Source organism: Salvelinus fontinalis, chromosome 28, assembly GCF_029448725.1.
Source record: "Salvelinus fontinalis isolate EN_2023a chromosome 28, ASM2944872v1, whole genome shotgun sequence".
Taxonomy (NCBI): Eukaryota; Metazoa; Chordata; class Actinopteri; order Salmoniformes; family Salmonidae; genus Salvelinus; species Salvelinus fontinalis.
The window spans coordinates 50,362,726-50,427,630 of NC_074692.1; the positions used below are offsets into that span (position 1 = coordinate 50,362,726).

At 43.5% G+C, this 64,905-nt stretch overlaps 1 protein-coding gene across 2 annotated transcripts; it reads right to left on the reverse strand.

Annotated features, from left to right (window-relative positions):
* Positions 1–31,731: 31,731 nt before the first annotated feature.
* Positions 31,732–57,904, reverse strand: LOC129825759 (atrial natriuretic peptide receptor 3-like). Of its 2 annotated transcripts, none has more exons than XM_055885908.1 (4): positions 57,191–57,904; positions 54,886–55,006; positions 38,714–38,801; positions 31,732–36,925 (listed from the first exon to the last, which is right to left on the reverse strand). In XM_055885908.1, exons 1-4 carry the CDS (start codon positions 57,263–57,265, stop codon positions 36,814–36,816), a joined length of 396 nt encoding a protein of 131 aa, XP_055741883.1. In that variant the 5' UTR covers positions 57,266–57,904; the 3' UTR covers positions 31,732–36,813. The 2 variants fall into 2 exon arrangements, with proteins under 2 accessions (XP_055741883.1, XP_055741884.1); XM_055885909.1 differs by having other exon boundaries at positions 38,714–38,798; positions 57,191–57,464.
* Between the last annotated feature and the right edge of the window lie 7,001 nt (positions 57,905–64,905).

A 64,905-nucleotide genomic window follows, 5' to 3' on the forward strand; every position in this document is an offset into this window, starting at 1 on the left:
CAGACTGGATAGTCAGCTAGTATCAACAGTCAGACTGGATAGTCAGCTGGATAAGTAGTATCAACAGTCAGGCTGGATAGTCAGCTAGTATCAACAGTCAGACTGGATAGTCAGCTAGTATCAACAGTCAGACTGGATAGTCAGCTGGATAAGTAGTATCAACAGTCAGGCTGGATAGTCAGCTGGATAAGTAGTATCGACAGTCAGACTGGATAGTCGGCTGGATAAGTAGTATCAACAGTCAGACTGGATAATCAGCTGGATAAGTAGTATCAACAGTCAGACTGGATAGTCAGCTGGATAAGTAGAATCAAAAGTCAGACTGGATAGTCAGCTAGTATCAACAGTCTGACTGGATAGTCAGCCGGATAAGTAGTATCAACAGCCAGACTGGATAGTCAGCTAGTATCAACAGTCAGACTGGATAGTCAGCTAGTATCAACAGTCAGACTGGATAGTCAGCTGGATAAGTAGTATCAACAATCAGACTGGATAGTCAGCTAGTATCAACAGTCAGACTGGATAGTCAGCTGGATAAGTAGTATCAACAGTCAGGCTGGATAGTCAGCTAGTATCAACAGTCAGACTGGATAGTCAGCTAGTATCAACAGTCAGACTGGATAGTCAGCTGGATAAGTAGTATCAACAGTCAGGCTGGATAGTCAGCTGGATAAGTAGTATCGACAGTCAGGCTGGATAGTCAGCTGGATAAGTAGTATCGACAGTCAGACTGGATAGTCGGCTGGATAAGTAGTATCAACAGTCAGGCTGGATAATCAGCTGGATAAGTAGTATCAACAGTCAGACTGGATAGTCAGCTGGATAAGTAGTATCAACAGTCAGACTGGATAGTCAGCTAGTATCAACAGTCAGACTGGATAGTCAGCCGGATAAGTAGTATCAACAGTCAGACTGGATAGTCAGCTAGTATCAACAGTCAGACTGGATAGTCAGCTAGTATCAACAGTCAGACTGGATAGTCAGCTGGATAAGTAGTATCAACAATCAGACTGGATAGTCAGCTAATATCAACAGTCAGACTGGATAGTCAGCTGGATAAGTAGTATCAACAGTCAGGCTGGATAGTCAGCTAGTATCAACAGTCAGACTGGATAGTCAGCTAGTATCAACAGTCAGACTGGATAGTCAGCTGGATAAGTAGTATCAACAGTCAGGCTGGATAGTCAGCTGGATAAGTAGTATCGACAGTCAGGCTGGATAGTCGGCTGGATAAGTAGTATCAACAGTCAGACTGGATAATCAGCTAGTATCAACAGTCAGACTGGATAGTCAGCCGGATAAGTAGTATCAACAGTCAGACTGGATAGTCAGCTAGTATCAACAGTCAGACTGGATAGTCAGCTAGTATCAACAGTCAGACTGGATAGTCAGCTGGATAAGTAGTATCAACAGTCAGACTGGATAGTCAGCCGGATAAGTAGCATCGACAGTCAGACTGGATAGTCAGCTGGATAAGTAGTATCAACAGTCAGACTGGATAGTCAGCTAGTATCAACAGTCAGACTGGATAGTCAGCTAGTATCAACAGTCAGACTGGATAGTCAGCTGGATAAGTAGTATCAACAGTCAGACTGGATAGTCAGCTGGATAAGTAGTATCAACAGTCAGACTAGATAGTCAGCTAGTATCAACAGTCAGACTGGATAGTCAGCTAGTATCAACAGTCAGACTGGATAGTCAGCTGGATAAGTAGTATCGACAGTCAGACTGGATAGTCAGCTGGATAAGTAGTATCGACAGTCAGACTGGATAGTCAGCTAGTATCAACAGTCAGACTAGATAGTCAGCTGGATAAGTAGTATCAACAGTCAGACTAGATAGTCAGCTGGATAAGTAGTATCAACAGTCAGACTGGATAGTCAGCTGGATAAGTAGTATCGACAGTCAGACTGGATAGTCAGCTAGTATCAACAGTCAGACTGGATAGTCAGCCGGATAAGTAGAATCAACAGGCAGACTAGATAGTCAGCTGGATAAGTAGTATCAACAGTCAGACTGGATAGTCAGCTGGATAAGTAGTATCAACAGTCAGACTGGATAGTCAGCTGGATAAGTAGTATCAACAGTCAGACTGGATAGTCAGCTGGATAAGTAGTATCGGCAGTCAGACTGGATAGTCAGCTGGATAAGTAGTATCGGCAGTCAGACTGGATAGTCAGCTGGATAAGTAGTATCAACAGTCAGACTGGATAGTCAGCTGGATAAGTAGTATCAACAGTCAGGCTGGATAGTCAACTAGTATCGACAGTCAGACTGGATAGTCGGCTGGATAAGTAGTATCAACAGTCAGACTGGATAATCAGCTGGATAAGTAGTATCAACAGTCAGACTGGATAGTCAGCTGGATAAGTAGTATCAACAGTCAGACTGGATAGTCAGCTAGTATCAACAGTCAGACTGGATAGTCAGCCGGATAAGTAGTATCAACAGTCAGACTGGATAGTCAGCTAGTATCAACAGTCAGACTGGATAGTCAGCTAGTATCAACAGTCAGACTGGATAGTCAGCTGGATAAGTAGTATCAACAGTCAGACTGGATAGTCAGCCGGATAAGTAGCATCGACAGTCAGACTGGATAGTCAGCTGGATAAGTAGTATCAACAGTCAGACTGGATAGTCAGCTAGTATCAACAGTCAGACTGGATAGTCAGCTAGTATCAACAGTCAGACTGGATAGTCAGCTGGATAAGTAGTATCAACAGTCAGACTGGATAGTCAGCTGGATAAGTAGTATCAACAGTCAGACTAGATAGTCAGCTAGTATCAACAGTCAGACTGGATAGTCAGCTAGTATCAACAGTCAGACTGGATAGTCAGCTGGATAAGTAGTATCGACAGTCAGACTGGATAGTCAGCTGGATAAGTAGTATCGACAGTCAGACTGGATAGTCAGCTAGTATCAACAGTCAGACTAGATAGTCAGCTGGATAAGTAGTATCAACAGTCAGACTAGATAGTCGGCTGGATAAGTAGTATCAACAGTCAGACTGGATAGTCAGCTGGATAAGTAGTATCGACAGTCAGACTGGATAGTCAGCTAGCATCAACAGTCAGACTGGATAGTCAGCCGGATAAGTAGAATCAACAGTCAGACCGGATAGTCAGGTGGATAAGTAGTATCAACAGTCAGACTGGATAGTCAGCTGGATAAGTAGTATCAACAGTCAGAATGGATAGTCAGCTGGATAAGTAGCATCAACAGTCAGACTGGATAGTCAGCTGGATAAGTAGTATCGGCATTCAGACTGGATAGTCAGCTGGATAAGTAGTATCGGCAGTCAGACTGGATAGTCAGCTGGATAAGTAGTATCAACAGTCAGACTGGATAGTCAGCTGGATAAGTAGTATCAACAGTCAGACTGGATAATCAGCTGGATAAGTAGTATCGACAGTCAGACTGGATAGTCAGCTGAAAAGTAGTATCAACAGTCAGGCTGGATAGTCAGCTGGATAAGTAGTATGAACAGTCAGACTGGATAGTCAGCTGGATAAGTAGTATCAACAGTCAGACAGAATAGTCAGCTGGATAAGTAGTATCAACAGTCAGACTGGATAGTCAGCTGGATAAGTAGTATCAACAGTCAGACTGGATAGTCAGCTTGATAAGTAGTCTCGGCAGTCAGACTGGATAGTCAGCTGGATAAGTAGTATCGGCAGTCAGACTGGATAGTCAGCTGGATAAGTAGTATCAACAGTCAGACTGGATAGTCAGCTGGATAAGTAGTATCAACAGTCAGGCTGGATAGTCAGCTAGTATCAACAGTCAGACTGGATAGTCAGCTAGTATCAACAGTCAGACTGGATAGTCAGCTGGATAAGTAGTATCAACAGTCAGGCTGGATAGTCAGCTGGATAAGTAGTATCGACAGTCAGGCTGGATAGTCAGCTGGATAAGTAGTATCGACAGTCAGACTGGATAGTCGGCTGGATAAGTAGTATCAACAGTCAGACTGGATAATCAGCTGGATAAGTAGTATCAACAGTCAGACTGGATAGTCAGCTGGATAAGTAGTATCAACAGTCAGACTGGATAGTCAGCTAGTATCAACAGTCAGACTGGATAGTCAGCCGGATTATTAGTATCAACAGTCAGACTGGATAGTCAGCTAGTATCAACAGTCAGACTGGATAGTCAGCTAGTATCAACAGTCAGACTGGATAGTCAGCTGGATAAGTAGTATCAACAGTCAGACTGGATAGTCAGCCGGATAAGTAGCATCGACAGTCAGACTGGATAGTCAGCTGGATAAGTAGTATCAACAGTCAGACTGGATAGTCAGCTAGTATCAACAGTCAGACTGGATAGTCAGCTGGATAAGTAGTATCAACAGTCAGACTGGATAGTCAGCTGGATAAGTAATATCAACAGTCAGACTAGATAGTCAGCTAGTATCAACAGTCAGACTGGATAGTCAGCTGGATAAGTAGTATCAACAGTCAGACTAGATAGTCAGCTGGATAAGTAGTATCAACAGTCAGACTGGATAGTCAGCTGGATAAGTAGTATCGACAGTCAGACTGGATAGTCAGCTAGTATCAACAGTCAGACTGGATAGTCAGCCGGATAAGTAGAATCAACAGTCAGACTAGATAGTCAGCTGGATAAGTAGTATCAACAGTCAGACTGGATAGTCAGCTGGATAAGTAGTATCAACAGTCAGACTGGATAGTCAGCTGGATAAGTAGTATCAACAGTCAGACTGGATAGTCAGCTAGTATCAACAGTCAGACTGGATAGTCAGCTGGATAAGTAGTATCAACAGTCAGGCTGGATAGTCAGCTGGATAAGTAGTATCGACAGTCAGGCTGGATAGTCAGCTGGATAAGTAGTATCGACAGTCAGACTGGATAGTCGGCTGGATAAGTAGTATCAACAGTCAGACTGGATAATCAGCTGGATAAGTAGTATCAACAGTCAGACTGGATAGTCAGCTGGATAAGTAGTATCAACAGTCAGACTGGATAGTCAGCTAGTATCAACAGTCAGACTGGATAGTCAGCTGGATAAGTAGTATCAACAGTCAGACTGGATAGTCAGCTGGATAAGTAGTATCAACAGTCAGACTGGATAGTCAGCTGGATAAGTAGTATCAACAGTCAGACTGGATAGTCAGCTAGTATCAACAGTCAGACTGGATAGTCAGCTGGATAAGTAGTATCAACAGTCAGGCTGGATAGTCAGCTGGATAAGTAGTATCGACAGTCAGGCTGGATAGTCAGCTGGATAAGTAGTATCGACAGTCAGACTGGATAGTCGGCTGGATAAGTAGTATCAACAGTCAGACTGGATAATCAGCTGGATAAGTAGGATCAACAGTCAGACTGGATAGTCAGCTGGATAAGTAGTATCAACAGTCAGACTGGATAGTCAGCTAGTATCAACAGTCAGACTGGATAGTCAGCCGGATAAGTAGTATCAACAGTCAGACTGGATAGTCAGCTAGTATCAACAGTCAGACTGGATAGTCAGCTAGTATCAACAGTCAGACTGGATAGTCAGCTGGATAAGTAGTATCAACAGTCAGACTGGATAGTCAGCCGGATAAGTAGCATCGACAGTCAGACTGGATAGTCAGCTGGATAAGTAGTATCAACAGTCAGACTGGATAGTCAGCTAGTATCAACAGTCAGACTGGATAGTCAGCTAGTATCAACAGTCAGACTGGATAGTCAGCTGGATAAGTAGTATCAACAGTCAGACTGGATAGTCAGCTGGATAAGTAGTATCAACAGTCAGACTAGATAGTCAGCTAGTATCAACAGTCAGACTGGATAGTCAGCTAGTATCAACAGTCAGACTGGATAGTCAGCCGGATAAGTAGTATCAACAGTCAGACTGGATAGTCAGCTAGTATCAACAGTCAGACTGGATAGTCAGCTAGTATCAACAGTCAGACTGGATAGTCAGCTGGATAAGTAGTATCAACAGTCAGACTGGATAGTCAGCCGGATAAGTAGCATCGACAGTCAGACTGGATAGTCAGCTGGATAAGTAGTATCAACAGTCAGACTGGATAGTCAGCTAGTATCAACAGTCAGACTGGATAGTCAGCTAGTATCAACAGTCAGACTGGATAGTCAGCTGGATAAGTAGTATCAACAGTCAGACTGGATAGTCAGCTGGATAAGTAGTATCAACAGTCAGACTAGATAGTCAGCTAGTATCAACAGTCAGACTGGATAGTCAGCTAGTATCAACAGTCAGACTGGATAGTCAGCTGGATAAGTAGTATCGACAGTCAGACTGGATAGTCAGCTGGATAAGTAGTATCGACAGTCAGACTGGATAGTCAGCTAGTATCAACAGTCAGACTAGATAGTCAGCTGGATAAGTAGTATCAACAGTCAGACTAGATAGTCGGCTGGATAAGTAGTATCAACAGTCAGACTGGATAGTCAGCTGGATAAGTAGTATCGACAGTCAGACTGGATAGTCAGCTAGCATCAACAGTCAGACTGGATAGTCAGCCGGATAAGTAGAATCAACAGTCAGACCGGATAGTCAGGTGGATAAGTAGTATCAACAGTCAGACTGGATAGTCAGCTGGATAAGTAGTATCAACAGTCAGAATGGATAGTCAGCTGGATAAGTAGCATCAACAGTCAGACTGGATAGTCAGCTGGATAAGTAGTATCGGCATTCAGACTGGATAGTCAGCTGGATAAGTAGTATCGGCAGTCAGACTGGATAGTCAGCTGGATAAGTAGTATCAACAGTCAGACTGGATAGTCAGCTGGATAAGTAGTATCAACAGTCAGGCTGGATAATCAGCTGGATAAGTAGTATCGACAGTCAGACTGGATAGTCAGCTGAAAAGTAGTATCAACAGTCAGGCTGGATAGTCAGCTGGATAAGTAGTATCAACAGTCAGACTGGATAGTCAGCTGGATAAGTAGTATCAACAGTCAGACAGAATAGTCAGCTGGATAAGTAGTATCAACAGTCAGACTGGATAGTCAGCTGGATAAGTAGTATCAACAGTCAGACTGGATAGTCAGCTTGATAAGTAGTCTCGGCAGTCAGACTGGATAGTCAGCTGGATAAGTAGTATCGGCAGTCAGACTGGATAGTCAGCTGGATAAGTAGTATCAACAGTCAGACTGGATAGTCAGCTGGATAAGTAGTATCAACAGTCAGGCTGGATAGTCAGCTAGTATCAACAGTCAGACTGGATAGTCAGCTAGTATCAACAGTCAGACTGGATAGTCAGCTGGATAAGTAGTATCAACAGTCAGGCTGGATAGTCAGCTGGATAAGTAGTATCGACAGTCAGGCTGGATAGTCAGCTGGATAAGTAGTATCGACAGTCAGACTGGATAGTCGGCTGGATAAGTAGTATCAACAGTCAGACTGGATGATCAGCTGGATAAGTAGTATCAACAGTCAGACTGGATAGTCAGCTGGATAAGTAGTATCAACAGTCAGACTGGATAGTCAGCTAGTATCAACAGTCAGACTGGATAGTCAGCCGGATAAGTAGTATCAACAGTCAGACTGGATAGTCAGCTAGTATCAACAGTCAGACTGGATAGTCAGCTAGTATCAACAGTCAGACTGGATAGTCAGCTGGATAAGTAGTATCAACAGTCAGACTGGATAGTCAGCCGGATAAGTAGCATCGACAGTCAGACTGGATAGTCAGCTGGATAAGTAGTATCAACAGTCAGACTGGATAGTCAGCTAGTATCAACAGTCAGACTGGATAGTCAGCTGGATAAGTAGTATCAACAGTCAGACTGGATAGTCAGCTGGATAAGTAATATCAACAGTCAGACTAGATAGTCAGCTAGTATCAACAGTCAGACTGGATAGTCAGCTAGTATCAACAGTCAGACTGGATAGTCAGCTGGATAAGTAGTATCGACAGTCAGACCAGATAGTCAGCTGGATAAGTAGTATCGACAGTCAGACTGGATAGTCAGCTAGTATCAACAGTCAGACTAGATAGTCAGCTGGATAAGTAGTATCAACAGTCAGACTAGATAGTCAGCTGGATAAGTAGTATCAACAGTCAGACTGGATAGTCAGCTGGATAAGTAGTATCGACAGTCAGACTGGATAGTCAGCTAGTATCAACAGTCAGACTGGATAGTCAGCCGGATAAGTAGAATCAACAGTCAGACTAGATAGTCAGCTGGATAAGTAGTATCAACAGTCAGACTGGATAGTCAGCTGGATAAGTAGTATCAACAGTCAGACTGGATAGTCAGCTGGATAAGTAGTATCAACAGTCAGACTGGATAGTCAGCTAGTATCAACAGTCAGACTGGATAGTCAGCTGGATAAGTAGTATCAACAGTCAGGCTGGATAGTCAGCTGGATAAGTAGTATCGACAGTCAGGCTGGATAGTCAGCTGGATAAGTAGTATCGACAGTCAGACTGGATAGTCGGCTGGATAAGTAGTATCAACAGTCAGACTGGATAATCAGCTGGATAAGTAGTATCAACAGTCAGACTGGATAGTCAGCTGGATAAGTAGTATCAACAGTCAGACTGGATAGTCAGCTAGTATCAACAGTCAGACTGGATAGTCAGCTGGATAAGTAGTATCAACAGTCAGACTGGATAGTCAGCTGGATAAGTAGTATCAACAGTCAGACTGGATAGTCAGCTGGATAAGTAGTATCAACAGTCAGACTGGATAGTCAGCTAGTATCAACAGTCAGACTGGATAGTCAGCTGGATAAGTAGTATCAACAGTCAGGCTGGATAGTCAGCTGGATAAGTAGTATCGACAGTCAGGCTGGATAGTCAGCTGGATAAGTAGTATCGACAGTCAGACTGGATAGTCGGCTGGATAAGTAGTATCAACAGTCAGACTGGATAATCAGCTGGATAAGTAGTATCAACAGTCAGACTGGATAGTCAGCTGGATAAGTAGTATCAACAGTCAGACTGGATAGTCAGCTAGTATCAACAGTCAGACTGGATAGTCAGCTGGATAAGTAGTATCAACAGTCAGACTGGATAGTCAGCTGGATAAGTAGTATCAACAGTCAGACTAGATAGTCAGCTAGTATCAACAGTCAGACTGGATAGTCAGCTAGTATCAACAGTCAGACTGGATAGTCAGCTGGATAAGTAGTATCGACAGTCAGACCAGATAGTCAGCTGGATAAGTAGTATCGACAGTCAGACTGGATAGTCAGCTAGTATCAACAGTCAGACTGGATAGTCAGCCGGATAAGTAGAATCAACAGTCAGACTAGATAGTCAGCTGGATAAGTAGTATCAACAGTCAGACTGGATAGTCAGCTGGATAAGTAGTATCAACAGTCAGACTGGATAGTCAGCTGGATAAGTAGTATCAACAGTCAGACTGGATAGTCAGCTGGATAAGTAGTATCGGCAGTCAGACTGGATAGTCAGCTGGATAAGTAGTATCGGCAGTCAGACTGGATATTTATTTATTTATTTATTTATTTACCGTTATTTTACCAGGTAAGTTGACTGAGAACACGTTCTCATTTGCAGCAACGACCTGGGGAATAGTTACAGGGGAGAGGAGGGGGATGAATGAGCCAATTGCAAACTGGGGATTATTAGGTGACCATGATGGTTTGAGGGTCAGATTGGGAATTTAGCCAGGACACCGGGGTTAACACCCCTACTCTTACGATAAGTGCCATGGGATCTTTAATGACCTCAGAGAGTCAGGACACCCGTTTAACGTCCCATCCGAAAGACGGCACCCTACACAGGGCAGTGTCCCCAATCACTGCCCTGGGGCATTGGGATATTTTTTAGACCAGAGGAAAGAGTGCCTCCTACTGGCCCTCCAACACCACTTCCAGCAGCATCTGGTCTCCCATCCAGGGACTGACCAGGACCAACCCGGCTTAGCTTCAGAAGCAAGCCAGCAGTGGTATGCAGGGTGGTATGCTGCTGGCTATAGTCAGACTGGATAGTCAGCTGGATAAGTAGTATCAACAGTCAGACTGGATAGTCAGCTGGATAAGTAGTATCAACAGTCAGACTGGATAGTCAGCTGGATAAGTAGTATCAACAGTCAGACTGGATAGTCAGCTGGATAAGTAATATCGACAGTCAGACTGGATAGTCAGCTGGATAAGTAGTATCAACAGTCAGACTGGATAGTCAGCTGGATAAGTAGTATCAACAATCAGACTGGATAGTCAGCTAGTATCAACAGTCAGACTGGATAGTCAGCTGGTGAAGTAGTATCAACAGTCAGGCTGGATAGTCAGCTAGTATCAACAGTCAGACTGGATAGTCAGCTAGTATCAACAGTCAGACTGGATAGTCAGCGGGATAAGTAGTATCAACAGTCAGGCTGGATAGTCAGCTGGATAAGTAGTATCGACAGTCAGACTGGATAGTCGGCTGGATAAGTAGTATCAACAGTCAGACTGGATAATCAGCTGGATAAGTAGTATCAACAGTCAGACTGGATAGTCAGCTGGATAAGTAGTATCAACAGTCAGACTGGATAGTCAGCTAGTATCAACAGTCAGACTGGATAGTCAGCCGGATAAGTAGTATCAACAGTCAGACTGGATAGTCAGCTAGTATCAACAGTCAGACTGGATAGTCAGCTAGTATCAACAGTCAGACTGGATAGTCAGCTGGATAAGTAGTATCAACAGTCAGACTGGATAGTCAGCCGGATAAGTAGCATCGACAGTCAGACTGGATAGTCAGCTGGATAAGTAGTATCAACAGTCAGACTGGATAGTCAGCTAGTATCAACAGTCAGACTGGATAGTCAGCTAGTATCAACAGTCAGACTGGATAGTCAGCTGGATAAGTAGTATCAACATTCAGACTGGATAGTCAGCTGGATAAGTAGTATCAACAGTCAGACTAGATAGTCAGCTAGTATCAACAGTCAGACTGGATAGTCAGCTAGTATCAACAGTCAGACTAGATAGTCAACTGGATAAGTAGTATCAACAGTCAGACTAGATAGTCAGCTGGATAAGTAGTATCAACAGTCAGACTGGATAGTCAGCTGGATAAGTAGTATCGACAGTCAGACTGGATAGTCAGCTAGTATCAACAGTCAGACTGGATAGTCAGCCGGATAAGTAGAATCAACAGTCAGACTAGATAGTCAGCTGGATAAGTAGTATCAACAGTCAGACTGGATAGTCAGCTGGATAAGTAGTATCAACAGTCAGACTGGATAGTCAGCTGGATAAGTAGTATCAACAGTCAGACTGGATAGTCAGCTGGATAAGTAGTATCGGCAGTCAGACTGGATAGTCAGCTGGATAAGTAGTATCGGCAGTCAGACTGGATATTTATTTATTTCTTTATTTATTTACCGTTATTTTACCAGGTAAGTTGACTGAGAACACGTTCTCATTTGCAGCAACGACCTGGGGAATAGTTACAGGGGAGAGGAGGGGGATGAATGAGCCAATTGCAAACTGGGGATTATTAGGTGACCATGATGGTTTGAGGGTCAGATTGGGAATTTAGCCAGGACACCGGGGTTAACACCCCTACTCTTACGATAAGTGCCATGGGATCTTTAATGACCTCAGAGAGTCAGGACACCCGTTTAACGTCCCATCCGAAAGACGGCACCCTACACAGGGCAGTGTCCCCAATCACTGCCCTGGGGCATTGGGATATTTTTTAGACCAGAGGAAAGAGTGCCTCCTACTGGCCCTCCAACACCACTTCCAGCAGCATCTGGTCTCCCATCCAGGGACTGACCAGGACCAACCCTGCTTAGCTTCAGAAGCAAGCCAGCAGTGGTATGCAGGGTGGTATGCTGCTGGCTATAGTCAGACTGGATAGTCAGCTGGATAAGTAGTATCAACAGTCAGACTGGATAGTCAGCTGGATAAGTAGTATCAACAGTCAGACTGGATAGTCAGCTGGATAAGTAGTATCAACAGTCAGACTGGATAGTCAGCTGGATAAGTAATATCGACAGTCAGACTGGATAGTCAGCTGGATAAGTAGTATCAACAGTCAGACTGGATAGTCAGCTGGATAAGTAGTATCAACAATCAGACTGGATAGTCAGCTAGTATCAACAGTCAGACTGGATAGTCAGCTGGAGAAGTAGTATCAACAGTCAGGCTGGATAGTCAGCTAGTATCAACAGTCAGACTGGATAGTCAGCTAGTATCAACAGTCAGACTGGATAGTCAGCGGGATAAGTAGTATCAACAGTCAGGCTGGATAGTCAGCTGGATAAGTAGTATCGACAGTCAGACTGGATAGTCGGCTGGATAAGTAGTATCAACAGTCAGACTGGATAATCAGCTGGATAAGTAGTATCAACAGTCAGACTGGATAGTCAGCTGGATAAGTAGTATCAACAGTCAGACTGGATAGTCAGCTAGTATCAACAGTCAGACTGGATAGTCAGCCGGATAAGTAGTATCAACAGTCAGACTGGATAGTCAGCTAGTATCAACAGTCAGACTGGATAGTCAGCTAGTATCAACAGTCAGACTGGATAGTCAGCTGGATAAGTAGTATCAACAGTCAGACTGGATAGTCAGCCGGATAAGTAGCATCGACAGTCAGACTGGATAGTCAGCTGGATAAGTAGTATCAACAGTCAGACTGGATAGTCAGCTAGTATCAACAGTCAGACTGGATAGTCAGCTAGTATCAACAGTCAGACTGGATAGTCAGCTGGATAAGTAGTATCAACAGTCAGACTGGATAGTCGGCTGGATAAGTAGTATCAACAGTCAGACTAGATAGTCAGCTAGTATCAACAGTCAGACTGGATAGTCAGCTAGTATCAACAGTCAGACTGGATAGTCAGCTGGATAAGTAGTATCGACAGTCAGACCAGATAGTCAGCTGGATAAGTAGTATCGACAGTCAGACTGGATAGTCAGCTAGTATCAACAGTCAGACTAGATAGTCAACTGGATAAGTAGTATCAACAGTCAGACTAGATAGTCAGCTGGATAAGTAGTATCAACAGTCAGACTGGATAGTCAGCTGGATAAGTAGTATCAACAGTCAGACTGGATAGTCAGCTGGATAAGTAGTATCAACAATCAGACTGGATAGTCAGCTAGTATCAACAGTCAGACTGGATAGTCAGCTGGTGAAGTAGTATCAACAGTCAGGCTGGATAGTCAGCTAGTATCAACAGTCAGACTGGATAGTCAGCTAGTATCAACAGTCAGACTGGATAGTCAGCGGGATAAGTAGTATCAACAGTCAGGCTGGATAGTCAGCTGGATAAGTAGTATCGACAGTCAGACTGGATAGTCGGCTGGATAAGTAGTATCAACAGTCAGACTGGATAATCAGCTGGATAAGTAGTATCAACAGTCAGACTGGATAGTCAGCTGGATAAGTAGTATCAACAGTCAGACTGGATAGTCAGCTAGTATCAACAGTCAGACTGGATAGTCAGCCGGATAAGTAGTATCAACAGTCAGACTGGATAGTCAGCTAGTATCAACAGTCAGACTGGATAGTCAGCTAGTATCAACAGTCAGACTGGATAGTCAGCTGGATAAGTAGTATCAACAGTCAGACTGGATAGTCAGCCGGATAAGTAGCATCGACAGTCAGACTGGATAGTCAGCTGGATAAGTAGTATCAACAGTCAGACTGGATAGTCAGCTAGTATCAACAGTCAGACTGGATAGTCAGCTAGTATCAACAGTCAGACTGGATAGTCAGCTGGATAAGTAGTATCAACAGTCAGACTGGATAGTCAGCTGGATAAGTAGTATCAACAGTCAGACTAGATAGTCAGCTAGTATCAACAGTCAGACTGGATAGTCAGCTAGTATCAACAGTCAGACTAGATAGTCAACTGGATAAGTAGTATCAACAGTCAGACTAGATAGTCAGCTGGATAAGTAGTATCAACAGTCAGACTGGATAGTCAGCTGGATAAGTAGTATCGACAGTCAGACTGGATAGTCAGCTAGTATCAACAGTCAGACTGGATAGTCAGCCGGATAAGTAGAATCAACAGTCAGACTAGATAGTCAGCTGGATAAGTAGTATCAACAGTCAGACTGGATAGTCAGCTGGATAAGTAGTATCAACAGTCAGACTGGATAGTCAGCTGGATAAGTAGTATCAACAGTCAGACTGGATAGTCAGCTGGATAAGTAGTATCGGCAGTCAGACTGGATAGTCAGCTGGATAAGTAGTATCGGCAGTCAGACTGGATATTTATTTATTTATTTATTTATTTACCGTTATTTTACCAGGTAAGTTGACTGAGAACACGTTCTCATTTGCAGCAACGACCTGGGGAATAGTTACAGGGGAGAGGAGGGGGATGAATGAGCCAATTGCAAACTGGGGATTATTAGGTGACCATGATGGTTTGAGGGTCAGATTGGGAATTTAGCCAGGACACCGGGGTTAACACCCCTACTCTTACGATAAGTGCCATGGGATCTTTAATGACCTCAGAGAGTCAGGACACCCGTTTAACGTCCCATCCGAAAGACGGCACCCTACACAGGGCAGTGTCCCCAATCACTGCCCTGGGGCATTGGGATATTTTTTAGACCAGAGGAAAGAGTGCCTCCTACTGGCCCTCCAACACCACTTCCAGCAGCATCTGGTCTCCCATCCAGGGACTGACCAGGACCAACCCTGCTTAGCTTCAGAAGCAAGCCAGCAGTGGTATGCAGGGTGGTATGCTGCTGGCTATAGTCAGACTGGATAGTCAGCTGGATAAGTAGTATCAACAGTCAGACTGGATAGTCAGCTGGATAAGTAGTATCAACAGTCAGACTGGATAGTCAGCTGGATAAGTAGTATCAACAGTCAGACTGGATAGTCAGCTGGATAAGTAATATCGACAGTCAGACTGGATAGTCAGCTGGATAAGTAGTATCAACAGTCAGACTGGATAGTCAGCTGGATAAGTAGTATCAACAATCAGACTGGATAGTCAGCTAGTATCAACAGTCAGACTGGATAGTCAGCTGGAGAAGTAGTATCAACAGTCAGGCTGGATAGTCAGCTAGTATCAACAGTCAGACTGGATAGTCAGCTAGTATCAACAGTCAGACTGGATAGTCAGCGGGATAAGTAGTATCAACAGTCAGGCTGGATAGTCAGCTGGATAAGTAGTATCGACAGTCAGACTGGATAGTCGGCTGGATAAGTAGTATCAACAGTCAGACTGGATAATCAGCTGGATAAGTAGTATCAACAGTCAGACTGGATAGTCAGCTGGATAAGTAGTATCAACAGTCAGACTGGATAGTCAGCTAGTATCAACAGTCAGACTGGATAGTCAGCCGGATAAGTAGTATCAACAGTCAGACTGGATAGTCAGCTAGTATCAACAGTCAGACTGGATAGTCAGCTAGTATCAACAGTCAGACTGGATAGTCAGCTGGATAAGTAGTATCAACAGTCAGACTGGATAGTCAGCCGGATAAGTAGCATCGACAGTCAGACTGGATAGTCAGCTGGATAAGTAGTATCAACAGTCAGACTGGATAGTCAGCTAGTATCAACAGTCAGACTGGATAGTCAGCTAGTATCAACAGTCAGACTGGATAGTCAGCTGGATAAGTAGTATCAACAGTCAGACTGGATAGTCAGCTGGATAAGTAGTATCAACAGTCAGACTAGATAGTCAGCTAGTATCAACAGTCAGACTGGATAGTCAGCTAGTATCAACAGTCAGACTGGATAGTCAGCTGGATAAGTAGTATCGACAGTCAGACCAGATAGTCAGCTGGATAAGTAGTATCGACAGTCAGACTGGATAGTCAGCTAGTATCAACAGTCAGACTAGATAGTCAACTGGATAAGTAGTATCAACAGTCAGACTAGATAGTCAGCTGGATAAGTAGTATCAACAGTCAGACTGGATAGTCAGCTGGATAAGTAGTATCGACAGTCAGACTGGATAGTCAGCTAGTATCAACAGTCAGACTGGATAGTCAGCCGGATAAGTAGAATCAACAGTCAGACTAGATAGTCAGCTGGATAAGTAGTATCAACAGTCAGACTGGATAGTCAGCTGGATAAGTAGTATCAACAGTCAGACTGGATAGTCAGCTGGATAAGTAGTATCAACAGTCAGACTGGATAGTCAGCTGGATAAGTAGTATCAACAGTCAGACTGGATAGTCAGCTGGATAAGTAATATCGACAGTCAGACTGGATAGTCAGCTGGATAAGTAGTATCAACAGTCAGACTGGATAGTCAGCTGGATAAGTAGTATCAACAATCAGACTGGATAGTCAGCTAGTATCAACAGTCAGACTGGATAGTCAGCTGGAGAAGTAGTATCAACAGTCAGGCTGGATAGTCAGCTAGTATCAACAGTCAGACTGGATAGTCAGCTAGTATCAACAGTCAGACTGGATAGTCAGCGGGATAAGTAGTATCAACAGTCAGGCTGGATAGTCAGCTGGATAAGTAGTATCGACAGTCAGGCTGGATAGTCAGCTGGATAAGTAGTATCGACAGTCAGACTGGATAGTCGGCTGGATAAGTAGTATCAACAGTCAGACTGGATAATCAGCTGGATAAGTAGTATCAACAGTCAGACTGGATAGTCAGCTGGATAAGTAGTATCAACCTTCAGACTGGATAGTCAGCTAGTATCACTCTCTGCCTCCTTCTTTCTGCCTCCTTCTTTCCACTCCTCTCCTCTTTTGACCTCACCCTCTCACCTTCCCCCCCTACTCACAAGGCAGGCAATACGCTTGACCTCATCTTTACTAGATGCTGTTCTTCCACTAACCACATTACAACTCCCCTCAGAGTCTCCGACCACTACCTTGTATCCCTTTCCCTCTCGCTCTCATCCAACACTTCCCACACTGCCCCTACTCGGATGATATCGCGCCGTCCCAACCTTCGCTCTCTCTCCCCCGCTACTCTCTCCTCTTCCATCCTATCATCTCTCCCCTCTGCTCAAACCTTCTCCAACCTATCTCCTGATTCTGCCTCCTCAACCTTCCTCTCCTCCCTTTCTGCATCCTTTGACTCTCTATGTCCCCTATCCTCCAGGCCGGCTCGGTCCTCCCCTCCCGCTCCGTGGCTCGACGACTCATTGCGAGCTCACAGAACAGGGCTCCGGGCAGCCGAGCGGAAATGAGGGAAAACTCGCCTCCCTGCGGACCTGGCATCCTTTCACTCCCTCCTCTCTACATTTTCCTCTTCTGTCTCTGCTGCTAAAGCCACTTTCTACCACTCTAAATTCCAAGCATCTGCCTCTAACCCTAGGAAGCTCTTTGCCACCTTCTCCTCCCTCCTGAATCCTCCTCCCCCCCCCCCCCCCTCCTCCCTCTCTGCAGATGACTTCGTCAACCATTTTGAAAAGAAGGTCGACGACATCCGATCCTCGTTTGCTAAGTCAAACGACATCGCTGGTTTTGCTCACACTGCCCTACCCTGTGCTCTGACCTCTTTCTCCCCTCTCTCTCCAGATGAAATCTCGCGTCTTGTGACGGCCGGCCGCCCAACAACCTGCTCGCTTGACCCTATCCCCTCCTCTCTTCTCCAGACCATTTCCGGAGACCTTCTCCCTTACCTCACCTCGCTCATCAACTCATCCCTGACCGCTGGCTACGTCCCTTCCGTCTTTAAGAGAGCGAGAGTTGCACCCCTTCTGAAAAAACCTACACTCGATCCCTCCGATGTCAACAACTACAGACCAGTATCCCTTCTTTCTTTTCTCTCCAAAACTCTTGAACGTGCCGTCCTTGGCCAGCTCTCCTGCTATCTCTCTCAGAATGACCTTCTTGATCCAAATCAGTCAGGTTTCAAGACTAGTCATTCAACTGAGACTGCTCTTCTCTGTATCACGGAGGCGCTCCGCACTGCTAAAGCTAACTCTCTCTCCTCTGCTCTCATCCTTCTAGACCTATCGGCTGCCTTCGACACTGTGAACCATCAGATCCTCCTCTCCACCCTCTCCGAGTTGGGCATCTCCGGCGCGGCCCACGCTTGGATTGCGTCCTACCTGACAGGTCGCTCCTACCAGGTGGCGTGGCGAGAATCTGTCTCCTCACCACGCGCTCTCACCACTGGTGTCCCCCAGGGCTCTGTTCTAGGCCCTCTCCTATTCTCGCTATACACCAAGTCACTTGGCTCTGTCATAACCTCACATGGTCTCTCCTATCATTGCTATGCAGACGACACACAATTAATCTCCTTTTCCCCTTCTGATGACCAGGTGGCGAATCGCATCTCTGCATGTCTGGCAGACATATCAGTGTGGATGACGGATCACCACCTCAAGCTGAACCTCGGCAAGACGGAGCTGCTCTTCCTCCCGGGGAAGGACTGCCCGTTCCATGATCTCGCCATCACGGTTGACAACTCCATTGTGTTCTCCTCCCAGAGCGCTAAGAACCTTGGCGTGATCCTGGACAACACCCTGTCGTTCTCAACTAACATCAAGGCGGTGGCCCGTTCCTGTAGGTTCATGCTCTACAACATCCGCAGAGTACGACCCTGCCTCACACAGGAAGCGGCGCAGGTCCTAATCCAGGCACTTGTCATCTCCCGTCTGGATTACTGTAACTCGCTGTTGGCTGGGCTCCCTGCCTGTGCCATTAAACCCTTACAACTCATCCAGAACGCCGCAGCCCGTCTGGTGTTCAACCTTCCCAAGTTCTCTCACGTCACCCCGCTCCTCCGCTCTCTCCACTGGCTTCCAGTTGAAGCTCGCATCCGCTACAAGACCATGGTGCTTGCCTACGGAGCTGTGAGGGGAACGGCACCTCAGTACCTCCAGGCTCTGATCAGGCCCTACACCCAAACAAGGGCACTGCGTTCATCCACCTCTGGCCTGCTCGCCTCCCTACCACTGAGGAAGTACAGTTCCCGCTCAGCCCAGTCAAAACTGTTCGCTGCTCTGGCCCCCCAATGGTGGAACAAACTCCCTCACGACGCCAGGACAGCGGAGTCAATCACCACCTTCCGGAGACACCTGAAACCCCACCTCTTTAAGGAATACCTAGGATAGGATAAAGTAATCCTTCTGACCCCCCCCCCCCCCCCCCCTTAAAAGATTTAGATGCACTGTTGTAAAGTGGCTGTTCCACTGGATGTCATAAGGTGAATGCACCAACTTGTAAGTCGCTCTGGATAAGAGCGTCTGCTAAATGACTTAAATGTAATGTAAATGTAACAGTCAGACTGGATAGTCAGCCGGATAAGTAGTATCAACAGTCAGACTGGATAGTCAGCTGGATAAGTAGTATCAACAGTCAGGCTGGATAGTCAGCTACTATCAACAGTCAGACTGGATAGTCAGCTAGTATCAACAGTCAGACTGGATAGTCAGCTGGATAAGTAGTATCAACAGTCAGACTGGATAGTCAGCTAGTATCAACAGTCAGACTGGATAGTCAGCTAGTATCAACAGTCAGACTGGATAGTCAGCTGGATAAGTAGTATCAATAGTCAGACTGGATAGTCAGCTAGTATCAACAGTCAGACTAGATAGTCAGCTGGATAAGTAGTATCGACAGTCAGACTGGATAGTCAGCTGGATAAGTAGTATCGACAGTCAGACTGGATAGTCAGCTAGTATCAACAGTCAGACTGGACAGTCAGCCGGATAAGTAGTATCAACAGTCAGACTGGATAGTCAGCTGGATAAGTAGTATCGACAGTCAGACTGGATAGTCAGCTGGATAAGTAGTATCTATAGTCAGACTGGATAGTCAGCTAGTATCAACAGTCAGACTAGATAGTCAGCTGGATAAGTAGTATCAACAGTCAGACTAGATAGTCAGCTGGATAAGTAGTATCAACAGTCAGACTGGATAGTCAGCTGGATAAGTAGTATCGACAGTCAGACTGGATAGTCAGCTAGTATCAACAGTCAGACTGGATAGTCAGCTGGATAAGTAGTATCAACAGTCAGACTGGATAGTCAGCTGGATAAGTAGTATCGACAGTCAGACTGGATAGTCAGCTGGATAAGTAGTATCGACAGTCAGACTGGATAGTCAGCTGGCTAAATATTCTAAATAGTTAGATTGAATAGTCAGCAGGCTAAACAGTTAGATTGAATAGTCAGCTGACTAAATAGTCTAAATAATCAGCGACTGAATTGTTAAGCAACTGAAAATGACATAAGAGCCCATTTGACATTGAATAAATTACAGTCTCCTTTCACTGCAACACCAAAGGGATCCCAGTGCTTCAGTGTGGATTGACTGATGGACTGGTTTGAATCCTGACAGATAGTATCGTGAGAGTTAGTCCTCCGTAAGCCCCCTGTTTGTTTAACTAATGCGTCCTGCTTGCCCAGCAATTTCAGCCCTGCGTTTATTTTCCAAAGGGTATCAGGAGAGCTCTTGGGGGGTAAGATCTGGCCCCAACGAGTGCCTGGGGAGGTTTCCTCCTCAGATAAGAGAGATCAACAGAAGATGACTTTGACTGATATGCTTTGATGATAGTCTAATGTGGAAGACGCAGCGCAGAGAGGAAATCTGATGCAAAGGCAGAGAGGGTAATGTAGACGGTGTAGTCCAAGCTACGTATACTAAACTCAAGACCATGGAAAAAAAATAGGTCGGTTTTGGACCAATGGCAGCAGAAACACGGTATGTTCCTGTAGATTCTGGAGACAAGATGTACTGCACAGTTTTGCAGAACTATGCATAGATGCTGCTTTAGAGCCAACTGGGAACCTGTCAACCCAGATGTAGCCAACATTTCCAGCAGACGGTGTAATGTGCAGTCGACTCCTGAGAAGTGCACTCATGATGAGTAGAAACTCTGTTTTAATGCATTACAGTTTTCCAGTGAACCAGTCCTTCGCTAAAGAAATGGATTTCCAATACCAAAACTATCTGAATTGATGTAACCATGACTTCTAAATAAATATACAAGATTTAGCCACATACACCAAAATAAGAAGAATTAACAACTCCTGTCGAGTGACATTTATTTATTCAAAGAGCCGCTCTGTAATTTAGCTGTCATTTTCAATGTTTCCCATAACGCAACATTTTATTGGATACATTAACCTAAAAAGGGTTCTAGAACAAGGGAAGTGCTGTAGAACAGGGGACTTGAATTTTAAGGCTCCCTCCTCAGATGCCTCCTGTAAACTACAGTATAATAACTCCTCCTCAGATGCCTCCTGTAAACTAAAGCATAATAACTCCTCCTCAGAAGCCTCCTGTAAACTACATTATAATTACTCCTCCTCAGATGCCTCCTGTAAACTACAGTGTAATAACTCCTCCTCAGATGCCTCCTGTAAACTACAGTGTAATAACTCCTCCTCAGATGCCTCCTGTAAACTACAGTATACTATCTCCTCCTCAGATGCCTCCTGTAAACTAAAGCATAATAACTCCTCCTCAGAAGCCTCCTGTAAACTACATTATAATAACTCCTCCTCAGATGCCTCCTGTAAACTACAGTGTAATAACTCCTCCTCAGATGCCTCCTGTAAACTACAGTGTAATATCTCCTCCTCAGATGCCTCCTGTAAACTAAAGCATAATAACTCCTCCTCAGAAGCCTCCTGTAAACTACATTATAATAACTCCTCCTCAGATGCCTCCTGTAAACTACAGTGTAATAACTCCTCCTCAGATGCCTCCTGTAAACTACAGTGTAATAACTCCTCCTCAGATGCCTCCTGTAAACTACAGTATACTATCTCCTCCTCAGATGCCTCCTGTAAACTACAGTATAATATCTCCTCCTCAGATGCCTCCTGTAAACTACATTATAATAACTCCTCCTCAGATGCCTCCTGTAAACTACAGTATACTATCTCCTCCTCAGATGCCTCCTGTAAACTACATTATAATAACTCCTCCTCAGATGCCTCCTGTAAACTAAAGCATAATAACTCCTCCTCAGATGCCTCCTGTAAACTACAGCATAATATCTCCTCCTCAGATGCCTCCTGTAAACTACAGTGTAATATCTCCTCCTCAGATGCCTCCTGTAAACTACAGTATAATATCTCCTCCACAGATACCTCCTGTAAACTACATTATAATAACTCCTCCTCAGATGCCTCCTGTAAACTACAGTATAATATCTCCTCCTCCGATGCCCCCTGACTACAATATAATAACTCCTCCTCAGATGCCTCCTGTAAACTACAGTATAATAACTCCTCCTCAGATGCCTCCTGTAAACTACAGTATAATATCTCCTCCTCCGATGTCCCCTGACTACAGTATAATAACTCCTCCTCAGATGCCTCCTGTAAACTACAGTATAATACCTCCTCCTCAGATGCCTCCTGTAAACTACAGTATAATATCTCCTCCTCAGATGCCTCCTGTAAACTACAGTATAATAACTCCTCCACAGATGCCTCCTGTAAACTACAGTATAATAACTCCTCCTCAGATGCCCCCTGTAAACTACAGTATAATAACTCCTCCTCAGATGCCTCCTGTAAACTACAGCATAATAACTCATCCTCAAATGCCTCCTGTAAACTACAGTATAATAACTCATCCTCAAATGCCTCCTGTAAACTACAGTATAATAACTCCTCCTCAGATGCCTCCTGTAAACTACAATATAATATCTCCTCCTCAGATGCCTCCTGTAAACTACAGTATAATATCTCCTCCTCAGATGCCTCCTGTAAACTACAGTATAATATCTCCTCCTCAGATGCCTCCTGTAAACTACAGTATAATATCTCCTCCTCCGATGTCCCCTGACTACAGTATAATAACTCCTCCTCAGATGCCTCCTGTAAACTACAGTCTAATAACTCCTCCTCAGATGCCTCCTGTAAACTACAGTGTAATAACTCCTCCTCAGATGCCTCCTGTAAACTACAGTATAATAACTCCTCCTCAGATGCCTCCTGTAAACTACAGTATAATATCTCCTCCTCAGATGCTTCCTGTAAACTACAGTATAATAACTCCTCCTCAGATGCCTCCTGTAAACTACATTATAATAACTCCTCCTCAGATGCCTCCTGTAAACTACAGTATAATAACTCCTCCACAGATGCCTCCTGTAAACTACAGCATAATAACTCCTCCTCAGATGCCTCCTGTAAACTGCAGCATAATAACAACATCTGTAATTACAAGCGAGAAAACACACTAAATTGTCGACATCCCGTTGGATCTTCTTCCGGCCTAGGTATGATTTAATGAAAACATTTTGGGTTAAACAATAGTAACTAAATGTTTTTTTTTTAACGGTAATTAACAACATGCATGGCCGATGTAAATGGTCCAATGAAATTACGCCAATAATTTACATTAAGTTGCTCTTATACATGTATAGTAAAACTGCAATTGTTGTGTGACCGTACGTACATACCCCAACCAGAAGCCATGGATTACAGGCAACATCCTCATTGAGCTAAAAGGTAGAGCTGCCGCTTTCAAGGAGCAAGACTCTTACTCGGACGCTTATAAGAAATCCCGCTATGCCCTCCGACAAACCATCAAACAGGCAAAGCATCAATTCAGGACTAAGATTGAATCATACCACATGGGCTCCGACGCTCGGCGTATGTGGCAGGACTTACAAACTATTACAGACTACAAAGGGAAGCACAGCCGCGAGCTGCCCAGTGACACGAGCATACCAGACGAGCTAAACAACTTCTATGCTTGCTTCGAGGCAAGCAACACTGAAGCATGCATGAGAGCATCAGCTGTTCCGGACAACTGTGCGAGACAGCCGACAATGGTGAGACACCCTATAGGGAGGAGGTCAGAGACCTGGCAGTGTAGTGCCAGGATAACAACCTCTCCCTCAATGTCAGCAAGACAAAGGAGATGATTGTGGACTACAGGACAAGGAGGACCGAGCACACCCCCATTCTCATCGACAGGGCTGCAGTGGAGCAGGTTGAGATCTTCAAGTTCCCTAATAGAAAACTATTATGCTCCAAACACACCAAGACAGTCGTGAAGAGGGCACAACAAAACCTATTCCCCTTTAGGAGATTGAAAATATTTGGTATGGGTCCTGGGATTCTTCCGATGCCATCGAGAGGATCCTGACTGGTTGCATCACCGACTGGTATGGCTACTGCTCGGCCTCAGACCACATTGCACTACAGAGGGTAGTGGGTACGACCAAGTACATAACTGTGGCCAAGCTTCCTGCCATCCAGGACCTCTATACCAATTGGTGTCAGAGGAAGGCCCAAAACATTTCAAAATGACTCCAGCCACCCTAGTCATAGACTGTTATATCTGCTACCACATGGCAAGCGGTACCGGAGCGCCAAGTCTAGGTCCAATAGGCTTCATAACAGCTTGTACCCCCAAGCCATAAGACTCCAAAACAGCTAATTGGACTATTTGCATAGGGGGCCACTCAAGAACATTCAGAGACTTGTCCCGAAGCCACTCCTGCGTTGTCTTGGCTGTGTGCTTAGGGTCGTTGTTCTGTTGGAAGGTGAACCTTTGCCCCAATCTGAGGTTTTCATCAAGGATCTATGTACTTTGCTCCAGTCATTTTTTCCTCGATCCTGACTAGTCTCCCAGTCCCTGAAGCTGAAAAACATCCACACAGCATAACCCCATGCTTCACCGTAGGGATGGTGCCAGGTTTCCTCCAGATGTGACGCTTGGCATTCAGGCCAAAGAGTTGAATCTTGGTTTCATCAGACCAGAGAATCTTGTATCTCATGGTCTGAGATTCCTATAGGTGCCTTTTGGCACACTCCAAGAGGGCTGTCAGGTGCCTTTTACTGAGGAGTGGCTTCCGTCTGGCCACACTACCATAAATGCCTGATTGGTGGAGTGCTGCAGAGATGGTTGTCCTTCTGGAAGGTTCTCCCATCTCCCCACGACACTCTCGAGCTCTGATCAGAGTGAGCATTGGGTTCTTGGTCACCTCCCTGACCAAGTCCATTGTCTCCCGATTGCTCAGATTGGCCGGGCGGCCAGCTCTAGGAAGAGTCTGGGTGGTTCCAAACTTCTTCCAAGAACGATGGAGGCCACTGTTCTTGGGGACCTTCAATGCTGCAGACATTTTTTGGTACCCTTCCACAGATCTGTGCCTCGACACAATCCTGTCTCGGAGCTCTGCGGACAATTCCTTCAACCTCATGGCTTGGTTTTTGCTCTGACTGTCAACTGTGGGACCTTATATAGACAGATGTGTGCCTTTCCAAACCATTTTCAATCAATTGAATTTACCACGGGTGGGCTCCAATCAAGTTGTAGAAACATCTGAAGGATGATGAATGGAGACAGGATGCACTTCAATTTGGAATCTCATAGCAAATAGTCTGAATACTTAAATAAATAAGGTATTTCTGTTTTCTAAAACCCTGTTTCGTTTTGTCATTATGGGGTATTGTGTGTAGATTGATGAGGAAAATGTGGTGTATGATCCATTTTAGAATAAGCCTGTAACTTAACAAAGTTTGGAATAAAGTCAAGAGTTCTGAACACTTTCTGACTGCACTGTACAATATATCTTACAGAACCTACACTTACAGTATACTATCTTACAGAACCTACACTTACAGTACACTATCTTACAGAACCTACACTTACAGTATACTATCTTACAGAACCTACACTTACAGTATATTATCTTACAGAACCTAAACTTACAGTATACTATCTTACAGAACCTACACTTACAGTATTCTATCTTACAGAACCTACACTTACAGTATATTATCTTACAGAACCTACACTTACAGTATATTATCTTACAGAACCTACACATAAAGTATACTATCTTGCAGAACCTACACATACAGTATTCTATCTTACAGAACCTACACTTACAGTATATTATCTTACAGAACCTACACTCATAGTATACTATCTTACAGAACCTACACTTACAGTATATTATCTTACAGAACCTACACTTACAGTATACTATCTTACAGAACCTACACTTACAGTATACTATCTTACAGAACCTACACTTACAGTATACTATCTTACAGAACCTACACTTACAGTATACTATCTTACAGAACCTACACTTACAGTATACTATCTTACAGAACATACACTTACAGTATACTATCTTACAGAACCTACACTTACAGTATTCTATCTTACAGAACCTACACTTACAGTATTCTATCTTACAGAACCTACACTTACAGTGTACTATCTTACAGAACCTACACTTACAGTATATTATCTTACAGAACCTACACATAAAGTATACTATCTTGCAGAACCTACACTTACAGTATTCTATCTTACAGAACCTACACATAAAGTATACTATCTTACAGAACCTACACTTACAGTATATTATCTTACAGAACCTACACTTACAGTATACTATCTTACAGAACCTACACTTACAGTATACTATGTTACAGAACATACACTTACAGTATATTATCTTACAGAACCTACACTTACAGTGTACTATCTTACAGAACCTACACTTACAGTATACTATCTTACAGAACCTACACATACAGTATTCTATCTTACAGAACCTACACTTACAGTATACTATCTTACAGAACCTACACATACAGTATTCTATCTTACAGAACCTACACTTACAATATACTATCTTACAGAACCTACACTTACAGTGTACTATCTTACAGAACCTACACTTACAGTATATTATCTTACAGAACCTACACATAAAGTATACTATCTTGCAGAACCTACACTTACAGTATTCTATCTTACAGAACCTACACATAAAGTATACTATCTTACAGAACCTACACTTACAGTATTCTATCTTACAGAACCTACACTTACAGTATATTATCTTACAGAACCTACACTTACAGTATATTATCTTACAGAACCTACACTTACAGTATACTATCTGACAGAACCTACACATAAAGTATACTATCTTGCAGAACCTACACTTACCGTATTCTATCTTACAGAACATACACTTACAGTATACTATCTTACAGAACCTACACTTACAGTATTCTATCTTACAGAACCTACACTTACAGTATACTATCTTACAGAACCTACACTTACAGTATTCTATCTTACAGAACCTACACTTACAGTATACTATCTTACAGAACCTACACTTACAGTATACTATCTTACAGAACCTACACATACAGTATACTATCTTACAGTTCCTACACTTACAGTATACTTTTTTGCAGCAACATAAAGCGCTACTATCCTCAGTTAGCTTTAGACGCTACTGTGGGATTTCAATGGGAATTCTTTGCATTGTGTGTGTGTGTGTGTGTGTGTGTGTGTGTGTGTGTGTGTGTGTGTGTGTGTGTGTGTGTGTGTGTGTATGTGTGTGTGTGCGCGTGAGCGCGTGAGCGTATATGTGTGTACTTATCACTCTTCCATGCAGTGACTCAAAGGGATAAAAGAATGTCCACTTTCACCTGCAGTGAAATATTTAATACTCAAATCGACGTGTAATACCAAAGGGGGGTATTTGGAAAAAAAGGATAAGAATTTTCCAAATTGTTGTGATTGAAAACAAGACTCAGTGGGCTGTATGTACAGAGAAAGCATAGTTCATTTTCTGCTTATTTTCCTACTTTGCAATTGAGCCCCCAAGTCCTGTTCAAGGTTCATATTACACTGCATACGAGGGCACCCCTAGAAGCGTTGCCATGACAACGTGGACATTCCAATAGGTGTTAAAATTAGATTGAATGTTCTCTGGCCCCTTGTATAAAGAGTACTGATGTACAATATGTACAACATAAGTGTCATTGTTCATGATGAGTGCATTACTTTACATTAAGTAGCATACCTAATATCATGATGATGTTTGGATTTGTTTTTTTGTTGTTGAAACCTGCATTTCTTTTCACTGCTGATTTAAAAGGAACAATTATTCACTGTCTGCTGATGCCAGGACAATCAAACAAAGAAACTCACTCCTGGAGGAAGAATTCTGCTGACCACTCTGTTTAGTGTAGTGGACAGTAGGAAGTTGTTGACCACTCTGTTTAGTGTAGTGGACAGTAGGAAGTTGTTGACCACTCTGTTTAGTGTAGAATACAGTAGGAAGTTGTTGACCACTCTGTTTAGTGTAGAATACAGTAGGAAGTTGTTGACCACTCTGTTTAGTGTAGAATACAGTAGGAAGTTGTTGACCACTCTGTTTAGTGTAGAATACAGTAGGAAGTTGTTGACCACTCTGTTTAGTGTAGAATACAGTAGGAAGTTGTTGACCACTCTGTTTAGTGTAGAATACAGTAGGAAGTAGTTGACCACTCTGTTTAGTGTAGTGGACACTAGGAAGTTGTTGACCACTCTGTTTAGTGTAGAATACAGTAGGAAGTTGTTGACCACTCTGTTTAGTGTAGAATACAGTAGGAAGTTGTTGACCACTCTGTTTAGTGTAGAATACAGTAGGAAGTTGTTGACCACTCTGTTTAGTGTAGAATACAGTAGGAAGTTGTTGACCACTCTGTTTAGTGTAGAATACAGTAGGAAGTTGTTGACTACTCTGTTTAGTGTAGAATACAGTAGGAAGTTGTTGACCACTCTGTTTAGTGTAGTGGACAGTAGGAAGTTGTTGACCACTCTGTTTAGTGTAGTGGACAGTAGGAAGTTGTTGACCACTCTGTTTAGTGTAGAATACAGTAGGAAGTTGTTGACCACTCTGTTTAGTGTAGAATACAGTAGGAAGTTGTTGACCACTCTGTTTAGTGTAGAATACAGTAGGAAGTTGTTCACCACTCTGTTTAGTGTAGAATACAGTAGGAAGTTGTTGACCACTCTGTTTAGTGTAGAATACAGTAGGAAGTTGTTGACCACTCTGTTTAGTGTAGAATACAGTAGGAAGTTGTTGACCACTCTGTTTAGTGTAGAATACAGTAGGAAGTTGTTGACCACTCTGTTTAGTGTAGAATACAGTAGGAAGTTGTTGACCACTCTGTTTAGTGTAGTGGACACTAGGAAGTTGTTGACCAATCTGTTTAGTGTAGAATACAGTAGGAAGTTGTTGACCACTCTGTTTAGTGTAGTGGACAGTAGGAAGTTGTTGACCACTCTGTTTAGTGTAGAATACAGTAGGAAGTTGTTGACCACTCTGTTTAGTGTAGAATACAGTAGGAAGTTGTTGACCACTCTGTTTAGTGTAGAATACAGTAGGAAGTTGTTGACCACTCTGTTTAGTGTAGAATACAGTAGGAAGTTGTTGACCACTCTGTTTAGTGTAGTGGACACTAGGAAGTTGTTGACCACTCTGTTTAGTGTAGAATACAGTAGGAAGTTGTTGACCACTCTGTTTAGTGTAGTGGACAGTAGGAAGTTGTTGACCACTCTGTTTAGTGTAGAATACAGTAGGAAGTAGTTGACCACTCTGTTTAGTGTAGTGGACAGTAGGAAGTTGTTGACTACTCTGTTTAGTGTAGAATACAGTAGGAAGTTGTTGACCACTCTGTTTAGTGTAGAATACAGTAGGAAGTTGTTGACCACTCTGTTTAGTGTAGAATACAGTAGGAAGTTGTTGACCACTCTGTTTAGTGTGAAATACAGTAGGACGTTGTTGACCACTCTGTTTAGTGTAGAATACAGTAGGAAGTTGTTGACCACTCTGTTTAGTGTAGTGGACAGTAGGAAGTTGTTGACCACTCTGTTTAGTGTAGAATACAGTAGGAAGTTGTTGACCACTCTGTTTAGTGTAGAATACAGTAGGAAGTTGTTGACTACTCTGTTTAGTGTAGAATACAGTAGGAAGTTGTTGACTACTCTGTTTAGTGTAGTGGACAGTAGGAAGTTGTTGACCACTCTGTTTAGTGTAGAATACAGTAGGAAGTTGTTGACCACTCTGTTTAGTGTAGAATACAGTAGGAAGTTGTTGACCACTCTGTTTAGTGTGAAATACAGTAGGAAGTTGTTGACCACTCTGTTTAGTGTAGAATACAGTAGGAAGTTGTTGACTACTCTGTTTAGTGTAGAATACAGTAGGAAGTTGTTGAACACTCTGTTTAGTGTAGAATACAGTAGGAAGTTGTTGACTACTCTGTTTAGTGTAGAATACAGTAGGAAGTTGTTGACCACTCTGTTTAGTGTAGAATACAGTAGGAAGTTGTTGACCACTCTGTTTAGTGTAGTGGACACTAGGAAGTTGTTGACCACTCTGTTTAGTGTAGAATACAGTAGGAAGTTGTTGACCACTCTGTTTAGTGTAGAATACAGTAGGAAGTTGTTGACCACTCTGTTTAGTGTAGAATACAGTAGGAAGTTGTTGACCACTCTGTTTAGTGTAGAATACAGTAGGAAGTTGTTGACCACTCTGTTTAGTGTAGTGGACAGCTCAGCTCAGGTAAGGTGTGTCAGCGTTAGTTTGTCTTGGCAGGATTGACCTGTGTTCACCTCTCCGTCCCGGCTTGTTTACCCACAGTGTTCACACTGCTAGTCTGGAGTCCATGAGGAATGTACTCCTGAACCCTATACCCCTAGTGCTGCATCACTAAGAAAGGACTCAAGCATTCCCTCTGTTGTACATCTATCCTGACAGGTTACATTTGTTTATGCTTCTGTCATGTTAAGGATAAAGTACGATACTTGCTGCTGAGCATATTTTCTGCTTGCTTGTTTGAATGGCGCAACAATTTAATGTTAAGGAGCTTGACAGTCTTGTCCCCTTGCAGTACAGTCTGGTCCCCTTGCAGTACAGTCTCCTTTCAACACAGTCTAGTCTCCTTACAGTACAGTCTAGTCTCCTTGCAGTACAGTCTAGTCCTCATGCAGTACAGTCTAGTCCACTTGCAGTACAGTCTAGTCCACTTGCAGTACAGTCTAGTCCCCTTGCAGTACAGTCTAGTCCCCTTGCAGTACAGTCTCCTTGCAGTACAGTCTAGTCCCCTTGCAGTACAGTCTCCTTGCAGTACAGTCTAGTCCACTTGCAGTACAGTCTAGTCCACTTGCAGTACAGTCTAGTCCCCTTGCAGTACAGTCTAGTCCCCTTGCAGTACAGTCTAGTCCCCTTGCAGTACAGTCTAGTCCCCTTGCAGTACAGTCTAGTCCCCTTGCAGTATAGTCCCCTTGCAGTACAGTCTAGTCTCCTTGCAGTACAGTCTAGTCCCCTTGCAGTACAGTCCCCTTGCAGTCTAGTCCCCTTGCAGTACAGTCTAGTCCCCTTGCAGTACAGTCCCCTTGCAGTACAGTCTAGTCCCCTTGCAGTACAGTCCCCTTGCAGTACAGTCTAGTCCCCTTGCAGTACAGTCTAGTCCCCTTGCAGTACAGTCTCCTTGCAGTACAGTCTAGTCCCCTTGCAGTACAGTCCCCTTGCAGTACAGTCTAGTCCCCTTGCAGTACAGTCTAGTCCCCTTGCAGTACAGTCCCCTTGCAGTACAGTCTAGTCCCCTTGCAGTACAGTCTAGTCCCCTTGCAGTACAGTCTAGTCCCCTTGCAGTATAGTCCCCTTGCAGTACAGTCTAGTCTCCTTGCAGTACAGTCTAGTCCCCTTGCAGTACAGTCCCCTTGCAGTCTAGTCCCCTTGCAGTACAGTCTAGTCCCCTTGCAGTACAGTCCCCTTGCAGTACAGTCTAGTCCCCTTGCAGTGCAGTCTAGTCCCCTTGCAGTACATCCCCCTTGCAGTACAGTCTAGTCCCCTTGCAGTACAGTCTAGTCCCCTTGCAGTGCAGTCTAGTCCCCTTGCAGTACAGTCTAAAGGTCCCGAAGGTTATCGAGCTGTGCTATAGAAGGTCAGGTAAGAGGAGAAGGGGGCATTTGACAAGTAAATAGCATTAGCATTCTTTCCAAGTTGTAGAGTCCTTTATGGAGAGAATCTATAGTGGCACCAAGGAAATCTATTACAATAAGGAACTACAGGACAAGCTAGTTTTTACATTTTATTTGTCAATATATATATAAATATATATATATTTATATACACTGTATGTTGATACTGTAAATAAGTTACATTTCTGACATATATGTCTTAAAAAGCCATGTATAGTCTGTAAAAGGCAGATATTTCTTAATAATGTGTCATCTCAAAAATAATACAGTATATTACACAAAACAGGGGGTTAAATAGAACACTGAAATATTACATTTCTACAAAAAAAAAGGTAAAATCATAAATAACACTAACACATTAAATGCAGAAAACTTTACTTTACATCACTACATGTCCTCATCACTAGCTTCATGTAGCTTTTATATATAATTCATTATGATACAAACTGATTTTAATTCACTGTGAAATGTCCACTTTGAGAGGCGTATTAGACAGATATCTTATATGTAACGGGACAATTTTTTTTAGGAAGTTAACCCAAAGACTCCTGACGAAGCTTGTATATGTATTTGGTGTAGGGTAGTGGATGCTTACACAACTGGGTAAGAAAATGTAATCCCATTTCCGTTTCACGGGGCCCGTGAGAAGACGAGACTCAACTAAAGTGTACCGGCACCGTTTCAGGAAGTCCTTCTAACGATCGTCTCCCGACGACATATTACAATTGAAAGCTATTTGCTGTTTTTCCAAGATGGAAATGCTTAGATCACAGTTTTGTCTCTCTGACTGTACGTCTGTGTGTCTGTTTTTGTCTGTCTCTGTGGGAGGACTAGTATGGTTTGTAACAAGTGACAAAAGGAAATGGAAACGTTTCCTCTGGAACACGTTGATAATGTCAGATATGTTGACCTGTATCCTGGAGCATTAGGGTTGGGGTCAGATATGTTGACCTGTATGTTGACCTGGGCCAGTATTCAGAAAGAGAGACCACATCAGTTCTAACATCCTAATGAACAAGAGGAGGGAGGGCCTGATCCTAGATCAGCGCCTCAACTCTTGAGATGCTTTGTGAACACACCTACTGGGTGTTCAGGGAAGTCAGTACGCACCTCAACGAGTTGACGTTTGATCATTTCCTGACGGATGTGCTGTAACGGCTCGTCATCGTAGTGAAAAAATGGTGTCGAAATGTACTGATTGATTATCAAGTATATTTTACAATAGAGTTTTGAAATAGGCCAATAAATGTTCAGAAGGGAACACTTTGGGACTGAGTGGTTGTATTTATTATACTACGTAATACACACTACGCACTACGCACTACGCATGGAGCTTAACGTTGGTGTGTAACAAGAAACAGTTTAGAGTTGGGAGGAAAACCTCGAAAGCTCCTGTATGTGATGTGGTTAATATGAGTGGAATTGCATTGGATTGGATTGCGTCTCCCTCTCCAACAGGATTTTCATTTAACTACGGCAGTTTAAAATGTTCCAATCAGTATCATGTCATTTGAAATCACCCGGTATTGGCCCTGGTTTAACCGCAGGCTGCCAATAAGCTGGGTGGATGTATTTACCTTCTGCAAGGCCTGCAGTGACTGGCCTCTGTGTTCTCTGGCCACTGATTGGCAATCGTTGCCAGACTCATTTTTCCAAATTATGAGTTTTCCAACTGATGCCATATACAGTGTCATTAACATGTCCCTAGAACATTTAACTCCCAACACGGCCGCAGAAATTACATGTTAAGAGGGAATGAGGATGATTTTCAATGTCTGAAACAAGCTTTGAAAAACAAAACCTTTTAGATCATTCCAAAGGAGGAAGAAGAATTAAGACTGACATTCAAATTAAATAATTCAAATGAACATTTTCCATTTCATTATTTCTCTTCCAGACACCTAGCTGACATGCCGCAGTTATTATAGGATCACATGACGCTCTATTTAAATGCCCTTTATTTTTGTGTTAACAAAGGCATGGACTTTTATAATTGATTGCATTCACGGCTGATAATTGAAAAGAGTCAAGTGGAGGTTTAATTTCAGAATAGTTTTCCACGCTTTTCATTTTCACCAGACTGTTGCTTAGAAACTAGCTGCAAGCGTTATCCATTGAGGACATGATTTACTTTAGAGCAGACCCCGCCCCCCTAAATAAAAAGGAAATAAAACAAATAAAATATATCTATATTGCCAATGAGATGGTCCTACTGCCCAGGCAGAGGAGAACATAAGGATCCATGAAACCAGGAGTAATAATGACAGATTAATGCCATCTAACCCTAATAATGCATTTGATATCATCATTCATAATGCATTAATATCAGACGTTTTCTAAACTATGTACTGAATACGTGAGTCTGTATATTTGATCTCAGATTTCTATTAATATACTAAAAATACATAAATATAACTAATTTACACATATCACTTCGATGATTCTATAGTTTCCCAAAATATACAGTTGAAGTCGGAAGTTTACATAGACTTAGGTTGAAGTCATTTAAACTCGTTTTTCAACCACTCCACAAATTTCTTGTTAACAAACTATAGTTTTGGCAAGTCGGTTAGGACATCTACCTTGTGCTAGACACAAGTCATTTTTCCAACAATTGTTTACAGACAGATTATTTATTTCACTTATAATTCACTGTATCACAATTCCAGTGGGTCAGAAGTTTACATACACTAAGGTGACTGTGCCTTTAAACAGCTTGGAAAATTCCAGAAAATGATGTCATAGCTTTAGAAGCTTCTGATAGGCTAATTGACATAATTTGAGTCAATTGGAGGTGTACCTGTGGATGTATTTCAAGGCCTACCTTCAAACTCAGTGCCTCTTTGCTTGACATCATGGGAAAATCTAAAGAAATCAGCCAAGACATTGTAGACCTCCAAAAGTCTGGTTCATCCTTGGGAGCAATTTCCAAACGCCTGAAGGTACCACGTTCATCTGTACAAACTATAGTACGCAAGTATAAACACCATGGGACCACGCAGCCGTCATACCGCTCAGGAAGGAGACGTGTTCTGTCTCCTAGAGATGAACGTACTTTGGTGCGAAAAGTGCAAACCAATCCCAGAACAACAGCAAAGGACCTTGTGAAGATGCTGGAGGAAACAGGTACAAAAGTATCTATATCCACAGTAAGAGTCCTATATCGACATAACCTGAAAGGCCGCTCAGCAAGGAAGAAGCCACTGCTCCAAAACCATAATAAAAAAGCCAGACTACGGTTTGCAACTGCACATGGGGACAAAGATTGTACTTTTTGGAGAAATGTCCTCTGGTCTGATGAAACAAAAATAGAACTGTTTGGCCATAATGACCATCATTATGTTTGGACGAAAAAGGGGGAGCCTTGCAAGCCGAAGAACACCATCCCAACCGTGAAGCACGGGGGTGGCAGCATCATGTTGTGGGGTTGCTTTGCTGCAGGAGGGACTGGTGCACTTCACAAAATAGATGGCATCATGAGGCACGAAAATTATGTGGAAATATTGAAGCAACATCTTACGACATTTAAAGCTTGGTCGCAAATGGGTCTTCCAAATGGACAATGACCCCAAGCATACTTCCAAAGTTGTGGCAAAATGGCTTAAGGAAAACAAAGTCAAGGTATTGGAGAGGCCATCACATAGCCCTGACCTCAATCCCATAAAACATTTGTGGGTAGAACTGAAAAAGCGTGTGTGAGCAAGGAGGCCTACAAACCTGACTCAGTTACACCAGCTCTGTCAGGAGGAATGGGCCAAAATTCACCCAACTTATTGTGCGAAGCTTGTGGAAGGCTACCCGAAACATTTGACCCAAGTTAAACAATTTAAAGGCAATGCTACCAAATACTAATTGAATGTATGTAAACTTCTGACCCACTGGGAATGTGATGAAATAAATAAAAGCTGAAATAAATCATACTCTCTACAATTATTCTGACATTTCACATTCTTAAAATAAAGTGGTGATCCTAACTGACCTAAGACAGGGATTTTTTACTAGGATTACATGTTAGGAATTGTGAAAAACTGAGTTTAAATGTATTTGGCTAAGGTGTATGTAAACTTCCAAGATCAACTGTATATATACAGTATATAGTGAAATAACAGGTCTCAGAGATGCAGAGAAGAAATAGATGTTACTCTTCATCTCAGAAGAAACCAGTCTGTTTTTTGTAGTTGTGTCAGAATCATCACAGTATACTACTGTGGGAAGGGCATATTACAGAAACACCATATTTAATCAAAAAAAAAAAATATCTCTAGAAAACTGTTACTTTAGAAAATAAGCCAAAGTAGATACAAGGTGTTTTACAAGAGAATTTTACTTTGCAAAATGTAATACTTTATAATTTACTTGATTGGTTGATTGAGAATCAAATCACTGCAGTGATACCAAAATGGTGTAATCCGAAGTTCAAAGACTCAAATCTCCTGAAGTAGCGTTGGGTTGGTCCCTTTAGCGTGGACCATTCCAAAGACCAGGGCTTTCCCTTCCCCAGGTTTTTGCTCCAACCCCAGTTGAATTACAATCAAGTGTGCTAGATTAGGATTGAAGTGAAAATGGTAGCTCTCCAGGAAGTGGTACCGATACACCAAGTCTGGAACCACCAGGATCCTGAACAGCTTCTACCCCCAAGCTGTAAGACTGCTAAACAAGACTGTTATCTCTGATCTGATCTGTTTATCAACCCGTTATCTCTGATCTGACCTGTTATCTCTGATCTGACCTGTTATCTCTGATCTGACCTGTGATCTCTGATCTGACATGTACCAATGAAGTTTCACAGGCTTATTGATCCCTGTTATCTCTGGTGTTATTGTAACCCTGTATGGAGTGCAAATGCTTTTTTTACATGGTCAAAACTGCTTGTACTGTTTGTTATGAAACAGGTGAAAACATAATATTATACTATTAATGTCTTCTGTACTGGCCCTCTTACGGGGAGAAGACACACCTACAGATATATACAGAGATGAAAGTGGTGCTGCTGTGTGACTGGAACTTTCCTGAGTTTATGAAAGTCAAAAAAAATTCAAAGAGAAAATTTAAAAACACATATAAATGACAGTATGTCTTTCTTTAAATAGCATGACTCCTCTGACAGCCGTGTAGCGTGTGTAGAGTCTTTGGTCACGTTCCCATGGTGCTTCCTTCCGCGCTACGCCGCTTCCCTGGAACGGGAACGTCGGCGGAAACAGATGGTAACCGCGGTGATGCTCTACGCTGCCGAGAAGTTAGATCTGATAGAATCCTCTCGTAACTGACGATGCTTCCCAATGTCACATTCCTCCCTCGCCGTACGCCTCTCAATGGTTATCCTGTAGTTCTTCCTGTTAGGAACAAGACAAAAGGCTTTGAGAATGGTTTGAATCGTCTGTCTTCTCTTTTAGGACAGGTCAGTAATTGTGCACAGATTATTGTTTACAGTGAAATGGGGCCTCCTGCTATAGATTCCTACTAGATCAGCCCTGTAGTAGGAAACCAACATCCACTCTAACTAGATCAGCCCTGTAGTACAAAACCAACATCCACTCTTACTATATCAGCCCTGTAGTACGAAACCAACATCCACTCTAACTAGATCAGCCCTGTAGTACGAAACCAACATCCACTCTGACTAGATCAGCCCTATAGTAGGAAACCAACATCCACTCTAACTAGATCAGCCCTGTAGTACGAAACCAACATCCACTCTTACTAGATCAGCCCTGTAGTACGAAACCAACATCCACTCTAACTATATCAGCCCTGTAGTACGAAACCAACATCCACTCTTACTAGATCAGCCCTGTAGTACGAAACCAACATCCACTCTTACTAGATCAGCCCTGTGGTAGGAAACCAACATCCACTCTAACTAGATCAGCCCTGTAGTAGGAAACCAACATCCACTCTAACTAGATCAGCCCTGAAGTACGAAACCAACATCCACTCTTACTAGATCAGCCCTGTGGTAGGAAACCAACATCCACTCTAACTAGATCAGCCCTGTAGTACAAAACCAACATCCACTCTAACTAGATCAGCCCTGTAGTAGGAAACCAACATCCACTCTAACTAGATCAGCCCTGTAGTACGAAACCAACACCCACTCTAACTAGATCAGCCCTGTAGTAGGAAACCAACATCCACTCTAACTAGATCAGCCCTATAGTAGGAAACCAACATCCACTCTAACTAGATCAGCCCTGTAGTAGGAAACCAACATCCACTCTTACTAGATCAGCCCTGTAGTAGGAAACCAACATCCACTCTAACTAGATCAGCCCTGTAGCAGGAAACCAACACCCACTCTTACTAGATCAGCCCTGTAGTAGGAAACCAACATCCACTCTTACTAGATCAGCCCTGTAGTACAAAACCAACATCCACTCTTACTAGATCAGCCCTGTAGCAGGAAACCAACATCCACTCTTACTAGATCAGCCCTGTAGTAGGAAACCAACATCCACTCTAACTAGATCAGCCCTGTAGTACGAAACCAACATCCACTCTAACTAGATCAGCCCTGTAGCAGGAAACCAACATCCACTCTTACTAGATCAGCCCTGTGGTAGGAAACCAACATCCACTCTAACTAGATCAGCCCTGTAGTACAAAACCAACATCCACTCTAACTAGATCAGCCCTGTAGTACGAAACCAACATCCACTCTAACTAGATCAGCCCTGTAGCAGGAAACCAACATCCACTCTTACTAGATCAGCCCTGTGGTAGGAAACCAACATCCACTCTTACTAGATCAGCCCTGTGGTAGGAAACCAACATCCACTCTAACTAGATCAGCCCTGTAGTAGGAAACCAACATCCACTCTTACTAGATCAGCCATGCATTATTTATTTATTTTTATTTTACCTTAATTTAACTAGGCAAGTCAGTTAAGAACAAATTCTTATTTTCAATGATGGCCTAGGAACAATGGGTTAACTGCCTTGTTCAGGGGGCAGAACAATAGATTTGTACCTTGTCAGCTCGGGGATTCGAACTTGCAACCTTTCGGTTACAAGTCCAACACTCTAGGAAACCAACATCCACTCGTACTATCTGAGCCACACAGACAGTTCTGAACATGCTGGTTACTAGTCCAACGTACTGAACATGACATGTGCTGTTTTACCTGATGAAGTAGAAGGCCATTAGCAGTGCTGTGCCCAGCAGGGCTCCCACTATGATCCCAGTAACAGCAGATACTCCTAGTCCACCTGCTTGGAGAAGAAGAGGGAGGCTATTAGTAAGGTTAACGGTACCGCTGATGCCCACCTGGGTTACTACAGTACTACAGTATACCCACCTGGGTTACTACAGTACTACAGTATATCCACCTGGGTTACTACAGTATACCCACCTGGGTTACTACAGTACTACAGTATATCCACCTGGGTTACTACAGTACTACAGTATACCCACCTGGGTTACTACAGTATATCCACCTGGGTTACTACAGTACTACAGTATATCCACCTGGGTTACTACAGTACTACAGTATATCCACCTGGGTTACTACAGTACTACAGTATATCCACCTGGGTTACTACAGTACTACAGTATACCCACCTGGGTTACTACAGTATATCCACCTGGGTTACTACAGTATATCCACCTGGGTTACTACAGTATATCCACCTGGGTTACTACAGTACTACAGTATATCCACCTGGGTTACTACAGTACTACAGTATATCCACCTGGGTTACTACAGTATATCCACCTGGGTTACTACAGTACTACAGTATATCCACCTGGGTTACTACAGTACTACAGTATATCCACCTGGGTTACTACAGTACTACAGTATATCCACCTGGGTTACTACAGTATACCCACCTGGGTTACTACAGTACTACAGTATATCCACCTGGGTTACTACAGTATATCCACCTGGGTTACTACAGTACTACAGTATATCCACCTGGGTTACTACAGTACTACAGTATATCCACCTGGGTTACTACAGTACTACAGTATATCCACCTGGGTTACTACAGTATATCCACCTGGGTTACTACAGTACTACAGTATATCCACCTGGGTTACTACAGTACTACAGTATATCCACCTGGGTTACTACAGTACTACAGTATATCCACCTGGGTTACTACAGTACTACAGTATATCCACCTGGGTTACTACAGTACTACAGTATACCCACCTGGGTTACTACAGTACTACAGTATACCCACCTGGGTTACTACAGTACTACAGTATATCCACCTGGGTTACTACAGTACTACAGTATACCCACCTGGGTTACTACAGTACTACAGTATATCCACCTGGGTTACTACAGTATATCCACCTGGGTTACTACAGTACTACAGTATATCCACCTGGGTTACTACAGTACTACAGTATATCCACCTGGGTTACTACAGTACTACAGTATACCCACCTGGGTTACTACAGTACTACAGTATATCCACCTGGGTTACTACAGTACTACAGTATACCCACCTGGGTTACTACAGTACTACAGTATATCCACCTGGGTTACTACAGTATATCCACCTGGGTTACTACAGTACTACAGTATATCCACCTGGGTTACTACAGTACTACAGTATATCCACCTGGGTTACTACAGTACTACAGTATACCCACCTGGGTTACTACAGTACTACAGTATATCCACCTGGGTTACTACAGTACTACAGTATATCCACCTGGGTTACTACAGTACTACAGTATATCCACCTGGGTTACTACAGTACTACAGTATATCCACCTGGGTTACTACAGTACTACAGTATACCCACCTGGGTTACTACAGTACTACAGTATATCCACCTGGGTTACTACAGTACTACAGTATATCCACCTGGGTTACTACAGTATACCCACCTGGGTTACTACAGTACTACAGTATATCCACCTGGGTTACTACAGTACTACAGTATACCCACCTGGGTTACTACAGTATATCCACCTGGGTTACTACAGTATATCCACCTGGGTTACTACAGTACTACAGTATATCCACCTGGGTTACTACAGTACTACAGTATATCCACCTGGGTTACTACAGTACTACAGTATATCCACCTGGGTTACTACAGTACTACAGTATATCCACCTGGGTTACTACAGTACTACAGTATACCCACCTGGGTTACTACAGTATATCCACCTGGGTTACTACAGTATATCCACCTGGGTTACTACAGTACTACAGTATATCCACCTGGGTTACTACAGTACTACAGTATATCCACCTGGGTTACTACAGTACTACAGTATACCCACCTGGGTTACTACAGTATATCCACCTGGGTTACTACAGTATATCCACCTGGGTTACTACAGTATACCCACCTGGGTTACTACAGTATATCCACCTGGGTTACTACAGTATATCCACCTGGGTTACTACAGTATACCCACCTGGGTTACTACAGTATATCCAACTGGGTTACTACAGTATACCCACCTGGGTTACTACAGTATATCCACCTGGGTTACTACAGTATATCCACCTGGGTTACTACAGTATATCCACCTGGGTTACTACAGTACTACAGTATATCCACCTGGGTTACTACAGTACTACAGTATACCCACCTGGGTTACTACAGTATATCCACCTGGGTTACTACAGTATATCCACCTGGGTTACTACAGTACTACAGTATATCCACCTGGGTTACTACAGTACTACAGTATATCCACCTGGGTTACTACAGTACTACAGTATATCCACCTGGGTTACTACAGTACTACAGTATATCCACCTGGGTTACTACAGTACTACAGTATACCCACCTGGGTTACTACAGTATATCCACCTGGGTTACTACAGTATATCCACCTGGGTTACTACAGTACTACAGTATATCCACCTGGGTTACTACAGTATATCCACCTGGGTTACTACAGTATATCCACCTGGGTTACTACAGTACTACAGTATATCCACCTGGGTTACTACAGTATATCCACCTGGGTTACTACAGTACTACAGTATATCCACCTGGGTTACTACAGTACTACAGTATATCCACCTGGGTTACTACAGTACTACAGTATATCCACCTGGGTTACTACAGTACTACAGTATATCCACCTGGGTTACTACAGTACTACAGTATATCCACCTGGGTTACTACAGTACTACAGTATATCCACCTGGGTTACTACAGTACTACAGTATATCCACCTGGGTTACTACAGTATATCCACCTGGGTTACTACAGTATATCCACCTGGGTTACTACAGTACTACAGTATATCCACCTGGGTTACTACAGTACTACAGTATATCCACCTGGGTTACTACAGTACTACAGTATATCCACCTGGGTTACTACAGTACTACAGTATATCCACCTGGGTTACTACAGTACTACAGTATATCCACCTGGGTTACTACAGTACTACAGTATATCCACCTGGGTTACTACAGTACTACAATATATCCACCTGGGTTACTACAGTACTACAGTATATCCACCTGGGTTACTACAGTATATCCACCTGGGTTACTACAGTACTACAGTATATCCACCTGGGTTACTACAGTACTACAGTATATCCACCTGGGTTACTACAGTACTACAGTATATCCACCTGGGTTACTACAGTACTACAGTATATCCACCTGGGTTACTACAGTACTACAGTATATCCACCTGGGTTACTACAGTATACCCACCTGGGTTACTACAGTACTACAGTATATCCACCTGGGTTACTACAGTACTACAGTATATCCACCTGGGTTACTACAGTACTACAGTATACCCACCTGGGTTACTACAGTATATCCACCTGGGTTACTACAGTATATCCACCTGGGTTACTACAGTATATCCACCTGGGTTACTACAGTATATCCACCTGGGTCACTACAGTACTACAGTATATCCACCTGGGTTACTACAGTATATCCACCTGGGTTACTACAGTACTACAGTATATCCACCTGGGTTACTACAGTATATCCACCTGGGTTACTACAGTACTACAGTATATCCACCTGGGTTACTACAGTACTACAGTATATCCACCTGGGTTACTACAGTACTACAGTATATCCACCTGGGTTACTACAGTACTACAGTATATCCACCTGGGTTACTACAGTACTACAGTATATCCACCTGGGTTACTACAGTACTACAGTATATCCACCTGGGTTACAACAGTACTACAGTATATCCACCTGGGTTACTACAGTACTACAGTATATCCACCTGGGTTACTACAGTACTACAGTATATCCACCTGGGTTACTACAGTACTACAGTATATCCACCTGGGTTACTACAGTATATCCACCTGGGTTACTACAGTACTACAGTATATCCACCTGGGTTACTACAGTATATCCACCTGGGTTACTACAGTACTACAGTATATCCACCTGGGTTACTACAGTATATCCACCTGGGTTACTACAGTACTACAGTATATCCACCTGGGTTACTACAGTATATCCACCTGGGTTACTACAGTACTACAGTATATCCACCTGGGTTACTACAGTACTACAGTATATCCACCTGGGTTACTACAGTACTACAGTATATCCACCTGGGTTACTACAGTACTACAGTATATCCACCTGGGTTACTACAGTACTACAGTATATCCACCTGGGTTACTACAGTACTACAGTATATCCACCTGGGTTACTACAGTACTACAGTATATCCACCTGGGTTACTACAGTACTACAGTATATCCACCTGGGTTACTACAGTACTACAGTATATCCACCTGGGTTACTACAGTACTACAGTATATCCACCTGGGTTACTACAGTACTACAGTATATCCACCTGGGTTACTACAGTACTACAGTATATCCACCTGGGTTACTACAGTATATCCACCTGGGTTACTACAGTACTACAGTATATCCACCTGGGTTACTACAGTACTACAGTATATCCACCTGGGTTACTACAGTACTACAGTATATCCACCTGGGTTACTACAGTACTACAGTATATCCACCTGGGTTACTACAGTACTACAGTATATCCACCTGGGTTACTACAGTACTACAGTATATCCACCTGGGTTACTACAGTACTACAGTATATCCACCTGGGTTACTACAGTACTACAGTATATCCACCTGGGTTACTACAGTACTACAGTATATCCACCTGGGTTACTACAGTACTACAGTATACCCACCTGGGTTACTACAGTATATCCACCTGGGTTACTACAGTATATCCACCTGGGTTACTACAGTACTACAGTATATCCACCTGGGTTACTACAGTATATCCACCTGGGTTACTACAGTATATCCACCTGGGTTACTACAGTACTACAGTATATCCACCTGGGTTACTACAGTACTACAGTATATCCACCTGGGTTACTACAGTACTACAGTATACCCACCTGGGTTACTACAGTATATCCACCTGGGTTACTACAGTACTACAGTATATCCACCTGGGTTACTACAGTACTACAGTATATCCACCTGGGTTACTACAGTATATCCACCTGGGTTACTACAGTACTACAGTATATCCACCTGGGTTACTACAGTATATCAACCTGGAATTACTACAGTACTACAGTATATCCACCTGGGTTACTACAGTATATCCACCTGGGTTACTACAGTACTACAGTATATCCACCTGGGTTACTACAGTATATCCACCTGGGTTACTACAGTACTACAGTATACCCACCTGGGTTACTACAGTACTACAGTATATCCACCTGGGTTACTACAGTACTACAGTATACCCACCTGGGTTACTACAGTACTACAGTATATCCACCTGGGTTACTACAGTACTACAGTATATCCACCTGGGTTACTACAGTATATCCACCTGGGTTACTACAGTATATCCACCTGGGTTACTACAGTATATCCACCTGGGTTACTACAGTACTACAGTATATCCACCTGGGTTACTACAGTATATCCACCTGGGTTACTACAGTATATCCACCTGGGTTACTACAGTACTACAGTATATCCACCTGGGTTACTACAGTACTACAGTATATCCACCTGGGTTACTACAGTACTACAGTATATCCACCTGGGTTACTACAGTATATCCACCTGGGTTACTACAGTACTACAGTATACCCCCCTGGGTTACTACAGTACTACAGTATATCCACCTGGGTTACTACAGTACTACAGTATATCCACCTGGGTTACTACAGTATATCCACCTGGGTTACTACAGTACTACAGTATATCCACCTGGGTTACTACAGTACTACAGTATATCCACCTGGGTTACTACAGTACTACAGTATATCCACCTGGGTTACTACAGTACTACAGTATATCCACCTGGGTTACTACAGTATATCCACCTGGGTTACTACAGTATATCCACCTGGGTTACTACAGTACTACAGTATATCCACCTGGGTTACTACAGTATATCCACCTGGGTTACTACAGTACTACAGTATATCCACCTGGGTTACTACAGTATATCCACCTGGGTTACTACAGTACTACAGTATATCCACCTGGGTTACTACAGTATATCCACCTGGGTTACTACAGTACTACAGTATATCCACCTGGGTTACTACAGTACTACAGTATACCCACCTGGGTTACTACAGTACTACAGTATACCCACCTGGGTTACTACAGTACTACAGTATATCCACCTGGGTTACTACAGTACTACAGTATATCCACCTGGGTTACTACAGTACTACAGTATATCCACCTGGGTTACTACAGTACTACAGTATATCCACCTGGGTTACTACAGTACTACAGTATATCCACCTGGGTTACTACAGTATATCCACCTGGGTTACTACAGTATATCCACCTGGGTTACTACAGTACTACAGTATATCCACCTGGGTTACTACAGTACTACAGTATATCCACCTGGGTTACTACAGTACTACAGTATACCCACCTGGGTTACTACAGTATATCCACCTGGGTTACTACAGTACTACAGTATATCCACCTGGGTTACTACAGTACTACAGTATATCCACCTGGGTTACTACAGTATATCCACCTGGGTTACTACAGTACTACAGTATATCCACCTGGGTTACTACAGTATATCAACCTGGATTACTACAGTACTACAGTATATCCACCTGGGTTACTACAGTATATCCACCTGGGTTACTACAGTACTACAGTATATCCACCTGGGTTACTACAGTATATCCACCTGGGTTACTACAGTACTACAGTATACCCACCTGGGTTACTACAGTACTACAGTATATCCACCTGGGTTACTACAGTACTACAGTATACCCACCTGGGTTACTACAGTACTACAGTATATCCACCTGGGTTACTACAGTACTACAGTATATCCACCTGGGTTACTACAGTATATCCACCTGGGTTACTACAGTATATCCACCTGGGTTACTACAGTATATCCACCTGGGTTACTACAGTACTACAGTATATCCACCTGGGTTACTACAGTATATCCACCTGGGTTACTACAGTATATCCACCTGGGTTACTACAGTACTACAGTATATCCACCTGGGTTACTACAGTACTACAGTATATCCACCTGGGTTACTACAGTACTACAGTATATCCACCTGGGTTACTACAGTATATCCACCTGGGTTACTACAGTACTACAGTATACCCACCTGGGTTACTACAGTACTACAGTATATCCACCTGGGTTACTACAGTACTACAGTATATCCACCTGGGTTACTACAGTATATCCACCTGGGTTACTACAGTACTACAGTATATCCACCTGGGTTACTACAGTACTACAGTATATCCACCTGGGTTACTACAGTACTACAGTATATCCACCTGGGTTACTACAGTACTACAGTATATCCACCTGGGTTACTACAGTATATCCACCTGGGTTACTACAGTATATCCACCTGGGTTACTACAGTACTACAGTATATCCACCTGGGTTACTACAGTATATCCACCTGGGTTACTACAGTACTACAGTATATCCACCTGGGTTACTACAGTATATCCACCTGGGTTACTACAGTACTACAGTATATCCACCTGGGTTACTACAGTATATCCACCTGGGTTACTACAGTACTACAGTATATCCACCTGGGTTACTACAGTACTACAGTATACCCACCTGGGTTACTACAGTACTACAGTATACCCACCTGGGTTACTACAGTACTACAGTATATCCACCTGGGTTACTACAGTACTACAGTATATCCACCTGGGTTACTACAGTACTACAGTATATCCACCTGGGTTACTACAGTACTACAGTATATCCACCTGGGTTACTACAGTACTACAGTATACCCACCTGGGTTACTACAGTACTACAGTATATCCACCTGGGTTACTACAGTATATCCACCTGGGTTACTACAGTACTACAGTATATCCACCTGGGTTACTACAGTACTACAGTATATCCACCTGGGTTACTACAGTACTACAGTATATCCACCTGGGTTACTACAGTACTACAGTATACCCACCTGGGTTACTACAGTACTACAGTATATCCACCTGGGTTACTACAGTACTACAGTATATCCACCTGGGTTACTACAGTACTACAGTATATCCACCTGGGTTACTACAGTATATCCACCTGGGTTACTACAGTATATCCACCTGGGTTACTACAGTACTACAGTATATCCACCTGGGTTACTACAGTACTACAGTATATCCACCTGGGTTACTACAGTACTACAGTATATCCACCTGGGTTACTACAGTACTACAGTATACCCACCTGGGTTACTAGAGTACTACAGTATATCCACCTGGGTTACTACAGTACTACAGTATATCCACCTGGGTTACTACAGTATATCCACCTGGGTTACTACAGTACTACAGTATATCCACCTGGGTTACTACAGTATATCCACCTGGGTTACTACAGTACTACAGTATATCCACCTGGGTTACTACAGTACTACAGTATATCCACCTGGGTTACTACAGTACTACAGTATATCCACCTGGGTTACTACAGTACTACAGTATATCCACCTGGGTTACTACAGTACTACAGTATATCCACCTGGGTTACTACAGTACTACAGTATATCCACCTGGGTTACTACAGTACTACAGTATATCCACCTGGGTTACTACAGTACTACAGTATATCCACCTGGGTTACTACAGTACTACAGTATATCCACCTGGGTTACTACAGTACTACAGTATATCCACCTGGGTTACTACAGTACTACAGTATATCCACCTGGGTTACTACAGTACTACAGTATATCCACCTGGGTTACTACAGTATATCCACCTGGGTTACTACAGTATATCCACCTGGGTTACTACAGTATATCCACCTGGGTTACTACAGTATATCCACCTGGGTTACTACAGTATATCCACCTGGGTTACTACAGTATATCCACCTGGGTTACTACAGTATATCCACCTGGGTTACTACAGTACTACAGTATATCCACCTGGGTTACTACAGTATATCCACCTGGGTTACTACAGTACTACAGTATATCCACCTGGGTTACTACAGTATATCCACCTGGGTTACTACAGTACTACAGTATATCCACCTGGGTTACTACAGTATATCCACCTGGGTTACTACAGTACTACAGTATATCCACCTGGGTTACTACAGTATATCCACCTGGGTTTCTACAGTACTACAGTATATCCACCTGGGTTACTACAGTACTACAGTATATCCACCTGGGTTACTACAGTATATCCACCTGGGTTACTACAGTACTACAGTATATCCACCTGGGTTACTACAGTACTACAGTATATCCACCTGGGTTACTACAGTGCTACAGTATACCCACCTGGGTTACTACAGTACTACAGTATATCCACCTGGGTTACTACAGTATATCCACCTGGGTTACTACAGTATATCCACCTGGGTTACTACAGTATATCCACCTGGGTTACTACAGTACTACAGTATATCCACCTGGGTTACTACAGTACTACAGTATATCCACCTGGGTTACTACAGTACTACAGTATATCCACCTGGGTTACTACAGTATATCCACCTGGGTTACTACAGTACTACAGTATATCCACCTGGGTTACTACAGTATATCCACCTGGGTTACAACAGTACTACAGTATATCCACCTGGGTTACTACAGTACTACAGTATATCCACCTGGGTTACTACAGTACTACAGTATATCCACCTGGGTTACTACAGTATATCCACCTGGGTTACTACAGTACTACAGTATATCCACCTGGGTTACTACAGTACTACAGTATATCCACCTGGGTTACTACAGTACTACAGTATATCCACCTGGGTTACTACAGTACTACAGTATACCCACCTGGGTTACTACAGTATATCCACCTGGGTTACTACAGTACTACAGTATATCCACCTGGGTTACTACAGTACTACAGTATACCCACCTGGGTTACTACAGTACTACAGTATATCCACCTGGGTTACTACAGTACTACAGTATATCCACCTGGGTTACTACAGTATATCCACCTGGGTTACTACAGTACTACAGTATACCCACCTGGGTTACTACAGTATACCCACCTGGGTTACTACAGTACTACAGTATACCCACCTGGGTTACTACAGTATACCCACCTGGGTTACTACAGTACTACAGTATACCCACCTGGGTTACTACAGTACTACAGTATATCCACCTGGGTTACTACAGTACTACAGTATATCCACCTGGGTTACTACAGTACTACAGTATATCCACCTGGGTTACTACAGTACTACAGTATACCCACCTGGGTTACTACAGTACTACAGTATATCCACCTGGGTTACTACAGTATATCCACCTGGGTTACTACAGTACTACAGTATACCCACCTGGGTTACTACAGTACTACAGTATACCCACCTGGGTTACTACAGTACTACAGTATATCCACCTGGGTTACTACAGTACTACAGTATATCCACCTGGGTTACTACAGTACTACAGTATATCCACCTGGGTTACTACAGTACTACAGTATATCCACCTGGGTTACTACAGTACTACAGTATACCCACCTGGGTTACTACAGTACTACAGTATATCCACCTGGGTTACTACAGTACTACAGTATATCCACCTGGGTTACTACAGTATATCCACCTGGGTTACTACAGTATACCCACCTGGGTTACTACAGTACTACAGTATATCCACCTGGGTTACTACAGTACTACAGTATATCCACCTGGGTTACTACAGTATATCCACCTGGGTTACTACAGTACTACAGTATATCCACCTGGGTTACTACAGTACTACAGTATATCCACCTGGGTTACTACAGTACTACAGTATATCCACCTGGGTTACTACAGTACTACAGTATATCCACCTGGGTTACTACAGTATATCCACCTGGGTTACTACAGTATATCCACCTGGGTTACTACAGTACTACAGTATACCCACCTGGGTTACTACAGTACTACAGTATATCCACCTGGGTTACTACAGTATATCCACCTGGGTTACTACAGTATATCCACCTGGGTTACTACAGTATATCCACCTGGGTTACTACAGTACTACAGTATATCCACCTGGGTTACTACAGTACTACAGTATATCCACCTGGGTTACTACAGTACTACAGTATATCCACCTGGGTTACTACAGTACTACAGTATATCCACCTGGGTTACTACAGTATATCCACCTGGGTTACTACAGTATATCCACCTGGGTTACTACAGTATATCCACCTGGGTTACTACAGTATATCCACCTGGGTTACTACAGTATATCCACCTGGGTTACTACAGTATATCCACCTGGGTTACTACAGTACTACAGTATATCCACCTGGGTTACTACAGTATATCCACCTGGGTTACTACAGTACTACAGTATATCCACCTGGGTTACTACAGTATATCCACCTGGGTTACTACAGTACTACAGTATATCCACCTGGGTTACTACAGTATATCCACCTGGGTTACTACAGTACTACAGTATATCCACCTGGGTTACTACAGTATATCCACCTGGGTTTCTACAGTACTACAGTATATCCACCTGGGTTACTACAGTACTACAGTATATCCACCTGGGTTACTACAGTATATCCACCTGGGTTACTACAGTACTACAGTATATCCACCTGGGTTACTACAGTACTACAGTATATCCACCTGGGTTACTACAGTGCTACAGTATACCCACCTGGGTTACTACAGTACTACAGTATATCCACCTGGGTTACTACAGTATATCCACCTGGGTTACTACAGTATATCCACCTGGGTTACTACAGTATATCCACCTGGGTTACTACAGTACTACAGTATATCCACCTGGGTTACTACAGTACTACAGTATATCCACCTGGGTTACTACAGTACTACAATATATCCACCTGGGTTACTACAGTACTACAGTATATCCACCTTGGTTACTACAGTACTACAGTATATCCACCTGGGTTACTACAGTACTACAGTATATCCACCTGGGTTACTACAGTACTACAGTATATCCACCTGGGTTACTACAGTACTACAGTATATCCACCTGGGTTACTACAGTACTACAGTATACCCACCTGGGTTACTACAGTATATCCACCTGGGTTACTACAGTACTACAGTATATCCACCTGGGTTACTACAGTACTACAGTATATCCACCTGGGTTACTACAGTATATCCACCTGGGTTACTACAGTACTACAGTATATCCACCTGGGTTACTACAGTATATCCACCTGGGTTACTACAGTACTACAGTATATCCACCTGGGTTACTACAGTACTACAGTATATCCACCTGGGTTACTACAGTACTACAGTATATCCACCTGGGTTACTACAGTACTACAGTATATCCACCTGGGTTACTACAGTATATCCACCTGGGTTACTACAGTACTACAGTATATCCACCTGGGTTACTACAGTACTACAGTATACCCACCTGGGTTACTACAGTACTACAGTATATCCACCTGGGTTACTACAGTACTACAGTATATCCACCTGGGTTACTACAGTATATCCACCTGGGTTACTACAGTACTACAGTATACCCACCTGGGTTACTACAGTACTACAGTATACCCACCTGGGTTACTACAGTACTACAGTATATCCACCTGGGTTACTACAGTACTACAGTATATCCACCTGGGTTACTACAGTACTACAGTATATCCACCTGGGTTACTACAGTACTACAGTATATCCACCTGGGTTACTACAGTACTACAGTATACCCACCTGGGTTACTACAGTACTACAGTATATCCACCTGGGTTACTACAGTACTACAGTATATCCACCTGGGTTACTACAGTATATCCACCTGGGTTACTACAGTATACCCACCTGGGTTACTACAGTACTACAGTATATCCACCTGGGTTACTACAGTACTACAGTATATCCACCTGGGTTACTACAGTATATCCACCTGGGTTACTACAGTACTACAGTATATCCACCTGGGTTACTACAGTACTACAGTATATCCACCTGGGTTACTACAGTATATCCACCTGGGTTACTACAGTATATCCACCTGGGTTACTACAGTACTACAGTATATCCACCTGGGTTACTACAGTACTACAGTATATCCACCTGGGTTACTACAGTACTACAGTATATCCACCTGGGTTACTACAGTACTACAGTATATCCACCTGGGTTACTACAGTACTACAGTATATCCACCTGGGTTACTACAGTACTACAGTATATCCACCTGGGTTACTACAGTACTACAGTATATCCACCTGGGTTACTACAGTACTACAGTATATCCACCTGGGTTACTACAGTACTACAGTATACCCACCTGGGTTACTACAGTACTACAGTATATCCACCTGGGTTACTACAGTACTACAGTATATCCACCTGGGTTACTACAGTACTACAGTATATCCACCTGGGTTACTACAGTACTACAGTATATCCACCTGGGTTACTACAGTATACCCACCTGGGTTACTACAGTACTACAGTATATCCACCTGGGTTACTACAGTATATCCACCTGGGTTACTACAGTATATCCACCTGGGTTACTACAGTACTACAGTATATCCACCTGGGTTACTACAGTACTACAGTATATCCACCTGGGTTACTACAGTACTACAGTATATACACCTGGGTTACTACAGTACTACAGTATATCCACCTGGGTTACTACAGTACTACAGTATATCCACCTGGGTTACTACAGTACTACAGTATATCCACCTGGGTTACTACAGTACTACAGTATACCCACCTGGGTTACTACAGTACTACAGTATATCCACCTGGGTTACTACAGTACTACAGTATATCCACCTGGGTTACTACAGTACTACAGTATATCCACCTGGGTTACTACAGTATATCCACCTGGGTTACTACAGTACTACAGTATATCCACCTGGGTTACTACAGTATATCCACCTGGGTTTCTACAGTACTACAGTATATCCACCTGGGTTACTACAGTACTACAGTATATCCACCTGGGTTACTACAGTATATCCACCTGGGTTACTACAGTACTACAGTATATCCACCTGGGTTACTACAGTACTACAGCATATCCACCTGGGTTACTACAGTGCTACAGTATATCCACCTGGGTTACTACAGTATACCCACCTGGGTTACTACAGTACTACAGTATATCCACCTGGGTTACTACAGTACTACAGTATATCCACCTGGGTTACTACAGTACTACAGTATATCCACCTGGGTTACTACAGTACTACAGTATACCCACCTGGGTTACTACAGTACTACAGTATATCCACCTGGGTTACTACAGTACTACAGTATATCCACCTGGGTTACTACAGTACTACAGTATATCCACCTGGGTTACTACAGTACTACAGTATATCCACCTGGGTTACTACAGTATATCCACCTGGGTTACTACAGTACTACAGTATATCCACCTGGGTTACTACAGTACTACAGTATATCCACCTGGGTTACTACAGTACTACAGTATATCCACCTGGGTTACTACAGTACTACAGTATACCCACCTGGGTTACTACAGTATATCCACCTGGGTTACTACAGTACTACAGTATATCCACCTGGGTTACTACAGTATATCCACCTGGGTTACTACAGTACTACAGTATATCCACCTGGGTTACTACAGTATATCCACCTGGGTTACTACAGTACTACAGTATATCCACCTGGGTTACTACAGTACTACAGTATATCCACCTGGGTTACTACAGTACTACAGTATATTTTTCACATTTGTGTTTCTTAACAAGAAATTATTGCTTATGGGTACGTTCATGTGTGTGTAAAACATTTCTGTTCATAGATTTTTTAGGTGTGTTTTAAAATCAGACGATAGATATCCATTGTTTAGATGGAATGGAATATTCGTATCCTGTATAGTTGACTGTGATATTTAGTATGTCTCACCTAGCTATGTTAAGGTGAATACATTAATAGTAAGTCACTCTGGATAAGAGCGTCTGCTAAATGAAGTAAATATTTTGCATACAGATCTTATATTACTGGTATTGATTTGCGTGCTTCTACACCTGCATTGCTTGCTGTTTGGGGTTTTAGGCTGGGTTTCTGTACAGCACTTCGAGATATCAGCTGATGTACGAAGGGCTATATAAAATAAACTTGATTTGATTTGATTTGTTGTTGTTGTTGTTGTTGTTGTACAGTCTTTAAATATTAATTTCACAAATGTTTCATTTTGTACTGTCCCTTATTTAAAATGTAGTTATTTGTTCCATTTGACTGTGTAAACCCTGGCGGTACTATTTATTTATCTGAGAGTGAGGCGGATATATAGCATTTTCTTACAACGACAAAACACCTTATTATTTGTCTCTCTGAAATGAAAGATTTCAAAGAAATTAATACACATATATGTCGTTGAACAACCCCATGCCTTCATTACATACAGAAAACAAAAAAAATTAGCTCTATGTATATTCTTTCAAAATATTGTATGAATACCTTTCTTTTAACACAATTACTGATGCCATTAGTTATAACTTCTTTAAACAATAAAAGCAAATTTAGTCAACGGTGGTACCTGTCAAAGATATAAGAGGTAGGTATAATAATGATTTAAGTGGTTTGATCATCCATATCAGTTCACATTTGATTGATATCCAGACACAATGCGTGCCTGCCTACCTCTGGAGCTGGTCAGGAAGACCTGATCGCAATCAGAATGTGGACAAGATCAGCACAAAGGGTGCATTTAAGCGGCAGGTATAAACAGGGTTCGAGCGCCAGAGACAGAGAGAGGATGTTGTGTTTTGTTGGTGTGTGGTGGAGACAGATATATTACAGATCATTAGAGATAATTTACATGATTTGTCTGGCAGGTCTGCGTGGGAAACTCTGTGTAGTCCTCTCAGGGTGAAGTGGTCAGGTTTGAAACCCGGAAGCATCTGGAAACTCTCCTTCACACCATAGTAGTTACACACCGTCTGAGAACACACACACCACGGTAGTTACACACCAAGAACACACACAGGGGGAACAACTGCAGTCAATCTCAAATAGGGCCCACAGATTGAGAAGTTGTACTAGAAAAGGTCAACTAGGAGGAGAAGGGGACATTTGATAAGGAAGATAGCTTTCTATGGAAGCTGTACAGTCCTTTACGAACGTCATTTAGAAGGGGGCATTTGATAAGGCACATAGCATTCTATGGAAGCTGTACAGTCCTTTACGAATGTCATTTAGAAGGGGGCATTTGATAAGGAAGATAGCATTCTATGGAAGCTATACAGTCCTTTACGAATGTCATTTAGAAGGGGGCATTTGATAAGGAAGATAGCATTCTATGGAAGCTATACAGTCCTTTACGAATGTCATTTAGAAGGGGGCATTTGATAAGGCAGATAGCATTCTATGGAAGCTGTAGAGTCCTTTACGAATGTCATTTAGAAGGGGGCATTTGATAAGGAAGATAGCATTCTATGGAAGCTATACAGTCCTTTACGAATGTCATTTAGAAGGGGGCATTTGATAAGGAAGATAGCATTCTATGGAAGCTGTACAGTCCTTTACGAATGTCATTTAGAAGGGGGCATTTGATAAGGCAGATAGCATTCTATGGAAGCTGTACAGTCCTTTACGAATGTCATTTAGAAGGGGGCATTTGATAAGGCAGATAGCATTCTATGGAAGCTGTACAGTCCTTTACGAACGTCATTTAGAAGGGGGCATTTGATAAGAAAGATAGCATTCTATGGAAGCTGTACAGTCCTTTACGAATGTCATTTAGAAGGGGGCATTTGATAAGGAAGATAGAATTCTATGGAAGCTGTACAGTCCTTTACGAATGTCATTTAGAAGGGGGCATTTGATAAGGCAGATAGCATTCTATGGAAGCTGTACAGTCCTTTACGAACGTCATTTAGAAGGGGGAATTTGATAAGAAAGATAGCATTCTATGGAAGCTGTACAGTCCTTTACGAATGTCATTTAGAAGGGGGCATTTGATAAGGAAGATAGCATTCTATGGAAGCTATACAGTCCTTTACGAACGTCATTTAGAAGGGGGCATTTGATAAGGAAGATAGCATTCTATGGAAGCTGTAGAGTCCTTTACGAATGTCATTTAGAAGGGGGCATTTGATAAGGCAGATAGCATTCTATGGAAGCTGTACAGTCCTTTACGAACGTCATTTAGAAGGGGGCATTTGATAAGGAAGATAGCATTCTATGGAAGCTGTACAGTCCTTTACGAATGTCATTTAGAAGGGGGCATTTGATAAGGCAGATAGCATTCTATGGAAGCTGTACAGTCCTTTACGAACATCATTTAGAAGGGGGCATTTGATAAGGCAGATAGCATTCTATGGAAGCTGTACAGTCCTTTACGAACTTCATTTAGAAGGGGGCATTTGAACAGCCGATTGGCATTCTATACGATTTATACAGTCCATTGAGAAAGATTTGTGCCATCTAAAAAAAACATCTGATCACTAGTGATGCTAGAGGTTACAGGATTAGGTTGGATGTTATCTGCGGTGGACGGTTTTCTTCTTATATCATAGGTGTAGAGTAGGAGCGCTGATACAGGGTCAGTTTGGCTTTTTACATTATTATGAATAAGATCACATGGAGAGAGGGGACCTGATCCTAGAACAGTACTCCTACTCTGAGACTCTTTATGACCTGATCCTAGATCAACACTCCTACTGAGACTCTGTATGACCTGATCCTAGATCAACACTCGCACTGAGACTCTTTATGACCTGATCCTAGATCACCACTCCTACTGAGACTCTGTATGACCTGATCCTAGATCACCACTCCTACTGAGACTCTTTATGACCTGATCCTAGATTAACACTCCTACTGAGACTCTGTATGACCTGATCCTAGATCACCACTCCTACTGAGACTCTGTATGACCTGATCCTAGATCAACACTCCTACTGAGACTCTTTATGACCTGATCCTAGATTAACACTCCTACTGACTCTGTATGACCTGATCCTAGATCACCACTCCTACTGAGACTCTTTATGACCTGATCCAAGATCAACACTCCTACTGAGACTCCGTGTGACCTGATCCTAGAACAGCCATCCTACTCTGAGATGCTTAATGAATAAGGGCCCTGATATAGGAGTGTTGGTGTTAGGTTTTGTTCTTACCTCATAGGTGCCTGCCTCGGTGTTTGTCATGCTCATCACAGAGAAGTCTCCGTATCTGTCTCCGTTAACGTCCATAGACACCTGGCCTGCGATGCCTGCCCAGCAACCAGAGGACCAGCGGCATGCAAAGAATGGCAGAATTAATTAGCAAGAGCCCATCATTCCAAGGAAAACAGAGAGCAGAGAGCACAGTGGAGAAATTCCAGCACTGGCCAATATAACAGGAAATCCCATCTCTCCTCCCGCCGTTTGTGTTGGCAGGCCCTCCAAGAATTGTAATTTCAGCCCTACGGCTGTGTTCCCAAAAAATTGTTGGCATTTTTAACATATTATTTATTTTAACAAGAAAATATGACCCTGTTCTTGACGATTCCTGCTGAACGAAACATTGTTACTTCACGTTGAGAGCTGGCAATGCGTTGGCTTATTAACCAGTTTGGCGAGGGGACATCCGTTCTGTAACTGGACTCTAATCATCGCAGATGAAAGGTTTTGTTCTCCGTGTTGACTCTGCCTCATCCCTTTAAGACTTTAACTGGACTCTGCCTCATCCCTTTAAGACTTTAACTGGACTCTGCCTCATCCCTTTAAGACTTTAACTGGACTCTGCCTCATCCCTTTAAGACTTGAACTGGACTCTGCCTCATCCCTTTAAGACTTGAACTGGACTCTGCCTCATCCCTTTAAGACTTTAACTGGACTCTGCCTCATCCCTTTAAGACTTTAACTGGACTCTGCCTCATCCCTTTAAGACTTTAACTGGACTCTGCCTTATCCCTTTTAGACTTTAACTGGACTCTGCGTCATCCCTTTTAGACTTTAACTGGACTCTGCCTCATCCCTTTTAGACTTTAACTGGACTCTGCCTCATCCCTTTAAGACTTTAACTGGACTCTGCCTCATCCCTTTTAGACTTTAACTGGACTCTGCCTCATCCCTTTAAGACTTTAACTGGACTCTGCCTCATCCCTTTTAGACTTTAACTGGACTCTGCCTCATCCCTTTAAGACTTTAACTGGACTCTGCCTCATCCCTTTAAGACTTTAACTGGACTCTGCCTCATCCCTTTTAGACTTTAACTGGACTCTGCCTCATCCCTTTTAGACTTGAACTGGACTCTGCCTCATCCCTTTAAGACTTTAACTGGACTCTGCCTCATCCCTTTAAGACTTTAACTGGACTCTGCCCCATCCCTTTTAGACTTTAACTGGACTCTGCCTCATCCCTTTTAGACTTGAACTGGACTCTGCCTCATCCCTTTAAGACTTTAACTGGACTCTGCCTCACCCCTTTAAGACTTTAACTGGACTCTGCCTCATCCCTTTAAGACTTGAACTGGACTCTGCCTCATCCCTTTAAGACTTTAACTGGACTCTGCCTCATCCCTTTAAGACTTTAACTGGACTCTGCCTCATCCCTTTAAGACTTTAACTGGACTCTGCCTCATCCCTTTTAGACTTTAACTGGACTCTGCCTCATCCCTTTAAGACTTTAACTGGACTCTGCCTCATCCCTTTAAGACTTTAACTGGACTCTGCCTCATCCCTTTAAGACTTGAACTGGACTCTGCCTCATCCCTTTTAGACTTGAACTGGACTCTGCCTCATCCCTTTTAGACTTGAACTGGACTCTGCCTCATCCCTTTAAGACTTTAACTGGACTCTGCCTCATCCCTTTAAGACTTTAACTGGACTCTGCCTCATCCCTTTAAGACTTTAACTGGACTCTGCCTCATCCCTTTAAGACTTTAACTGGACTCTGCCTCATCCCTTTAAGACTTGAACTGGACTCTGCCTCATCCCTTTAAGACTTGAACTGGACTCTGCCTCATCCCTTTAAGACTTTAACTGGACTCTGCCTCATCCTTTTAAGACTTTAACTGGACTCTGCCTCATCCCTTTAAGACTTTAACTGGACTCTGCCTCATCCCTTTAAGACTTTAACTGGACTCTGCCTCATCCCTTTAAGACTTTAACTGGACTCTGCCTCATCCCTTTAAGATTAATTAAGATGTAAGTCTCTCTGGATAAGAGCGTCTTCTAAATGACTAAAATGTAAATATAAATTCTGCTATAAGGCTGTAAGCCCTTCATACTGCTGTAAGCCCTTCATACTGCTGTAAGCCCTTCATACTGCTATAAGCCCTTCATTCTGCTGTACGCCCTTCATACTGCTGTACGCCCTTCATACTGTTGTAAGCCCTGCATACTGCTGTAAGCCCTTTATTCTGCTGTAAGCCCTTCATACTGCTATAAGCCCTTCATACTGCTGTAAGCCCTTCATTCTGCTGTAAGCCCTTCATACTGCTGTAAGCCCTTCATACTGCTGTAAGCCCTTCATACTGCTGTAAGCCCTTCATACTGCTGTAAGCCCTTCATACTGCTATAAGCCCTTCATACTGCTATAAGCCCTTCATACTGCTGTAAGCCCGTCATACTGCTGTAAGCCCTTCATACTGCTATAAGCCCTTCATACTGCTATAAGCCCTTCATACTGCTATAAGCCCTTCATACTGCTATAAGCCCTTCATACCGCTATAAGCTCTTCATACCGCTGTACGCCCTTCATACTGCTGTAAGCCCTTCATACTGCTGTAAGCCCTTCATTCTGCTGTAAGCCCTTCATTCTGCTGTAAGCCCTTCATACTGCCGTAAGCCCTTCATACTGCCATACGCTCTTCATACTGCTATAAGCCCTTCATACTGCTGTAAGCCCTTCATACTGCTATAAGCTCTTCATACTGCTGTAAGCCCTTCATACTGCTGTAAGCCCTGCATACTGCTGTAAGCCCTGCATACTGCTGTAAGCCCTTCATTCTGCTGTAAGCCCTTCATACTGCTGTAAGCCCTTCATACTGCTGTAAGCCCTGCATACTGCTGTAAGCCCTTCATACTGCCGTAAGCCCTTCATACTGCCATACGCTCTTCATACTGCTATAAGCCCTTCATACTGCTGTAAGCCCTGCATACTGCTGTAAGCCCTTTATTCTGCTGTAAGCCCTTCATACTGCTGTAAGCCCTTCATACTGCTGTAAGCCCTTCATTCTGCTGTAAGCCCTTCATACTGCTGTAAGCCCTTCATACTGCTGTAAGCCCTTCATACTGCTGTAAGCCCTTCATACTGCTGTAAGCCCTTCATACTGCTATAAGCCCTTCATACTGCTATAAGCCCTTCATACTGCTGTAAGCCCGTCATACTGCTGTAAGCCCTTCATACTGCTATAAGCCCTTCATACTGCTATAAGCCCTTCATACTGCTATAAGCCCTTCATACTGCTGTAAGCCCTTCATTCTGCTGTAAGCCCTTCATACCGCTGTACGCCCTTCATACTGCTGTAAGCCCTTCATACTGCTGTAAGCCCTTCATTCTGCTGTAAGCCCTTCATTCTGCTGTAAGCACTTCATACTGCTGTAAGCCCTTCATACTGCTGTAAGCCCTTCATACTGCTGTAAGCCCTTCATTCTGCTGTAAGCACTTCATACTGCTATAAGCCCTTCATACTGCTGTAAGCCCTTCATACTGCTGTAAGCCCTGCATACTGCTGTAAGCCCTTCATACTGCCGTAAGCCCTTCATACTGCCATACGCTCTTCATACTGCTATAAGCCCTTCATACTGCTGTAAGCCCTTCATACTGCTATAAGCTCTTCATACTGCTGTAAGCCCTTCATACTGCTGTAAGCCCTGCATACTGCTGTAAGCCCTGCATACTGCTGTAAGCCCTTCATTCTGCTGTAAGCCCTTCATACTGCTGTAAGCCCTTCATACTGCTGTAAGCCCTGCATACTGCTGTAAGCCCTTCATACTGCCGTAAGCCCTTCATACTGCCATACGCTCTTCATACTGCTATAAGCCCTTCATACTGCTGTAAGCCCTTCATACTGCTATAAGCCCTGCATACTGCTGTAAGCCCTTCATTCTGCTGTAAGCCCTTCATACTGCTATAAGCCCTTCATACTGATGTAAGCCCTTCATACTGCTGTAAGCCCTGCATACTGCTGTAAGCCCTTCATACTGCCGTAAGCCCTTCATACTGCCATACGCTCTTCATACTGCTATAAGCCCTTCATACTGCTGTAAGCCCTTCATACTGCTATAAGCCCTTCATACTGCTGTAAGCCCTTCATACTGCTGTAAGCCCTGCATACTGCGGTAAGCCCTTCATACTGCCATACGCTCTTCATACTGCTATAAGCCCTTCATACTGCTGTAAGCCCTTCATACTGCTATAAGCCCTTCATACTGCTGTAAGCCCTTCATACTGCTGTAAGCCCTGCATACTGCGGTAAGCCCTTCATTCTGCTGTAAGCCCTTCATACTGCTATAAGCCCTTCATACTGTTGTAAGCCCTGCATACTGCTGTAAGCCCTTCATTCTGCTGTAAGCCCTTCATACTGCTGTAAGCCCTTCATACTGCCGTAAGCCCTTCATACTGCCATACGCTCTTCATACTGCTATAAGCCCTTCATACTGCTGTAAGCCCTTCATACTGCTATAAGCCCTTCATACTGCTGTAAGCCCTTCATACTGCCATACGCTCTTCATACTGCTATAAGCCCTTCATACTGCTGTAAGCCCTTCATACTGCTGTAAGCCCTTCATACTGCTGTAAGCCCTTCATACTGCTGTAAGCCCTTCATACTGCTGTAAGCCCGACATACTGCTGTACAGTGCACTGTATGTGGTGTAGTTTAACATCCTATGCAAGCTAAACTGGGGGAAGCCCTTCTGGTTAACCGCTCAGGACAAAGCTGCACTGCGCTAGCTGTGTTGCACGCCAAAGCCTTTTGTAATTCATAGTGATATCAATAATGCTATACATTTTCTTTCTACAGTCATTAAAAATGAGTGGAGAATGCCAGCGTCTTAACTCGGGTTGACAACATTGGCCTAATTAAGGGTGATAAATGGTCCAGCTGGCAGCCAGGACAACTCAAGGAGACGTTCAGACAGAATATACGCTGAGCTCAAGTCTTAGATCTAAAATTCAGTTCACATTTCAACAGTCTTACAGTCTTTGGTAAACGTTCCACACCTCAGTAAAAAACATCCTCCGAGGACATATGATGAGACAGCGAGAGGAGAGAGAGAGAGAGAGAGAGAGAGAGAGAGGATATATTAAGGGATGTAATTAGAATGAGAGAGAGCGAGAGAGAGAGAGAGAGAGAGAGAGAGAGAGAGAGAGAGAGAGAGAGAGAGAGAGAGACAAAGAGAAAGAGAGAGAGAGAGAGGTAAAGAGAGAGAGAGAGAGAGAGAGAGAGAGAGAGAGAGAGAGAGAGAGAGAGAGAGAGAGAGAGAGAGAGAGAGAGAGAGAGAGAGAGAGAGACAAAGAGAAAGAGAGAGAGAGAGAGGTAAAGAGAGAGAGAGAGAGAGAGAGAGAGAGAGAGAGACTGGGAGGGAGAGAGAGAGAGAGAGAGAGAAGTCATGCAGAGGAACAGCTCCTGACTTGTTATAAGTTTTTGGTTGTTAAGAGCGAGATTGACACGATTCAATTAGCAAAAATGTATAGGTAATCAAATTGTACAACTGAAGATCAACACAGGAGGAAAAGATTGAGAGAGAGTGAGTTAAAATACCAATCTTTATCGTGGTAGCTAGCCAAATTCAAATCGGTCAGCTAGCTTACCGTCTAGATCTAACTGTTTACTGGTGGTAACCATAGCAACATGGCCACTGATGCAGCGCTAGCAGCGTTAGCAGCGACAGAAACTGAGAGACTTTCCCCGCTTTTTTTTGAATACCCAGCAGAAATCAAATCAGAGAAAGGAAGAATCAATTTTAAACACAGAATTCTGAGGGAGAACCCAGAAACTTTGTTTGCCGACTGCTCACAAAACAGGACCGTTACAAACCTGTTATTTTACACAGACCACACTACTGCCTGGCATGCAGCTGTAACCAGGCATTTCAGCTATACCACGAAGAAAGGCATCTGCAAGGGAAGGCAAATCCACATTTTTGAGGACAGCGATAAGGACCAGGAAAACAGGTTTCTGAAGGTAAATATGTATCAGAACGGCACTGTCATGGTCCAGGGCAGTGAGGCTGCACTCAGCTCTGTTGTGCAGGACTTCCCCACCCTAACGAAGATAGCGGAAAGCAACAAAGAAAAGGACAGCACCCCGACCTCTCCCCTCACCTCAGGCACCCCAACAGCAGGACCATCCTCCCCCCTGCCTGCCTACAACCACCAGAGCCAAGACCACACTACCATCAGCCTGTTGAGAGACAGGCTGGCTGTGATAGAGGTATGGGTTACTGAGCTGAAGGAGCAGCCCCTCAGCTACACCACCACCAGCCCAGACACAGAGCTTCTACAGGACCAGATCAACCAGTGCAGGACCCAGCTGAAGAACTCTGTCCAGGAGCTGAGAGAGAGCCTTACCACAGCTCTTGAGGAGGTAAAGGCCACCATGAGGAGAGAGCTGGTGCAGGTAAAGGAGGAGATGGCAAAGGAGTTGTCTGGCATCAAGAGGGTGCTGCAGCACAGAGAGCAGACTGTAGAGACTCCTAGAGAGAAGCTGCAGCCCCCCACCACCCCTAACAACCCCACCACCCCTAACACCCCCACTGACCCACCTTTACCCACACCCCCCCCCCATACCGACAACACTTTACCCACACCCCCAGTCAACAAGAAGGCTCACATGGAAACACCTACTACAGAGAGAAGCTCTCTGGCCCCCCCTGACACACCCCCACACGCCCCTCCATGTACACAGGCCCTGTGTACTCCAGCCCCAGACCGTAAACGCACTAATCTGGTAAAACCCGCTGAGGTGGCCATCCTCATTGACTCAAATGGGAAATTCCTCCAAGAAGATAAACTCTTCCCACAACACAAGGTGCGCAAAATATGGTGCCCAAAAACACAGGATGCACTCCACATCCTGTCCCAGCCTGACTTTGGCACACCAGGCAACATTATTATTCACACCGGCACCAACAACCTGCGAGAGGAGCAGGAGAGAGTAGGCAGCCTGGTCAACAGAATAGCAGAGAGGGCCTCTGAGCGGTTCCCCAACTCCCACATCACCATCTCCACTCTGCTGCCCCGCAAAGACTTTCATCCCCATATCATTCAGAAAGTCAACGCTGACATCACCAGAGGGTGTGGCCTACTCCCGAACGTACACGTTGCTCACCACCCAACAATTACCCCAGAGCATCTGCACGACCACTCCCATCTGAGGAAACAGACATTAGGGATGTTTACCAAGTCTCTAAAGGACGTGGCACTTGGTAGACAAACACCCCATGCCGTATTGGACAGAGGACCACCCAGAGACCCCTACCAGACCACTGCACCAACAAGGAGCCCCAGGCCCCTTCAACGCCACACCAGACCCAGCGCACCCCACAGGCCCCACCCACCACCAGACCACCACCACTTCCATCAGCTTAGCCAGACCGGACCGGGCCCAGCCTACTACCCCGCATCAGACCACCACCCCTACCAGATCAGAGAGGAAGCCCCACGGCCCAGACCTGGTCCCCCTCCACTCCACAGGGCCCAACAGCAGGACCAGCGCAGCTACGCAGAGGTCGTCAGAGGACAGGAGAACCCTTTAGGATTAAGTGAGATTAAACAGCTCCTCCAATACATCTGCACTAAACTGCACTAAACACACACACACGGACGCATGCACACACACACACACACACACACACACACACACACACACACACACACACACACACACACACACACACACA

Coding starts and splice junctions, on each gene's coding strand:
- LOC129825759 (XM_055885908.1), bottom strand. CDS start 57,265: ATGGACGTTAACGGAGACAGATACGGAGACTTCTCTGTGATGAGCATG. Junction 55,007..57,190: donor CCGAGGCAGGCACCTATGAG/GTAAGAACAAAA, acceptor GTGTGTTCTCAG/ACGGTGTGTAACTACTATGG. Junction 36,926..38,713: donor ATGGCCTTCTACTTCATCAG/GTAAAACAGCAC, acceptor TGTTCCTAACAG/GAAGAACTACAGGATAACCA.